The sequence below is a fragment of the Panthera onca genome, chromosome D2 (genome assembly GCF_046562875.1).
Source record: "Panthera onca isolate mPanOnc1 chromosome D2, mPanOnc1 haplotype 2, whole genome shotgun sequence".
Lineage (NCBI taxonomy): Eukaryota > Metazoa > Chordata > Mammalia > Carnivora > Felidae > Panthera > Panthera onca.
In genome coordinates, this window is record NC_138349.1 from 5,063 (window position 1) to 76,256 (window position 71,194).

A 71,194-nucleotide genomic window follows, 5' to 3' on the forward strand; every position below is an offset into this window, starting at 1 on the left:
TGAGGGAATGAAGAAGCATTTATCATGCCAATAATGTCAAAAGAAAGCCAGTAACAATACTTATATCAGGCAAAATAAACTTTAAAACTGAGACTTTATTTTGGTACGCGTTGGGTAAATACCTAATAGTGACATTGCATGCACCCAATATTTATAGCAGCATTATCAACAGTAGCCAAACTATGGAGAAAGCCCAAGTATCCATCAACTGAGAAGGTATAAAGAAGTTGTGGTGTGTGTGTGTGTGTGTGTGTGTGTGTGTGTGTGTGTGTATTCGTGTGTGTGTGTATACGTATGTATACGCATATGTACATATGTGTATGTTCATATATACATACATATGTATATACAATGAAATATAACTCAGCTTCAAGAAGAATGAAATCTTGCCATTTCAATGATGTGGATGGAGCTAGAATGTATTATGCTAAGTGAAATATGTCAATCAGAGAAAGACAAATATATGATTTCACTCATGTGGAATTTAAGAAACAAAACAGATGAAAACATGGGAAGGGGGCAGGAAAAGAGAAGAGTGTTAACAAACCACATGAGTCTCTTAACGTTAGAGAAAAAAACTGAAGGTTGATAGAGGAAGATGGGTCAGCGCTGGGCTAGATGGGGAATGAGTATCACGGAGAGCACTTGTGATGAGCACTGGGTGTTGTATGTAAGGGATGAATCACTGAATTCTACTTCCGAATCCAAGAATGCACTGTATTTCAACTAAGACTTAAATTAAAAAAAAATAATAAAGCTATAACAAGAGAAGACGGACACTATTTCACACTAAAGGGGTCAGCCAAACAACAATATCCAATGATTGTAAATTTTGATGCACCCAACATACGATCACCAAGTATATAAAACATTTAACAACAACCATAAAGAAACTCATTTATAATAATATAACGATAGTAGAGGACTTTAACACATCACTCACATCAATGGACAGAACCTGTAAACAGAAAATCAACAAGGAAACAATGGCTTTGAATGACACACTGGACCAGATGGGTTTAACAGATATATTCAGAACACTCCATACTAAAATGGCAGAGTACACATTCTTTTCAAGCGCACATGGGGCATTCTCCAAAACTGATCACATTCTAGGTCACAAATCAGGCCTCAAGAGGTACCCAAAGAGAGAGATCAGACCAAGTATCTTTTCTGACCACAAAGCTAGGAAACTTGAAGTCAACCACAAAAAAAGGGGGGGCCACAAATAAACGGAGGTTAAATAACATGCTACTAAATGAATGGGTCAAACAGGAAATCAATGAGAAAATACACTGAAACAAATGAAAATGAAAATACACTGGTAAAAACCTTTGGAATGCGGCAAAAGCAGTCTACGATGGAAGTATATAGCATTACAAACCTACCTTAAAGAGCAAGAAAAATCTCAAACAATCCTAACTTACAACTAAAGGAATGAGAAAAAGAACAGCAGAAGGAAAGAAATAATAGAGATTAAGGCAGAAACAAGGAATATAGAAACCAAAAAGACACTAGACCAAATCAATGAAACCAGGGGCTGGTTCTTTGAAAGCAGTAATAAACTTGAAAACCTCCTAGGCAGACTTTTCACAAAGAAGAGAGAAAGGACTCAAATAAATAAAATCACAAATAAGAAAGGAGAAATTACAGTCAACACCACAAAAATACAATTAGAAGATAATATTATGAAAAACTATATGCAACAAATTGGACACTCTGAGAAAAATGGACAAATTCCTAGAAACACACAAACTACCAAAACTGAAACAGGAAGATACATAAATTCTGAAAACAGAAAGAAATCAAATCAGTAATTTAAAAAATCTCCCGCCAACACAAGAGTTCAGGGCCAAATGGCTTCACTGATGAATTCTACCATACATTTAAGGAAGAGGTAATATGTATTCTCCTTGAATTATTACAAAAAATGAAAAAGAAGGAAAACTTACAAATTCATCTTACGAGGCCATCATTACCCTGATACCAAAACCAGATAAAGCCTCCACTAAACACGAAAACTGCAGCGGTGCCTGTGTGGCTCGGTCGGTTTACTGTCCAACTCTTAATTTCACATTAGGACATTATCTGCGGTGCATGGGTTCGAGTCCCACGTTGGACCCTGCCATGACAGTGTGGGGCATGGCCAGGATTCCCTCTCTCCCTGTCTCTCTGCCCCTCCCTTGCTTTTATGTACTCTATCTAAGGAAAGAAATAAACATTTAAAAAAATGTTTAAAAATTTTTAAATAAAACTGCAGACCAATAGCCTGATAACTATGTATACCGAAATTCTCATTAAAATACCTTCAAATTAAAGTCAACAATACATTAATAGAATCATTTACCATAATCAAGTGGGATATATTCCTGGGCTGCAAGGGTGGTTCCACATTCACAGATCAATCATCATGATGCACCACAGTAATAGAAGAAAGGATAAGAACAATATGATGCTTTCAACAAATGCAGGAAAACCATTTGACAAAATGTCACATCCACTCATGATAAAAACCCTCAGCAAAGTACATTGAGACTCAACCTACCTGCACATAATAAAGGTCATCTAGGGAAAACCCACAGCTAATCTCATCCTCAATGGGGAAAAATTGAAAGTTTTTCCTCCAAGGTCAGGGACAAGACAGGGATGACCCCTCTCACCACTATTATTCCACATAGTACGGGAAGCCCTAGCCACAGCACTCAGACAACAAAAAGAAATAAGAGGCATCCAAATCGGCAAGGAAGAAGTAGAGCTTTCACTATTTGGAACTGACATGATGCTCTCTATAAAAAACATGAAAGACTCCCATAAAAATTGCTAGAATTGATATATGAATTCGACAAATCACAATATACAGAAATCAATGTACATAAATGTATTGCATTTCTATAGACGAATAATGAATTAACAGAAAGAGGAAGTAAGGGATCAATCCCATTGACAGCTTCACAAATACCACAAGATACCAGGAATAAACCTAACCAAAGACGTGAAAGACCTGTACTCTAAAGGCTATGAAACACTGACGAAAGAAATGAAAGAGGGCACAAAGAAATGGAAATACATTTCATGTTCATGGATGGGAAGCACAAAATACTGTTAAAATGTCTACACTCCTCAAAACAGTCTACACATGTAATGAAATCCCTATCACACTAACAAAAACATTTGTCACAGAAATAGAACAAATAATCTCAAAATTTGTATGGAATGACAAAAGTCCCCAAACAGCCAAAACAAACTTGAAGAAGAGAAGCAAAGCTGGAGACATCACAATTCCAGAATTTAGGTTATATTACAAAGCTGTACTGATCAGAACAGTATGGTACTGGCAAAACAACAACAACAACAACAACAACAACAACAACAACACACAAAGGCATAGATGAATAGAATGGAAACCCAGAAATGAACTCACACCTATATGGTCAATTGATTCTCAACAAAGCAGGAAAGAATATCCAATGGAAAAAAAAAGATAGTCTTGGGACACATGGGTGGCTCAGTCACCAAAGCGTGTGATTGTGGATTCAGCTCAGGTCATGATCTCAGGGCAGTGCAGAGCATGCGTGGGATTCTCTCTCTCCATTTCTCTCTGCCCCTCTTTTGCATGCTCTCTTGCTCTCTCTCTCAAAAATACATACATAAACTTAAAAAAAAAAAGCCTCCTCAACATATAGTTTTGGAAAAACTGGACAGCAACCTGCCAAACAAAACAAGACCAACAACGGACCACTGTCTTACAACATACACAAAAATAAATCCAACATGGATAAAGACCTATGTGTGAAACCTGAAACCATAAAAATCCCAGAGGGTAATTAACACAGACAGTATCTCTTTGACATTGGCTGTACAAACGTCTTTGTAGATATATCTCCTGAGGCAAGGGAAACACAAGCAAAAATAATGGGACTTCATAAAAATAAAAAGCTTCCGTCACCAAGGAAATAATCAACAAAACTAAAACACCTACAGAATGATATTTGCAAATGACATCTGGTAAAGGGTTAGTGTCCAAAATATATACAGTTATACAGCACCCAAAACAGGAGAAATCCGATTAAAAATGGGCAGAAGACACAAATAGACATTTTCCCAAGGAAGACATACACATGGCCAAGAGACACATGAAAAGATGCTCAACGATACTGATCTTCAGGGAAATACAATTCAAAAGTACAATGAGATAACACATCACATCTGCAGAATGATGAAAATCAATGAATGATGAAACAGTAGGTGTTGCCAAGGATGTGGGGAAAGAAGAACCCTCTTGCACTGTGGGTAGGAATGCAAACTGGTGCAGCCACTCTGGAAAACATCATGGAGATTTGTCACACACACACAAAAAAACTGGAAATAGAACTACCTTACGATCCAGCAATTTCACTACGAGGTATTTACACAAATAATACAAAAATAATTCTTCAAAGGGATACATGCACTGTGATGTTTACAGCAGCATTTTCTACAACAGCCAAATTACGGAAACTGCCCAAGCATCCATCAACTGATGAATAAACTGAGATGTAGTATATGGAGTGTAATATTATTTACCCATAAAAACATGAAATCTTGTCATTTGCCAGGAGGCGCATGGAGAGAGAGAATGTTATGCTTGGTGAAATAAGCCTGTCAGAGAAAGACAAATACCCGATGCTTTTACTAATACATGGAAATGAAACAAAACAAAGGGGGGCGGGGGAGGAGACAGTGACAAACAGACTCTTAACTAGGAAACAAACTGAGGGTTCCACAGCGAGGTGAGGGAATGGGTGAAACAGCTGCTGGGGATTAACAAGTGCACCTGGGATGAGCACCGGGTGGCGTGTGGAAGGGTTGCTCTATATGAGACACCTGAAAGTAATATTACACTGTGTCTTCACTCACTGGAATTTAAATTAAAAGATAACATAAGGGTAATGAGACTTACCTACCAGGTTTTCTGTAGTTTTCAATCACTTCACTAGGTTGGAAAAATAACCATGAAAATTTTTTAAAAGCATGTATGATGTGGGGGACAGTTTGTGCCCTTACCTCGGTCTCTGGTTCCAGCAGGACTCAGAAAGTGGGTCCCAGCTCATTCTTCTAGAAGGTCCTGAGATGAGCATTTCATGTATTCATGTCCTAACTGAATGCAGCTCCCGTTCTTCTGAATTTCTGTCAGGGTTTCTTCCCGGAAACAAGCCTGAATCTGGAACAAACCATCAACTGCATCTATGAGGTGATGTCGTGGGACCCCGCAATCCACGAGTCCTTTAGTAACATGCGTCGTGTTCAAATACTGTCCGGGAAAGGGAGGAATGAAACACGGGAAAAGCCCAGAAAATGCAAGGGCCTGTGCTGCTCAGCAACCAGCTTGCCCAGGGAAGCCACCCAGCGCCCCCTCCTCAGCACTCAGTACAACAAGGCAGCTTCTCTCTGGCGACTCAGCAGATGCCAAGTTGCTGCAAATCTCCCAAGGTCTCCCCTGGGTCGGGCGGCAGAACCCGCTGGAAAAGCAGTTCTGCTCTCTGTCCTGAGGCAGCGGCAGAGGCCCTGCGTCCTCTGGGAGCAACAGAAGCCCTTCCTGCTCTCAGGTGTCCTGGGTCAGAAAAGCCGATGGTGCGCCCTCTGCTGGCCATCACTGCCCGGCAGAGGAACCCGCCCCTCCGGGTCTGTGGTGCTCCAGCTCTCTCTGCTGGCCACCATGGGAATTCCTTCAATGTTGAAGGCCCTGGTCGCTCAGCTGAGAGACCGAAGGTGCTCTGGGCAACTAAGCCTGTTCTCCACATTGGGAAGGGTTTTAGTGACAGGGCCTGGGACACAAAGAAATCTTTTCCTTCTCCCTTCTTGTGAGTGAAGAATGAAACCGGATTTATTAACGTAATGACATAATTTGTAATGTTTTAAGCAATGTTCACAGAAAAATAGACTGCCAATTTACACATGCTGAACAAGAGGTAATTGTGTTTACCACCAAAATACTTAGGTTAGGTAAAGAATGGACACCTTTGAGAGAGAGATACCGGCGTCCAGCTATGGAATGAATGAGTCCTAGGGATACAAGGGACAGCCAATGGAATGGAGTCAATCCTGTAGTAATACTGTTGCATGCTTTCACATGATAGCTACACTTGTGCTGAAGTACAACATAATTTATAGACATATGGAATGACTGCAATGCATGCCTAAAACTAATACAACAAATGTGTGAACAATATTTCAATTAAAAATAGACATCCTTGGGGCGCCTGGGTGGCTCAGTCGGTTGAGCGTCCGACTTCAGCTCAGGTCACGATCTCATGGTCCGTGAGTTCAAGCCCCGCGTTGGGCTCTGGACTGATGGCTCAGAGCCTGGAGCCTGCTTCCCATTCTGTCTCCCTCTCTCTCTGCCCCTCCTCTGTTCATGCTCTGTCACTCTCTGTCTCAAAAATAAATAAATGTTAAAAAAATTTTTTTTTTTTTAATTAGACATCCTTTACACTATCTTTAATTTCTCCTTCTTTGCCAATAAACTATCATTCCTGGGGCGTGTGGGTGGCTTAGTCGGTTAAGCGTTCGACTTCGACTCAAGTCATGATCTTGCAGTCCATGAGTTTGAGCCCCGTGTCAGGCTGTCCTGAGAGCTCAGAGCCTGGAGCCTGCCTCAGATTCAGTGTCTCCCACTCTCTCCCCCCTCCCCAGCTCGGGCTCTCTCAAAAAAAGAAAAAAAGAAACATTAAAAATGAAAAATCATTCCTCATTTAGAATCTGTGAAATTCCATTTATACCAGATTCTCTAACATGACCATCTTGATGTGGAGAGCTTATCTGAAAAGTCACTAATAATATCTTTGATGGCACATATGTGACAAGGTCAGAATGCAACTTACAGGGAGCTACACATCTGTTGTGAATTTACAGTGTGTATCCTTGGCTAATATTTCCAACGAAATGTGCTTTAGGGATAAGGATGGGTGAAATAATGTCCATCAATCATATAGGTCAATTTCCTATAGGACCATTATGCCTTCAATTACTAATTACCATCTCTTCAGAATTAAAAGAAAGCTGCGACAAGAAAATGTCTTTGAATTTGATGTAAGAGAAGACTATGGTGTTTTAAAGGGTTCACCTACCTTCTGGAATCCTCAGATTGGTTGTGGACAGGAGGATGACAACCCACGATTTGGATGCACACCGCTAGTCCCAGAGGGAGGATATGGACCTTATTGTCAAATATTTTTTTATCAATATCAGCAGTCCACCTCTGCCAGGTCCAGACTGCAGCACCTGGGGGCAACACAATGCCTGATGCCTGGGTTCAGAACATGAGGAAGGCCAGCTGGTGGGGGGAGGGGGGGAAATCCAACAGGGCCTGGGGCAGTGAGGAAGATGGCCCCAGGACACCTCCCCACAGGGCAGGCTCTGGAGTTTACCTGCCAAAGAGGAGCACACTCTCCCTCAAGACATCCCTCCCCATGACAGAACATGAGGCCGAGCCTCACAATTCCAGAAGAAATGAGGGATACCCATCTTTTCAATTGCAATGGCCTCTGCAGAGCTTGGAGCCAGGGATGTTGGAGTCTTGGGGTCATGGAACTCTGTTGCCCATGATACAAGCCCTTTCTGCCCCAGCACTCAGAGCCACCTCATACATCCCCTCTCCCCTGGTGCATCTAACCCCATCCACATACCTGGACCAGGTCTCTACTTTCCTCCTTGTACTTCCTCTTTGTCTCTGTTTCTCTCTAACCACATCTCTTTTCTTCCTTTCACTCTCTAGGGAGTGGTGTAACATACAGTGCTAAGCTTGATTCTTATACATGTGAATATCCAATTTTCCCAGCACCAGTTATTCAAGAGACTACTCTTCTCCACTGTGTATTCTTGACTCCCTTGTCAAATACGAGGTGACTGTGCATGCATGGGTTTAGTTTGGGCTCTCAATTTCTGTTCCATTGTCTTATGTGTGTGCTTATGCCAGTGACATAACTGATTTCTTTGTGTTAGAATGAAGCCTGAAATCAAGAAGTGTGATGCCTCCTGTTTTGTTCTTTCTTGCGTTGGCTACTTGGGGTCTTTTTGTGGTTCCAAATACATTTTAGGATATGATTTTCTAATTGCATAAAAATTGCATCGGAGTCTTGATAGAGATTGCACTGAATCTCTAGATGGCTTTGGATAATATGGACATTGTATCTATATTAATTCCTCCAAAAGTTGGACATGGGATGGCTTTTCACTGACTTGTGTGTTCTCCTGTTTCTTTCACCCAAATTGAATTTCTTCCATTCCTGCACACAGGTTTTATAATATTCTGTAGAGAGATCTTTCACTTCCTTGGCTAAATTTATTCCTATAAATTTTATTGTTTTTGATGCTATTGTAAATGGGATTGTTTTCTTTACTTCTTCTCAGATAATTGGGTTAGTATATAGGAATGCTACAGAATTTGATATGGTGACTTTCTATTTCAGAACTTTACTGCATTTCTTGATTAGATATTAACAGGTTCTATTACATTAAACTTTTTATTTCAGTCCTTTACATTATTTTTAAAAAACATGGTATTTGGGAATAGCTGACATACTATGTTACATTAGTTTCAGATGAACAACAGAGTGATTGGACAAATGTATACATTCTGCTATGCTAACACAGGTGTAGCTATCATCTGTCACCATGCATCACTACTCCAGTACCATTCTCTATGTCCCCTATGCTATATCTTCTATCTGTGATTTATTCATTGCATAACCAGAAGCCAGCATCAACCAATCCCCTTCACATATCTAGGGCATCCTTGTCTTGTGCCCGATTTTAGTGGAAAATCTTTCACAATTTCACTATTGAGTATGATATTAGCTGTGGGCTTCACATACATGGCCTTTCTTATGTTGAGATGCTCCTGCTACACTGAATTTTAAAGAGTTTTTTAGCACAAATGGATACCGAATTTTCTCAGAACTTTTTTTCTGTGTCTATTGACATCATCACACGAGTTTACCTTTTATTTTTTTAAATGTTATTTATTTATTTTAGTTTAAATTTATTTATGTATTTCTTTAGTGTTTATTTTTTCAAGTTTTTATTTAAATTCCAGTTGGTTAACATACAGTGTAATGTTAGTTTCAGGTATAGAATGTAGTCATCCATCACTAACATACAACACTCAGTGATCCTCACTACTAGCGCCCTCCTTAGCCCATCATCCATTTAACCCATCCCCCTGCCCACCTCCCTTCTAGTAACCCTCCGTTTGCTATTTATAGTTAAGAGTCTTGTTTCTGGTTGATTTTTCTTTCATTCAATCATGTGAGGGGTCACATTTATTAATTTGCATTTCTGAAACATCCTTCCTTTACAGGGAAAAAACCCTTCATCACGGTCAGTGATCCCTTTAATGAGCTGCTGAATTTGGTTTGCCTGTACATTATTGGGAATTATTCATCTAATTCCACCACGGAGATACTGGCCTATAGATTTCTGTTCAGGTAGTATCCTTTTCTGGCTTCCTACCAGGGTAATTCCAGTCTGATGAAATGAGTTTGGTGGTGTTCATTCCTTTTGAATCAGTGAGATGACTGCTATTAGTTCTTCTACAAACGTTTGGTCAACTTCACCAGTGAATCCACCTGTCCTGGGCTTTTCTTCCCTGGGAGAACTTCGATTACTGATTCAATTTACTTGCATTGGTTATCTTCTTGTATTGATACAGTCTTCCTTTAATGGGTCTGTGCAAACCTTCTATTTCTTCCTGGTACAGTCTTGGTAGGTTGTGTGTTTCTAAGAACCTATCCATTTCTTCTAGGCAGGCAGTTTGCTGGCATCTAATTTGGCCATAGTCGCCTCTTTGTCTCCTTTATGTTTCTTTGGTATAAGGCGTAATGTCTTCTCTTTTATTTATAATTCTTTTGAATTGGGTCTTCTCTTTGTCTTATCATAGTTTATGTATAGTCTTGACAATTTGGTTTCACTCTTCTGAAAACCCACTGTTGGTCTTCTTCATATTTTCTATTGACTTCATGGTCTCAGTTTCATTGGTTTGCACTCTCATATGGATTACTTTCTCCCTTTTGAGAACATTGGACATAGATTGTTGTTTTTTTCTAGTTCTTTGAAGTCAAAGGTAGGTTGTTCATTTGAGTCCCAAATCTATCCTCCACGCATGCAAATCCAGTGGCTCATCAGAGAGCCTTCAATAGTTCTTTTCTGTCCTACTTCTCATTCTCAGAACTCTGAGAAATAGAACCAGAAAATTTATTTGAAGACACAATAGATGAAAACTTCCCTAATGCAGGGAAGGAAACAGATCCACAAGCAGGAAGCACAAAGAACCCCCAATATATTCAACAGAAGCAGATCCACACCAAGCCATATAGTAATTAAAACACAAAATGTCATGATAAAGAAAAATTTTCACAGCAGGAAAACAAAAGATGACATTTACCTACAAGGGAAACCCCATAAGGTTATCACTGGATGTTTTTCAGAAGAAACTTTGAAACCGTAAGTGACCAGCATGGTATGGTAAAGGTGCTGAATGGAAAACATCTGCAGCCAAAGACAGTCTATCCAGCAAACTTCATTCAAATGGGAGGAGAGATCAAGAGGTTCCCAAATAAATACTAAGAGAGTTCACAACCAACAAACCACCCCTGCAAGAAATGTTAAAGGGGACTCTTTAAGTGGAAAAGAAACACCTAAAGTGACAATATTAAAGTGAGAAACGCAAAAGCCATAAAAATGAGTATATCTGTAAAACATCAGTCAAGGTATTCACGATATGAAAGGTTTTGAAATAGGAACACTACATAGTACAACATGGGGAGGAGAGGAGTAAAGAACTGGTTCAAACTTAAACAACTATAAACTTAATATAGACTTCTATATGCAGAAGTGGTTAGGTACAAACCTAATAATAACTGCAACCAAACACTACTAATACATATGCAGAGTATAAAGACAAGCAATTTCAACTGTGAAATTGTGAAGAAACCCAGCAAACCAAAAAAAGAGAGAGAAGAAAGGATCAGAAAGATTCAGAAACAACCAACATCAAGTAATAATAGGACAAATACATGTCTATCAATTACTTTGAATGGTAACAGAATAAATGCTCAAATCAAGGCACTGGGTGACAGGGGTAACTGGATGGCTCAATCGCTTGAGATTTCGACTTTTGATTTCAGCTCAGGCTATGATCCCAGGATCATGTGATTGAGCCCCAATTGGGCTCTTCACTGAGCATGGAACTTGGTGAGGATTCATTCTCATTTTCATTCTCTCTCTCCCTCTCTCTCTCTTTGTCTCTCTCTTCCCCCATTCCCCCCACCCCGCCCTACCATGCCTGTGCTCTCTCTCTTCATAATAAAAAGCACTGGGTGATAGAATGAATACAATATAGGACCCATCTATTTTCTACCTACAAAAGACTAGGAACACTACATAGCTACAACACGGAGAGGAGAGGAGTAAAGAACTATCAACTTAATATAGACTTCTATATGCAGAAGTGGTTAGGTACAAACCTAATAATAACCGATGCCAATATGGATATCGTCTACAAGGATATGGTCACGAAGATGCAGCAGGAGATCACTGTTCAGCAAATAATGTCTCAGATTGCTAATGTGAAAAAAGATATGGTTATTTTGGAGAAGAGTGAATTTTCAGCCCTCAGAGCAGAAAATGAGAAAATAAACCTCGAACTACATCGGTTAAAACAACAAGTAATGGATGAAGTGGTCAAAGTCCGGACAGATACCAAACTAGAGTTCAATCTAGAAAAGAGCAGAGTGAAGGAACTGTATTCGTTGAATGAAAGGAGGCTGCTGGAAATGAGGACAGAAATGGTGGCATTGCATGCCCAGCAAGATCAATTATAGACTAGTTATAGAACTAAAGTATCAAAAAGAAAACTGCAGTAGCCATACCTATATCAGAAAAAATAGATTTAAAAATAAAACTGTAACAAGAGACAAAGAAGGACACTATACTAATAAAAGGCACAATCCAACAAAAAGATAGAACAATTATAAACACATATGCGTTCAACCTGAGAGCATCCAAAGACACAAAACAGTCCAAAACTAAAGTAAAGAATTGATAGTCATACAATCATAGTAGGACACTTTAACACCCCAATGACATCAATGGAGAGATCATTCCATCAGAAAATCAACAAGAAAGTAGTGACTTTGAATGATAGAGTAGACCAGATGGGCTTAACCGATATATTTTAGACATCCCATCCTAAAACAGCATAATACACATTATTTTCACGTGCACATGGAACATTCCCCACACTCGATAAAATATTAGGTCAGAAAACAAGCCAAAACAAAATCAAACTGATCAACGTCATACCGTGTGTCTTTTCAGACCACAATGCTATGAAAGTAGAAGACTACAACAAGAAAAGAAAAATCTGGAAAAGGCACAAAAACATGGAAGTTAAATAACATGCTACCAAACAATCAATGGCTCAACCAAGAAATCAAAGAAAAAATCCAACATAACATGGAAACAAATGAAAATAACAACACAACAATACAAATTTCTGTAAAGCAGGAAAACTGGTTCTAACAGGGAAGTTTACAGCAATACCGGTCTGCCTCAAGAAAAAAAAAAAAAACCCTGAAGTAAACCCCAATCCATAACCTTATAACTATAAAAGCCAGACAAAAGACAACAAACAAAACCCTTAAACAGCAGAATGAAGAAAATAATTAAAATCAGAGGAGAAATAAATGATATAAAGATTAAAACTATGCACGCCTTGGACCAAAAACGGATGAGGCAGTATGTAAAATCCTACCATACCGAGAGAGGGCAGGGTGAAGGTATGAAACACTCCAGAGCCAGCTGTAATGGGGCGAGGCAAGAAGAACCTCCAGTGCAGAGACACAGGGGCAATAAAATAAAGGCAATCCCTCCCACACAGATGGAGAGTGGTGTCCACGCATGAACATCCTCCCGCTCCAAGTGGGAGTGCAACATAACCTACTTCTTGCCCTAGCCCTAACCTTAACATTAACCCAAATCCCAACAACTAAACCTAACAGCTAACTCTAACCATTCCCTAGTACTAAACCCTGCAACTATCCATACGTCTAAACCCAACCCTAACCCTACCGAACCATAAAAGTAAACGTAACAGGAACAAACCTTGACCCTAACCCTCTAACCCTAACCCTATAACTCTAACCCTAAAACTCTAACCCTAATGTTCTAACTCTACACGCTAAACCTAAAATAATAAAACCTAAAACTAACCCTAACCCTAACAATAAAACTCTAACACTAACCCCTAATCCAATCCCCTAACCCGTAATGCTAACCAAAGTCCTAGACCTAGACCTCACCTAATCACTAACCCTAACGCAAACCCTAACACTAATGCTAACACCTAACCCTAATCCTACAATCTAACCAGATTTTAAACACAACTTCACAGTTCTAAACACAACTTTAAACACAACCCTCACACTACACTTAACCCTATCTTTCTAACCACATATACAGCAGACACACAGTCAGGGATGTACCCTCACTACAGCCCTCCATGGAACTCACAAAACTGGTGTCGCTTCAGCCCTGGTGACATCTGTGGACCAAAACCTAATTCTAGCTAAGGCTCTCTCTCCATGGGGACCTAATGCCAAAGTCTGACAACACCACGCACCTGGGGTCCAGGAGTGGTGCAGAATCACTAGGCATAGAAATGGAACATCACCATGTTGTTACCAAGGCCCTGCTGCACCTGCCCAAGAAGATTCCTGAGGCCCACCCTACCAATGTCCCATACAGTTGTCTGATCTTCGAACACAAAGACTAATGCTGATCAGCACCCTCCTTATGCCCTCAACTCAACCCTTCAGGGAGACAACTGCACTGCTGTGGGTTCAGCGTGTGGAGCCCTCTGGGACCGAACCCTAAACTTAAACCTAAGCCAAACCAGAACCCTCAACCGAAACCTAAACCTATCTCGAGCCCAAACCCTACACTTGACCCGAACCATCACATTACCCTCACTTCAGCCCTCGAGGGAGATCACGAGACTGGAGTCTCTTCGGCCCTGGCGACGTCCCTGGACAAAACCCTAACCCTAGCTAAGGCTCTCTCCCTATGGGGAACAATACAAAAATCTGACAACACCACACGCCTGTGGTCCAGAACTGGTGCAGGATCACTCGTCATAGAACCTGAAACATCACCATGTCATTACAAAGGCCTGGCTGCAGCTGCCGGAGAAGATTCCTGAGGCCTATTCAACCAGTGGCCCATAAAGTTCTGTGGCCTTGTAAACCAAATACTAATCCTGACCAGCACCTTCCCTTGTGCACTAAACTCAGCCATTCGGGGAGAGAACTGCACTGCTGTGGGTTCAGCGCCTGGAGCCTCGTAGGCCCTAACCCTAAACCTAACCCTACCCTGAACCGGCACCCTCCACTGAAACCTAAGCCGGCCTCGAACCCTAACCCTCCACTTGAGCCGCCCCGTCACATGGGCCCTCACTTCAGTCCTCAAGGGAGATCACGAGACCAGAGTCGCTTCGGCCCTGGCGACATCCCTGGACTGAACACTAACACTAGCTAACTCTCTCTCCCCATGGCGAGCCAATACCAAAGTCTGACAACACCAGGCACATGGGTCTAGAAGCAGCACAGGATCACTCGACATAGAACCTGGAACATCACCATATCGTTTCCAAGGCAGGGCTGCACCTACCTGAGAGGATTCCTGAGACCTAACCGAACAGAGGCCCCTAAAATTGTCCGGCCTTGGACCCAGTACTAATCTGAAACAGCACTCTCCCTTGTGCCCTCCCTTGTGCCCTTTGGGGAGACAACTGCAGTACTGTGGGTTCACACCCGTAGCCTCCTGGGACCTAACCCTAACCCTACCCCTAACCAAAACCCTCAACGAAACCTAACCCTATCTCCAACCCTAACCCTACACTTGACCTGCATCGTCGCATGGGCCTCACTTCAGCCCTCGAAGGAGATCGCTAGACGGGAATCACTTTGGCACTGACTTCGTCCCTGGACAGAAACCTAACCCTAGCTAAGGTTCTCTCCCCATGGGGACCCCAAACCAAAGTATGACAACACCACACGCCTGGAGACCAGACGCAGTGCATATCACTAGACTTAGAACCTGGAAAATCATCATGTCCTTGCAAAAGGCCCGACTACACCTACCCGAGACGATACCTGAGGCCTAACAAACCAGTGGCACATACAGTTGTCTGGTGTTAGAACCCAAAGGCTAATCCTTACTGGCACCCTCCCCTGTGCCCTCAACTCACCATTCGGGGACAGAACTGCACTAATGCGGTTTAGTGCCTGGAGTCTTCTGAAACCTAACCTTCTCACCCGATGGGGACCCAATACCGAAGTCTGAAAACACCACGCACCTGGGGTGCAGAAGTGATGGAGGATCACTCAGCATAAAAACTGGAACATGACCATGTCGTTCCCCAGGCCCGACTGCAGCTGCCCAAGACGATCCTGAGGACTACCTGACCAGACCCCGATACAGTTGTCTGACCGGGGAAGGCGAAGACTAATTCTAACTGGCAGCCTCCCTGGTGCCCTCAACTCGGCCCTTCGGGGAGACAACTGAACTGCTGTGGGTTCAGCTCCTGGAGTCTCCTGGGACCTGACTCTAACCCTATCCCTAACCCTAATCAGAATGCTCAAGCGAAACTTAACCCTATCTTTAACCCTAAACCTACACTTGAGCCGCACCGTTGCATGAGCCCTCACTTCAGCCCTCGAGGGAGATCACGAGACCGGAGTCACTTCAGCCCTGGCGACATCCCTTGACCAAACCCTAGCCCAAGCTAAGGCTCTCTCCCCATGGGGGCCAATCCCAAAGTCTAACAAAACGAGGCACCTGGGGTGCAAAAGCGGTGCAGGCTCACTCTGCATGGATTCGAAGCTCACCATGTCATTTCCCATGCCCGGCCTCAGCTGCCCGACAGGATTCCTGAGGCCTCGCCGAAAAGGGGCCCATCGACTTGTGTGGCCTTGGCAGCCAAAGACTGATCCTGACCGGCACCCTCCCTTGTGCCCTCAACTCAGCCCTTCGGGAGACCACTGTCCTGCTGTGTGTTCAGTGCCTGGAGCCTCCTGGGACCTAACCCTACCCCTAACCCTACCCTGATCCAGAAACCTCCACGAAAACCTAGGCCGGCCTCAAAAACTAATCCTACACTTGAGCCGCACCGTCGCATGTGCCCTCACTTCAGCCCTCGAGGGATATCTCAAGACTGGAGTCGCTTTGGCCCTGGTGACATCCCTGGACTGAAACCTAACCCTAACTAAGCTTCTCTCCCCATGGGGACAAAATACCAAAGTCTGAAACCCCATGCGCCTTGGGTCCAGAAGCGGTGCACTCTCACTCGGCATGGAACCTGGAAGCTCACCATGTCGTTTCCCAGGTCCGGCTGCAGCTGGCAGAGAGGATTCATGAGGCCTCCCCAACCAGGGGCCCATTGACTTGTGTGGCCTTGGCAGCCAAAGACTGATCCGGAACAGCACCGTCCCTTCTGCCCTCAACTGAGCCCTTCAGGGAGACCACTGCCCTGCTGTAGTTCAGCACCTCGAGCCTCCTGAGACCTAACCCTAAACCTAAACCCACCCTGAACCGGAACCCTCCACCAAAACCTAAGCCGGCCTCGAACGCTAACCCGACACTTGATCCGCCCCGTCGCATTAGCCCTCACTTCAGCCCTCGAGGGAGATCACGAGACTGGAGACGATTTGGCAGTGGCGACGTCCCTTGAACAAACCCTAACCCTAGCTAAGGCTCCCTCCCCATGGGGAGCCAATACCAACGTCTGACAACCCCACGCGCTGGGGTCCAGAAGCGGTGCAGGCTCACTCGGCATGGAACCTGGAAGCTCACCATGTCATTTCCCAGGCCAGGCTCAGCTGCCTGAGAGGATTCCTGAGGCCTCCCCGACCATTGGCCAATAGACTTGTGTGGCCTTGGCAGCCAAAGATGGATCCTGACCGGCACCCTCCCTTGTGCCCACTACTCAGTCCTTCGGGAGGACCACTGCCCTGCTATGAGTTCAGCGCCTGGAGCCTCCTGGGTCCTAAACCTAACCGTAACCCTAACCCCACCCCAAACCGGAACTTTCCACCGAAACCTACGCCAGCCTCTAACCCTAACCCTACAATTGAGCCACCCCGTCGCATAGGCCCTCACTTCAACCCTCGAAGGAGATCACGAGAGTGCAGTCACTTCATCACTGGCGACATCGCTGGACCGAACCCTAACCCTAGCTAAAGCTCTCTCCCAATGGGGACCCAAGACCAAAGTCTCACAACCCCACACGCTTGGGGTCCAGAAGCGGTGCAGGCTCACACAGCATGGAACATGGAAGCTCACCATGTCGTTTGCCAGGCCCAGCTGCAACTGCCGAGAGGATTCCTGAAGCCTCCTTGACCAGGGGCCCATCGACTTGTGTGGCCTTGGCAGCCAAAGACTGATCCTGACAGGCACCCTCCCTTGTGCCCTCAACTCAGCCCTTCGGGGAGACCACTGCCCTACTGTGGGTTCGGCGCCTGGAGCCGCCTGGCACCTAACCCTAGCCCCTAACCCTAACCCTTTTCCTAATTCTAACCACTAACCCTAACCCTAACCCTAAGCCTAACCCCTGCCAAAACCTAACCTTGTCCAGATAAGGAGAAAGGAGTATAAATTTTCAATATGTAATAAATGCAGATTTACTCTCAAAATTAAAAACTTCTGCAGGTGCATTGTGTTTAAATTTCTACAGTGTTCTCAATTTCCTTAATCTTACACAACTGTGTGCTTAAATTCTTTTACGTGATTAATATTATTTTTTCTTTTTATTTATTATTTTGTACTTATTTTAATTTTATTTGGCCAACAGTGCAATATTAGTTTCAGGAGTGGAATTCCATGATTCATCACTTCCTTACAACATCCTGTGATCCTCACAAATGCGGTGCTTAATACCCATCACTCGTCCAGTCCTTCTCACACCCACCTCCTTCTGTCAATCCTCAGTTTCTTTTCCATAGCCAAGAGTCTCCTGTGGTTTGTTTCCCTCTATCCTCTTGTTACCCCCTCCCATATATTCATCTGTTTTATTTCTTAAACTACATATATGAGTGAAATTATATGGTATTTGTCTTTCTCTGACTGACCTGTCTCGCTTAGCACAATACAGTGTATCTCCATCCACATCATGCAAATGGAAAGGTTTCATTCCTTTTGATCTCTGAGTAATATTCCATTGTACATATACACATCTTCTTTATCCATTCATCAGTCAATGACATTTGGGTTTTGTATGTTGTTTGGTTATTGGTTATAATGCTGCTATAAACATGGGGGTGTATGTAACCCCTCAAATCTGAATTTTTGTGTCCTTTGGGTAAATACCTAGTAGAGCAATTGCTGGGACATAAGGAAGTTCTATTTTTAACTTTTGGAGGAACATCCATACTGTTCTCCAGAGTGGCTGCACCAGTTTGCATTCCCACCAACAGTTCCTCTTTGGGGGAAGGAGGGATCCCCTTTCTCTACATCCTTGCCAACACCTGTCGTTTCCTGTGTTGTTAATTTCATCCATTCTGACAGGTGTGAGGTGATATCTCATGGTGGTTGTGATTTGTACTTCTTTGATGATGAGTGATGTTGAGCATCTTTTCATGTGTCTGTTAGCCATTGGGTGTCTTCTCTGGAAAAGTGACTATTCCTGTCTTTTGCCCATTTCTTCACCGGATTATTTGTTTTTTGGTGTTGCATTTGGTAAGTTCTCTATAGATTTTGGATGCTAATATCAGATATGTCTTTTGCAAACATATTTTCCCATTCCCTAGGCTGCTTTTTAGTTTTGTTGATTGTTTCCCTCACTGTGCGGGAGCTTCTTATCTTGATGAAGTCCCAATAGTTCATGTTTGCTTTTGTTTCCCTTGCCTTTAGCAACGTGTCTAGTAAGAAGTTGCTGAGGCTGAGGTCAAAGACGTTGCGTCCTGTGTTCTCCTCTGGGATTTTGATGGTTTTCGGTCTCACATTTAGTTCTTTCATCCACTTTGAATTTATTTTTGTGCATGGTGTAATAAAGCGATCCAGGTTCATTCTTCTGCACATTGCTGTCCAGTTTTCCTAACACCACTTGTTGAAGAGATTGTCGTCTGCCCATTGGATATCCTTTCCTGCTCTGACCAAGATTAGTTGACCATAGAGTTGTGCGTCCATTTCTGGGTTTTCTATTCTATTCCATTGATCCATGTGTCTGTTTTTTGTTCCAGCACCCTACTGTCTTAATGTCTACCGCTTTGCAAAATAGCTTGAAATCTGGAATTGCGATGCCTCCAGTTCTGTTTTTCTTTCTCAGGATTACTTTGGCTATTCAGGGTATTCCGTAGCTCCATACAAATTTTAGGAAGCTTTGTTCCAGCTCTGCAAAAAATGCTGGTGGTATTTTGATAGGGATTGTATTAAATGTGTAGTTTGCTTTGGGTAGTATAGACATTTTAACAATATATTTTCATCCAATCCATGAGCATGGGATGCTTTTCCATTTCTTTGTGTCCTCTTCAATTTCTTTCATAAATGTTCTATCGTTTTCAGGTACACATCTTTTACTTCCTTGGTTAGGTTTATTCCTTATTATCTTACAGTTTTTGGTGCAATTGTAAATGAAATCAATTCCTTGACTTCTCTTTCTCCTGCTTCGCTATTGGTGCAGAGAAATGCAACGGATTTCTGCATGTCCATTTTATATCCTAATACTTTGTTGAATTCATGTATTACTTCTGGCAATTTTTTTTTTTGTGGTCTTTCAGGTTTTACACAGAGTATCACGCCCTCTGCAAATAGTGGAAGTTTGACCTCTTCCTTGCAAACATGGACGCCTTTTATTTTTGTTGTTGTTGTTGTCTCATTAGTGAGGCCAACTCCCAGTACCGTGCTAAATAGTAATGGTGAGAGGGCACATCCTTTTCTTGTTCCTGACCATAATGGAAAGGCTCTCATTTTTCCCCACTGGAAATGATATTAGCTGTGGGTCCTTCATATATGGCCTTTATGATGTTCAGGTATGTTCCACCTATCCCTACTTTGCTGAGGGTTTTTTATCAAGAAACAATGCTGTATTTTGTCAAATGCTTTTTCTGCATCTACTGACAGGATCATATGGTGCTCATCTTTTCTCTTATTGTGGTGGATAATGTTGATTAAGTTGCTACTATTGAATCAGCCCTGCATCCCAGGAATAAATCCTACTTGATTATGGTGAATAATTGTTTTAACGTACTGTTGAATTCAATCTGATAGTATCTTGTTGAGAATTTTTGCATCCATGTTCATCAGGGAAACTGGCCTGCAATTCTCCTCAAGGTAATGCTAGCTTCATAGAATGAGTTTGGAAGTTTTCCTCCCATTTCTATTTTTTGGAACAGTTTGAGAAGAATAGATACTAACTCTTCTTTAAATGTCTGGTAGAATTCCCCCTGGGAATCCATCTGGCTCTGGACTCATCCGTTTGTTGAGAGATTTTTGATTACTGATCAATTTCTTTGTTGATTATGGGTCTTTTCAAATTTTCTATTTCTTCCTGTTTCATTTTGGGTAGTGTATGTGTTTCTAGGAATTGGTCCATTTCTTCCAGATTGCACAGTTTGTTACCATATAATTTTCATAGTATTCTCTTATAATTGTTTGCACTTCTGTGGTCTTGGTTGTGATCTCTCCTCTTTTATACATGATTTTATCTATTTGGGTCCTTGGTTGTGGTCTCTTTTCTTTCATTCATTTTTTTCAAATCTATGTGGGTCCCCTCTCTCTTCTTTACGATAAGTCTGCATAGGAGCTTAACAATTTTGTTAATTATTTCAAAGAATCAGCTCTTAGTTTCACAGATCCATTTTACAGCTCTTAGTTTCACAGATCCATTTTGTCTGTCTGTGTGTGTGTGTGTGTGTGTGTGTGTGTGTGTGTGTGTGTTTCTATATCATTTATTCCAGCTCTAATCTTTGTTCCAGCTCCCTTCTTCTGCGGACTTTAGGCTTTGTTTGTTTTGTTGTTGTTGTTGTTGTTGTTGTTACGCTTTATTTCTTGCTCCTTTTCTAGCTCCTTTAGGTGTAAGGTTAAGTTGTGTACTTGGGGCCTGTTTTGCTTCTTGAGGTAGAGCTGTATTGCAATAGATTTCCCTCCTAGGACAGCCCTCACTGCATCCCAAAGGTTTTGGACTGTCATGTTTTCATTTTCATTTGCTTCCATGTACCTTTTTATTTCTTCTTTAATTTTCTGGCTAACCCATTCATTCTTTACTAGGATATTCTTTAAGCTCCATGTATTTGAGGGTTTTCCAAATTTTTTCTTGTGGTTGACCTCAAGTGCCATACCATTGTGATCTGAAAATATACACGGTATGATCACAATCTTTTTGTACTTGTTGAGAGCAGATTTGTGACCCGGTATGTGATCTATTCTGGAGAACGTTTCCCGGGCACTCAAAAAGAATTGTATTCTGCTGCTTTAGGATGATATGTTCTCAATATATCTGTTAAGTCCATCTGATTCAGTGTCATTTAGAACTCTTGTTTCCTTGTTGAGTTTCTGTTTAGATGATCTGTCCACTGCTGTATGTGGCATGCTAAAGTCCCCTACTATTATTGCATTATCGTCAATGAGTTTCTTTATGCTTGTTAGTAATTAATTTATATATTTGGATGCTTTCATATTGGGGAATAAATATTTACAATTGGTACATTTTCTTTTTTTTATTTTTTAAAGTTTATTTATTTATTTTCAGAGAGAGACACAATCTCAAGCAGGCTCTGCACTGTGAGATCATGAGCCAAGCTGAAACCAAGAGTAGGACGCTTGACCAACTGAGCCACCCAGGTGCCCCATCCATCCCCTCACTTTCAATCTGCAGGTGTCTTTAGGTCTCAATGAGTCACTTGTAGGCAGCATAGATGGATCTTGCTTTTCTCATCCATTCTGATACCCTATGCCTTTTGCTTGGAGCATTTAGTCCACTTACATTTAGATTGATTATTAATAGATACGAATTTAATGCAATGTTGTTGCCTGTACAGTTGGTGTTTCTAGTGATATTCTCTGGTCTTTTCTAGTCTTTGTTGCTTTGGTCATTTTTTACCTCCACTCAAAGAGTCCCCATGAAAATCTCTTGCAGGGCTAGTTCAGTGGTCACGAACTCCTTTAGTTTTTCTTTGTCTGGGAAACTCTTTATCTCTCCTTATTTTCATGCTGGATAAAGGATTCTTGGTGCCTATTTTTCCCATTCAGCATGTTGGCTATATCCTGCCACTCTTCTCTGGTCTGCCATGTTTCTGTGGACAGATCTGCTGCAAACCTGATGTCATCCCTTGTAGGTTAAGGACTTTATTCCTTTGCTGCTTTCAGGACTCTTTCCTTGTCTGCACACTTTGGGAATTTGACTATGATATACCGTGGCAATGATTGGCTTTTGTTGAATTTAATGGGAGTTCTCTGCTTCTCGGACTTGGATGTCTATGTCTTTCCCCATATTAGGGACGTTTTCAGATATAATTTGTGCACATAAACCTTTTAGCCCTCTTTCTCTCTTCATTCTGGGACTCCTATGATATGAATATTATTCTGTTTTAATATGCCACTGAGTTCCCCAAGTCAGCCTTCATGGTCCATGACCTTTCTTTCCCTCTTCTTTTCAGCTTCATCATTTTCCATAATTTTATCTTCTGTATCACTGATTTACTACACTGATTTACTGATTTCATCCATCCTTGTTTTTATGGCCTCCATTTGGGATTGCATTTCAGTTATAGCATTTTTAATTTTGGCCTTGCTAGATTTTAGTTATTTTATCTCTGCAGTAAGGGATTCTCTAGTGTCTTCTATGCTTTTTTCAAGCCCAGCTAATATCCTTATAATTGTGGTTTCAAATTCTAGTTCAGGGTGCCTGGGTACCTCAGTTGGTTAAGTGACTCCAGCTCAGCTCATGATCTCACAGTTCATGAGTTTGAGCCCCACATTGGGCTATGCACTGTCAGTGCAGAGCCTTCTTGGGATTCTCTCTCTCTCCCTGTCTCTCTCTCAGAATAAACATACATACATACATACATACATACATCAATTTAGTTCAGACATCTTATTTATATCCGCATTGATCAAATCTCTGGCCATCATTTATTCCTGTTCTTTCTTTAAGGTGAATTCCTCCGTTTTGTCATTTTGGAGAGAAAGAAAAACAAGCAACATTAAACAAAATTAAAATATAAAAATCAAAGAAAATAATTTAAAAAATAAAATAAAGTACCTACAGGAACTTAGATCTTAGGTGTGTTTTGGCCTGCTTGTTACAAGAAGCTTCCATGGGTTGCTTTTCTGGTTTGTAGATGTGTAGCTTTGTTCTCTAAGACTTCTGATGGATTTCTTGGGTGTTTCAAATGATTTTATATTTATCTAGTTATATTCAAGTGATGAGACAAGCTTAGGGTCGCCCTACTCTTCCCACTAAATGGCTGATAGTATGTTATGTATTTGAAGCACAATGAATGTCAACTGAAATATATTACAACATGAATGAAAACTGAAAACATACCAAGTTAAAGAGGCCATACAGAAAAGGCCACCCAGATTTCAGTCCCCTGTGATCTTTCAATCCACTAAGGTTATCAAAATGAGGGAAAGTCTTAAGAAAAGTACAGAAAAAAAGAAACCTGGTCATATTGGAAGAAGACTTTCACACTTTTTGAACAGGTGGTGACAGCTGAAGTGGCCTGTGGATTCAATGATATGAGGAAACCATAATGATTTCCTCATTTGGAAATTACGACATAGTTCTCAGGGAGAGTTTTCCTCTTTGGGGGTAAAACATACAAGCTTTTTGTGTGAACTGTCAGAGACAGTAAAACAATGACAGCTGGTGAAGTTGAGTGTCAAGTTATGAGTATTTCCACTGCTACAGCAGTTTTCTAGTACATTTCAAAATAATGCAAACTAAATTATGTCTCAAAACAATGACATCAGTACCACACCAGAAAATAAGGAAAAAACATGAAACTTCATGATAGGGGACAAGGCCTGCCAACATGCCATTCACCCAAAGTGAAATTAAGGACCCTTGTAAGAGGATATGTGTTACTAAAGGCCATAGAGTGAGGCTTACATTAGTGTCCCCTATGTTTTGGTTATTGAGGATGACCTGAGTAGAAACAGTACCATTTTCTAAATTCCCAATGTTACATATCACCCCAGCAGCAGCAACAATGACACACTTTTTACATGACTTCAGGGAAATTGCAGGACACAAAATCAAGATACTGAAATCACTTGTGATTATATATACTTGTAGGGTCCAAAGGCAGATCCCAAGGTGAGTCACTTTGGCATGAAGACTATTTTCACTTAAAAAGCAATCAAGGGGCACCTGGGTGGCTCAGAAGCATCTGACTCTTGATGTCAACTCAGGTCAAAAACTCACAGTTGTGACATCGAGCCCCACATCAGTCTCCATGCTTACTTAGTGTGGAGCCTGCTTAAGATTCTCTCTCTCTCTCTCTCTCTCTCTCTCTCTCTGACTCCTCCTCCTCCTCCTCTCCCCCACTCTCTCTCAAAAATAAATTAATCAAAACCAAGCAGAATCAGAAAAAGCTCTTTACCTCCCACACAGCTGCCTAAAAGAATTTAGATAGAGGACCTGCTCCAGGAACAGAGTTATTCACCATGATATGAACCAGGTATGGTAGACAGGGAAGAACCTAGCAAGGTCTGTTTGGTTAAAGTCCTCTATGTCTCATTCCGTCTGAGAGGACAGGAAAACATTTTTTACCAAACACTTACTCTTTTTCATCTTCCTGTGAACTGCATTCCTTCCCTTTGAGGTACCTGACCCATACCTCCTTGTCTTTAGCTCAGGATGACATATATGCTTCATTCTGCCCAAGTGACTTCAGAATTCCCATGTCTCTCTGGATTCCCCATATACACAAAATTAAATTTTATCTTCTCTCGTTAATCTGTGTCATATCAATTTGACTGCTAATCCAGTAGAAGGACCTTGAGGGGACAGGACATTCTTAATCCTTACATACTCATGACAAACCTTCACCAAGAAAAATTAAGAAAACTAACAGTTTCCTCCAAAATAATAAAATATCTAGGGAAAAATTTAACAAAGAGGTGAAAATCCTATAGCATCAAAACGATATGATGTTGATAAAGAAATTGAAGAAGAGACCAGTAAATGGAAAGTTATTTCACCTTCGTAGATTGTAAATTTTTTTTTAAATTGTTCATTCAACCTAAAGCAATCTAGATTCAGTGTAATCATGACCAAAATTCTAAAGGCATTTTTCAAAACAAACAAACAAACAAGAAAAAAACAATCCTGAAATGTGTATGAAACCACGGAGGGCCCTGAATAGCCAAACCCATCTTGAGAAAGAACAAAGCTGTACAAAGCTATAGTAAACAAAACAGTCTTGACAGTGTTGAGATGAAACCAGGTACAAGGATCATTGCAGCAGAATATGGTCAATTACACAGAGAGGACAGTCTCCTCAACAAATACTGCTGAGAAAATGAGTCACAAGCAACAGAAGGCAGTATGTTACACCATACACAAAATCTTGTGCCACACACACTAAAATAAACAGAAACTCATGTTTCCACATCAAGCCTTTCCTCCACCAGGTCCTCCGAAGACCACACTCTTCACCATTCACTACACATAGGAAGCCTCTGCTCCATCTTACTCACTTTTCCCTCCCACAGCTCCACCTCATCCTGAAGCTGAGGACTCAGCACCACCTTCCAGGAGGGTCCTGTCCATGAGGATGCAAAGCCAACTCCACAGGAGGAGGAGTGAGCACGGCTCTTTGGGATAAGCATTGTTCGAGCCTGGGAAAATTAATAATAAGAAACCTCACTGAAATTAAGTCCTAAGGTTTGGAAGGGGGCACTCTTAAGACTCTAGCAACAGGAAAAGAGACACCTTGCAGGTAGATACACTTCACTGTCCCAGCAGGAGGAAAGAAGGCCTCTTCCTGCCCCAGCAACAGCCCAGCCAATGAGACACTCACTGCCCAGCCAATGAGAAGCCACTACTCTTCCAGCGCCCCCCCCGCCCCCCAGTTTATGCCAACAGACTTTTAGTTTACAACAGCCCCCCTTCCCGACGCCCTGCCTCCTCTATAAAAGAACCTCCTCTCCTTCCTTCCTTCTCAGGACTCACGGGTGCTTTTGCGGTAGTTTGCTTGTCACAGTGGCAATTCTCTACTGTTCCCAAATAAACCTGTCTTTTGCCGGTAAAATAAACGGTAGCTTTATTTTTAAGGTTGACAGGTGTGATTAATTTTAACGAACAGCAGACGCAAAAGGACCTCTGAGGACTGAGTAGAAGTTGTCTTTAGGTAAGGAACATTTACATTTAAAAGGAAAATCGCCATTTGTGCTAGGAAGAGAAGGAGGACTCTAAATTTGTAGAAACTTTTATCAATGGGAAAGACACCGTTACCACCATACCCTCATTTCCCTTGTTTGCTCCTCAAAACAGAGTATCTTTAGCCCATAATAGCAGGTAAGGTGGTGGTAAGCCATTTCAGGGAACTACTCAGTTTCCCTGGGTTTCTTCCATGTATACAGGAGGAATCCGTGTTATTAAACTTCTGTTTCTCCTCCATTTCACTTGTCCCTTATTATGGGGAGGTGTTAACAAAAGTAAATTTAAGTATCTAATTGGCTTTACTAACTGATTCCCAAATCACGCAGCACCCCGTGTAGCAAATAGAGGACAGCTCCGCAGAACTAAACAAAGGACAGCTTTTTACAGGCACAGAGAGTGAATAAGACGAAAAACAAGAAACTTATTGACAAATGCAGTGTTGAGACAAGCTCGCTCTCCCGAGGATCTAGGAGTAAATTTCCTACTCTAGACTCCAAGAAATTCCATGCTGCCTAGTTAGAGGTTACATTCCTGCGGTTACACCCCCAGGTGTGCAGCAAGGAATACCAGCAGAGACAAGAATCGAAACCTGGGCCCAACACACGGCAAAGGTGCTCTCCACCTAACCTCCGCAAGCTCGGTCAAGTCGAGGAGGCCCCGCTGGAGGTGTCTGCACATGCGCAATCACCGACTCCTCAACTGCCAAACGCCAGCGTGGAAGACCGCGTACCCCCACCCGCACCTCCCCTGCTCTGAGTTTGCGGCCCCAGAGACTTTAAACATGCGCACTAGCACCTGTGTTCAGCCTTTGAGCCCCGCCTCAGCTCGAGGCTCACCGGGCCTGGAGCGCAGTGCGCAGGCGTGCCGCGGGCGCCCCGCCCCCCCGCGCAGGTTTGGCCCAATCCCAACCGAGGCGCCAACACTGAGAGAGTCTGCGAGCGGAGGGAATGGCGGGGCGGCTGGGGCCTCCGAGCGCCGAGCGGGTGGGAGCCACGGACCCGGCTGAGAAGGCAGGAGGTAGTGCTGGGCCCCGACGCCCCTGGCAAGGGCGGCCGTGGGAGGTGGGGCGGGGACACGCGGCGGCCCCCCAGCCCCCGCTCCTCCCGCCGCCGAGGAAACGCAGGGTCACCGCCGGCAGGTCGGCCTCGGCTGTGTGAAGTAGCCCCGGGGACACCCTTTCTGTTGGGCCGGGCGGCTCTCTGCGCGCAGCTCCTGAGTGAGCCCCCTTCCTCTGTCCTCGCAGCCACGTCTGGGCGTCCCTGCTGCCCCAGAACGGTTCTTACCCGGGCATTCTTTTCCGAGGCTGGGTCCAGGCCGGCGGCACGCAGCGTCCGCGTTTTTTTTCTCCCTGACGCCGACCTGAGTGAGCTCCCAGCTCCGGGGGCAGGGGTGGCGCCACCCGGCCGCGCGGTGCGCTCCTGGAACACTCCCCTCCCTCGAGGGGCTGAGCCTGCCCTCGCTCCCTTCAGACCCACCTACACTGGTGCAGCCTTGGGACCCGGCGCGGCTCCGGGGTGTCTGTCCCGCAGAGGAGAGGAGTGAGTAGCGAACCTTCGCACGCAAGGCTCGCCTGGAGCAGAGCGTGGCAGCCAGGCATGAGGAGGAAAGTGGGACGGATGCATATGCACCCCTTGTATTAAACGCCTCCGATGGCCGAGGCTGCGCCAAAGGAGCCTTCCGGTGTGGCTGTTTCAGGTGCCTCCCATAAGCTAGTCCACGTGGGTGGTTTAGTCACTTCACCAGTGGCTGAGTTTGCGCTGCTATAATGCAGTACCCTAACCTGGATCGCCCCGTGACCACTGAACTTTGCTTCTCGTGACTCCGGAGGCTGGAAGTCTGGGACCAAGGCATCGGCAGATAGGGCGTCTGGTGAGGACCAGCTCCCGGTGCCTGCGTGACCATCCTCTGGCTGCATCCCCCCGGGGGGAGGGGGCAGGGCCGGGGAGTTGTCTGGGGTCGCTTTTATAAAGGCACTGCTCCCATTCGTCAGGACTCCGCCATCATGACCCAATCACCTCCCCAAAGCCCCATCTCCTGGCACCATCACATCAGACCAGAGTATTTCAACATGCGTTGTACGGTGCTTACTACATAGGAGAGTGTCCTTGCCCTTTGCGCTTCACACCGGGGACTTCTGGTCCTTGTGTCTGAGGTCTTGTGTCTGCAACTCAGTCTCAAGGTTCAGAAATGTTAGCAAATGGGGGATCGGATTTTTCGTTAATTCAACAGGTATTTCTTGCCAGGCTGTGCTTTGCCTTATGGCGGGCACTACATAGGCAATAGAGGGTAAAAACAGTGCAGCTCACTGCCTAGGCTATTAATAATACCTGGGGAATTGGTTGCCCAAACAAACTGTAAAAATCAGTTTGGGGTCACTTGGGCCAGTTAGCTTTAAAAAATACAGCCATATGCAGAAGTGTGTATGGTGAAAGACAAACCTCCTCCTTCCTAGTCCTACCCTCCAGAGGTAACTACTGCTGAAAATACTTTGGTGATTCTGGCCACAAATTATCTGGACGTGGTATGCATATGTTTGTAGACTGGCATATATTTCGCCTCTTTTTGTAGCCAATTGGGAGTCTATATGCACAATTTTTTACTGACTTTTCATCTGTCTAGGGTCTCCTTCCATGTTTAATGCATAATGAATCTACCTCCTTTTCAATGGCTGCACAGTATTTTGTTGTGCGGATGGATCGTACTTTTCGGCTGATGGGCATCCAAGTCGTTTCCCACTTTTGACATGACAAATACTGCTTCCGTGTCTTTTAACATGCCTTTTGCATACTTAGATGAGCATGTCTCATACATAAATTCTTAGAACTGGAATTAGGCCTTCAAAATGCTGATGTACTAAAACTGTCCTCTGAAAGGTCACATCAGTTTCCAGCCTATCTGTATGTGAATTTCCCCACATCATCTCACTGGCCATTGTCAGACTTACTCATCTTTACCAACCAGATAGGTACGATGTGCTGTTTTCATCTCATTAATCATGACTGATATCGTATATCTTATCAAATATTTATGGGCCATTTGTAAAATTTTTGCTTAACTGTCCCCTCCTTTCTTCCACTCTTTGAAAGCAGTGATTGTTTACCTTCTTTATATTGACTCATTGTTTTTTTTTTAAAGATTTTATTCTAAGTACTCTCTGCACCCAACATGGGGCTCAAAATTGTAACCCTGAGAGCAAGAGTCACATGCTCTATGTGCCAGCCAGGCACCCCTGACTGGTTGCTTTTTAAAAACTTTTTATTATGGAAAAATTTAAGCATATACAAAAGGCAAAAACAAAGTATAAAATTACCCCCATGAGCCCATCTTTTCCACTTTGACAGTTATAAGCTTTTGGCCAACCTTGTTTCCTTTTTATCCTCACCCACTCCACTATTTCATTTTGAAGCAGCACAGGCATCATAGCATATCATCCATAAATATTTCCATATGTATCTCTAACATCTCTAAAATATAGTACTGTTTCCAGAAAACTAACCACAGTAGTACTGTCCTATCTGAATAACAGCTACAATAGTTCCTGTGTCACCAAAAACCCAGTTTTCAAATTTCTCTGATTATGTCACCAATATTTTTTAAAGTGCACTTGTCGAATCAGGATCTAAATACAGTCCGTTTTTGAGTATTGAGTATATGTCTTTTTAATCCCCTTTCATCTGTAAGGATCTTCCTTTTTTCCTCCCCCCCCCCCAAAATTTGTTAAAAATCCTGATTTTTTCCTGTAAAGTTCCCAGTCTGGATGTTGCTAATTGCATCCCCATGTGTCCTGTGTTCCTGTATTTTCCCTAAATTAGTATTTAGATTAAGAGAATTAAAAGGCATTACTCTGACTTCGTTTTTGGCAAGAATCCTATATTGTATTTTTACATCAAGTGGCTCATAATGTCCATTTATCTCTCTTGTGACGTTAGTACCATTAATAATCGCCAACATCTAGTTCATTAAGGAATTAAAAATAAGTGCCTATATTGGTTATAAACAAGTGAATATGAAATATTCTACTGACAAGCTTCAGAGTAATTGATTATGTATATAAAATAGCTCGTATGTATGTGCAAATGACATGGTGTCTTATTAAATTTTCTTACTATTCATTGTGGTTTTTTTTTAATAAGACTCTAGAACTTTCTAGTTAATTAGCCATCTGCCAGTTACAGTGACTTTTGACCCCTTGTTTCCAGTTTTGTTTTGTTTTTTGCCCCTCCTTTCTTTTCCTTTCATTATTACATCATGAGGTTTGACCCAGTCTTGAATAGTACAGGCAGGGAAAGTTCACCCCTCCCCTTGCCCTGAGTTTTATTAAGGGAAACTCTGTGGTATGATTTCACACTTTAGGAAAAGTTGACCGTGAAATAGCCTGACTCCTCTCGAATTCAGTGTCTACCTCAAGACAAGGGGCAAGAGCACCACTCTGGCTGGAGATCTGAGCCCCCCTCAGCCCCATACCAAAGTTATTGGACCCTTCCTTGGGCCCTCTCCTTTGGGATTATGAAGCGTTTGGTTGTGTCTCCACAGGGCAGGCCAAGTCCTCACAGAAAATTGAAGACTTGATGGAAATGATGAAGAAGTTGCAGAAAGGTCACATGTCTTCTCTGTAACTGAGGCACAGCCTGAGCTTTGGGAAAAGGCGGAAGTGGATTAAGTTCCAGGACTCACAATTCACAACCTTTGGAAATTAACCCATTGGCTCTTTCCTACTTTTTAAAACTTCTTTGAAGTAAAAATATAGCCCAAGGATTTGAAATTAAAGTATAAGGGGATAGAAGGCAAAACGTTTCCCCCAAGCCCCCTTGCTAGCCACCCATGTGGTCCCCACCACACTCAGTTAAATCCAGGTTTTCACCTTCACCTCCTTTCCCTCCACCTTACCTCTGCTGCTCTCTGCTTGCTCACATGGCTTCTTCTAGCCATGTTCCCACTTCAGGGAAGGCCTTTTCACTGACTACCTACCACCCCACCCAGGAACTGCCCTCCCCTTGATTTAAGGCCTTCAAGAGGTCTTCCCATATCTGAAGAGCATGCCCCACTCCTTCGTGCTTTAATTAATTCCTTGCCCCTCTATTTTTCTTGATTGCGATGACTACAGCCTGACTCAGTATCTCTGTTTTTTCCCTTGTATCCTCTATCCAGAATGAGAGTCCCTGTAGGGCCCCCAACTCCCTCTGCCTGCCCTGTCATCTCCATTCAACCTCCTTTCCTCCCTACAGCGGGAAGCCTAGAGCCCAGGGTTGAGGCCCTGATTAATCGGATTAATGAGGTTCAGCAAGGTGAGCTCAGGAACAAGCTACATGATTTGCAGGGCCCCTGGTTACAGGATTACTAAGTATGTATTTCAGGACCACAGCAGCAGGTCAAACCAAGGGTGGGTTTTTCTAAAGGCAACTGCTGTAGTCACATGTCCATGAACCTGGCCCTGCTGCCAACTGAGACCAACAAGAAGGGCTGGGCTCTGGAAGCCTCATTTCTTGCCCTGTAAAATGTGTCCTCCCCACCCCCTGCCCAGTTTGCTTGAAGACAAATGTGAAATGTCACTATTTGCAAGGAATGGTGTAGTTGGATGTTGCCCTTACACGTTGTCTGGTTTCTTGTTTTGTTTTGGTTTTTTTTTGGCACAGCAAAAAAGAAAGCCAGTGAGGAGCTGGGAGAGGCCCGGACTGTTTGGGAGGCCCTGCAGAAGGAAATGGACTCATGTAAGCATGCAGGGGGTCGATTACCCAGAGGTCCCCAGTGTCATGCCTTCCTGAACTCAATATTCTGGACCCTTAGCATTCTTGCTTCGGCCAAGGGCTCCTGCCCCCTCTGCGGCATCAGGTCCTACCAGTCTCCCACTCTGTACTGTCCAAGCATACTCCCACCTCAGGGCCTTTGCTAGACTCTTCTGCCCCAGATACCACTGGTTTCTATTGCCATACATCATCACCATCAACTCTTAGCTTGAATGTCCCCTTCTTAGAGAAACCTACCCTGGTCATCCCATCTAAAGACAGCACCTTGTCCCCACCTGATCACATTCCCCTTACTGCTTGATGTGTTTCTTCATAGCCCATATCCCAGTTCATATGATGTGTCTTTCTCTCCCGTCCATGTAAAGTGCACTGGCATTCTGCAGGACCCTCACATTCAACCCTTTATCAACATCAGGGCCCTTTGCTGCCACATCCGGGAGTGTGGGCACAAGATGGGAGGGGGCTCAACTCAAGGGGTCCACAGTTGGGATTGGGGTACAGTTGTACCAAACCGCCTGTGTGACTGTGGGCAGGTATGCTCTCTGAGGGTGCAGTGGGTGGTACCTGATGCCTGAACATGTTACTGTGTTTTCCAGTGAGTGGAGAGGAAGTACGTCTGAAAGAGACCTTGAACAAAAAGCAAGGTAATTGTAGTTATTCTGTGTCCAGGCTTTTGCCTTTGTCACCCTGCAGAGGCAGTGTGACAGTCTGTCCACAGCAGCTGAATCCTTTTGAAACCTGAATCCGCTCGCATCCCTCCTGTGGCTTCCACCAGACCTGAAGCAAATTACAAAGCCCAATCCGGTGCCCACGAGACTCCACGTGATCTGACCATATTAACTATGCCCAGGCCTGATGCTTTAATGGGTTCTCCTGGGGCCCTTCGTTCCTATCCCTGCAGAGACCCTAAGGATCCTCAGACTCCACTGCCAAGAGAAGGAAAGTGAGGCACAGAGGTAAGACCTTCCAGCTGGGCCTTGCTCTTCGTTCCCCTTCATTGTGGGGGAGGAGAGAAAGAGGGAAACTCAGTCATGGACCCAGAGCTCTCATTTCCTCCGTTTTTAAATTTTTTTTTTTTTTCAACGTTTTTTATTTATTTTTGGGACAGAGAGAGACAGACAGAGCATGAACGGGGGAGGGGCAGAGAGAGGGAGACACAGAATCGGAAACAGGCTCCAGGCTCTGAGCCATCAGCCCAGAGCCCGACGCGGGGCTCGAACTCACGGACCGCGAGATCGTGACCTGGCTGAAGTCGGACGCTTAACCGACTGCGCCACCCAGGCGCCCCATCCTCCGTTTTTAGAACGGAGAGGTCAGATGCGTGTCTTCCCACCTTGGACCCAACAGTAGGCAGTAGTGTTAAGAACACTCACTCACTGGGATAATCATTCGTTTGCTAGAATACCAAATTCCTTTGGCTGTTTTTTCTTCTGTGCCTGTCACTCTTCCCAAAATAGACCCTTGGCTGTCTGTCCACTCATCTGTGCCTTCATTGAGGCATCAAGCCATTGCGTCTCTCTCTATTCATCGGGACCCTTCATCCACCTCAGTATTTGTGAATCCATCTCTCCACTTCCTGAACATTGGTTTAGCTTATTTTGTGACCAGAGTCACTGAGCCCTGGCATACCAAGACTGGAACTGTGTGGGGAAATTGGGATGAGGTGTGTGTGTGTGTGTGTGTGTGTGTGTGTGTGTGTTCGCAGTTGACCATGCCCCGGTGACTACACTATTCCCAGGGGGCACATGCTCATGCCCCAACCCATGAAGTTACCAGAGAAGGACCTCAATTTAGAAGGCTACAACACACCCCAAGAGGAGGCAGAAGCTCCACCCAGCCCCATCCTGGGGAGACATTCAGAGAACATGACTGAGGGCTGCTTTGCCTCTTCGCAGGAAGCAGACCATGCTGCAGGAGTGCAAGGAGCGAATTTCTGCCCTGAACTCCCAGATCGAGGACGAGAAGAACAAACAGAGGCAACTGAGGTGAATCCCAGTGCTCCGGGCCAGGTGGGGGGTGAGGGGGCAGTGTGCGAGGATGGGTTGTAGGTGTAGGTAATATCAGGGATGGGGGTTAGAAGAGGAGCTGGCTGACCTGAGGTTTGGAAGGTCAAGGTGGGGAAGGTGCTCCCTGCCAAGCAAAGAACATGGGCAAGCCTCCCGTGGTGTGTACATGAAGACCCCTGGCCTGGGCCTGGCTGGGGAGGGGTGTCTCAGCCAATGGCCCCTCATCTTGTGTGGCCGGCCCCCAGGTTGGATTTTGAGGAACAGCTGGAGGATCTGATGGGCCAGCACAAGGACCTCTGGGAGTTCCACGTGAGTCACTCACAGCCATTCCTCCCACCTTACACATCTTCCCTAAGAGTCCCAGGCCCCAAACTGAAGGTCACGCCTCAGGCCTCCTTCCTCTCGCCGGCTTTTGAGCCAGCCTTGGTGGCCTAACGTCAAAATGGCCCTCAACTCAGTGCCTCATCCCCACCCTCACTGCCACCCGGTGTCATCCTCTTCACTGGTCCTGCCCGCCCTCTCTGCTGCTCCCCCAGGGCCCTGCGGTGACCAGGAGGAGCCCTGATGAAGTCAGGAAAGGTTATCCATAGAGAAGATCCATGGATGTGTTTGCAGCCATGACTGCCACAGGGCAGACAGCGGGGAACCAAGCAGACTGGTGTTTGCCCCCTGGGGATCCTAGATACCAAGTGAAAGGGGCAGAGAGAACAGACGTTGGGATAGAGAGAGAGGTTCATTGAAGAGGCCACGTAAGGGGAAGAGAAACGGCAATGCAGGGCTAGTAAATGATTCTCCAGGGAACACTTGTGGTTAGTGATGCTTTTAGGATCCCCTGTAATAAATGCTTGCCTCACATCAAAGCTTCCAAGATTACCGAACGTTAACCACCTGGTGAGCCTCTCAAGCACAGCATCACAGGTATCTGGGGTGAGACAGTTCCAGGTGGAGAGGATGGCCAGTACAAAGGCCCTGAGGCTGGAACGTGCCCTGTGTGCCCAGAGGGCCCGAGTAGTAGGAAGGGAGGCAGGCTGAGTAAAGACCAGATCCAGGTAGGCTTGTCTGAGGTGCATGGGGGTAGGCTGAAACACATGCACAGGCCTCCTTTCTACCTACTCAGAGACCAGAGCAGATGGCCCAGGAGATTGGCGCCCTGGACAGCAGCAAGGAGCAATTGCTCAGGGAAGGTGAGGCCTGGAGATTGGGGAGGCCCTGATTTGCCTTGCACTGCCCTGCTTATCTGTCCCTTCCTGCCGCAGAGAAGCTCGTGGAGGCAAAGCTGGAGGACGTGAAGCATCGTCTGTGTTCCCAGTTTGGGGCTGACGGTTGCTCGACCACTGCTGAGGGGCTCTTTCTCCGCAGCCAGGAGGCAGCAGCTGCAGTGTAAGACGAGCAGGACAGGGACAGGGACTGGGGTGGAGGGAGGGAGATGCCAGTGCTGATGCCCACCCCCCTCAGACATATGTTTGAAGAGGAGAACAGGAAGGCCCAGGAGCTCCTAGAGGCTGCTGCCCAGCGCCATGAACAGCTGCAGCAGAAGTGCCAGCAGCTACAGCAAAAGAGGCAGAGGTGCGTGTGGAGGCCCTCCCCCCAGTCCTCTAGGGGAAGGTGGCTGAGGCATCTCTGCTCCCTTTTCAGCCTGTCTCCTGGTCTCTTCACAGCCTCTTGTCCTTTCTCCTCCCCTTCCCCCTCCCCACACTCCTACCCTACCTCTGTCTGTCCAGGCTTAAGGAAGAGCTGGAAACGCTTGGGGTGCAGATCGCTGCTCAAGCCCAAAGCACACAAGATGAAGGGGCTGGCCCAGGAGAACTTGTGAGCCCTGGGTTGGGTGGCAGGGAGCAGAAACAGCTCATGCAAGGAGCTGGGTGCAGGAAGGCAAAGAAGGGGATCGAGAGTCCTCAGAGGATGGTCTTTGGGGAAGGGTGCTCCCACAGGGCACAAAGAAGACAAAAATGCAGGGGCTGGCAGTGTGGAGTGGGAAGAGGCAGGTCCCAGGGAGGGTGTGGGCACAGGGCTACATGGACATTTCCCTCCTCAGACTCTGACCTCCCACAGGCCAATCCTAAACTCCTAGGAGTCAGCAAGGAGAAAGACCCAGGTCTGCCCACCAAGCAAGGCCGTAGTATGCCCTCCTAGGCAAGGACTCTCTTTGCCTTGGAGCATATTCCATGAACTTCGGGAAATAAAGGCACTATTTCAGTACAACTGCCTCAGCTGAGTTTATGCAGAGGGGGTAGGGCTTGTCTGGCCCCTGACACTGTGTCAAGCCTTGGCCTCAGCCAGAGGGCCACAGCAGGCCTCCCTACCCTCATAGTCTCTGGTCTGCTCCTTTCTAGGACTTAACACACTGTTCTGGGTTCCCAGGCAGAAGGATGCAGGTCTGCAAAGCCACAGTGTGATTGTTTCTTTAATTCCTTATTCAGGCCTGAAGTAAACCGAATCCCAGAAATCTCAACAGCGGGGATGGAGTCAGTCAGTCCCTTGCCCACAGTCTCCACTGATTAGCTGAGAAAAAAAAAACATAATTGGAGGCCAAGTGTAGTTTGTGCCTTCCTGGGCACAAAATATGTAACCGACACCTGTCACAAGAACATGGTGTCTTAGAAATCCTGTGTGCTGGGAGTCAATCACCTAAGACTCCATGAAAATGCACTCACCCAATAAAGGGCAGCAGTGCTCCTGAGCCAAAATACAGTGACTGAAGTAGGAAGAGATTCCTGGTCTTGAAAGACTCCCACATCCAGGTAGGACACTAACATGGTGGGATTGCAGAGATCCAAACAGGCTGCCTGGAGAGCACTGTTTCTGTGGAAGAACGGGGGAATGTGACATGGTGGGAAATTACTCCGTCAGTTAGAGACACCAGGCATAAATCTCCCAGTTTTCTGACATGGAGTTAAACAGACCTGTGTCATAAATGAATTGGTTACACCTTATCAGAACAACTCCTGCATTGCCTGGAAATTAGTACATTCCCCTGAGTAGCAATGGAAATAATCACCTTGAATAGCAGCAGTTCAGCTAATTTTGCAGCTTCAGGTGATTCACAATAAAAAAAGACACATGAGAGGCGCCTGGATGGCTCAGTCGGTTAAGTGTCCAGCTTTGGTTCAGGTCATGATCTCATGGTTCGTGGGCTCGAGCCCTACGTCGGGCTCTGTGCTGACGGCTCAGAGTCTGGAGCCTGCTTTGGATTTGGGGTCTCCCTCTCTCTCTGTTCCTCCCCTGCTCTCCTTTTGTCTCTCTCACTCTCTCAGAAATAAAGATTAAAAATTTTTTTTTTAATTAAATAAAAAGACACATGCTTACTTCAACAGAAGCACAGAAGGCCTTTGACAAAATCCAACACCTATTTAAATAAAAAAAAAAATGTAAAATCTAGGAATAGAAGGTACCTTCTTTAATACTTACCAGTGAAATGTTTAAAGCACTTTAGGGTATGTTCAAATACTATTCACTGTACTAAAGTTCTAGACAGAGAAACAGGACCAGGACCTTCCCCACCCCTGCTCACAACCACATGGATAGCTGCCAAGGAAAAAGATCCTCCTTCCTGCTGTCTTGCAGTCGCCCTCCACGCCCTTTCTTTGGATACCCAGAGATTGTGTCAGCTGGAATAAGAGAAATGTAGCCCCAGCATCACACAGTAGAGCAACCAAGGGTGGGTTTCTAGCTGAGACAAAAAGAAAAAAATCCATAGCTGGTAGAGTCACTTACCATAGGTATAGGTAGAGACAGAGGAGCTAAAAGAAATCGTTCAGTTTTAGAGAACAATCTAGACAAAACACCGAGGAGCCAGGACTACCTAGGTGTGAAAATAAAACTCTTCCTCCTTCCCAGCGTCTCCAGTCAGGAACAAAGATCCCTGAAGTATGAAATGAATGCAGGCTACAGGTCACAATCGGGATGCTACCGGCAAAATGGAGCCTCAGAGCGAAACTCAGACCAAGGGTGTTGCTCTAAGACCCTTCTCTTGAGACTCTAAAGAGTGTGCCTTGTAAACCCTTACGAGAGATGATAAATAGTAGCACTGTCCCCACATCTCTCAGTTCGAGGTGGAGTGGATCCTGTTCCAGAAATATAGGGGTGGCTTTCACCTAGTGGACTACATTATAATTTATCAGAAATCCAAAAACTTTCTTAAAGGCATGAGATCAATTTGAATCACAAGTTTTAGAAACAGTTCAAATGAGAAGAGCCCTCTGGGCAGGAACCAGAACTGAAGAAACTAGACAGCAAAATGAATAAATCAGGCCTAGGTCATGCAGAAGAGAGGTGACGGAGTGCAGAATCCAGAGCCCTAACGTCATTCCCAGAACCGCTGCATCCTAATTAAGGAACTGATGGTGTGCCCTGCCAGATTTCAGTTTCTGTGTATGGGAGGCTAAGTGCCTCCCAGTTCCTCTCCCTCGAATGGACCATCGGTGAATCCCTCATCTCTGTGCTACCATTGTGTGTTGAGTGTGTGCAGGGCACATAACTAGTCACATCAGGTCCTAGGTTTTCAGACTAAGTCACAGAGAAGGGACTGTGTCCAAAAAGACTATGTGCATGTAGACCAGATGCAGATGATGAGGTCCTACATTTTGAGCTAAACAGCTCTATAAATTGAGGTCCTTTAATTTTATAGTACAGATTACATGTGTGAGCAATGTGAACTCGGTGGTCATAAAGTGGACAGTGTCCTATTGCATTTTCTAAAGATGGCCACACTACTATGTCCCATCCCACATACTATTTAAGGTGCTCTTACATCGAAGGTGGAGCCTATTTCTCTACCCCTTAGAATTTTCATGGGCCCTATAACTACCTTGTATAGAAAAAGGCAGAATTGACACCATGCTAGTACCATTAGTGTTGCCAAATATCCCCTTGTACGCAAAATCACCCGCAGCAGAGAACCAATGGTCGTCTAGTTCAAAATTTTTCAATACAGTACCATTTCTATCTGAAATTTTCATCCACATTACCTAACCTGATAGTTTTCCCTTAATGAGAAATTCTCTGATAGACACAAAGTCAGACATTCAGTTGAAAATTTGGACACAATAGGTATTTATAAGTTTTACTTTATTCTCACTGTTCAATGAGCTATCTCTGACCAATAAAGGTATTCCTACATTTACTGCATTATTTCTTCCTATGATTTCTGACTTAGGGTTGAAAGATGAAAACACAGGTTCTTTCCTCTGAGTTTCCTACACAAGGACTGGTAACTTCAACAGAAGCCTGCCACAAATTCACAAATTCATAAAGTGAACTGGCTACAATGGACTGGTAGTGCTGTAGTCAGGTCACACATAGAAGGGTTCTCACTCAGGTAAAGTACAAGTGAGGATTTCTGAGGTAGAGATGGAAAGATTTCTGCCCTCCACAATCAATTCTTTCTGCCTGAGGTCATGGTTGCAATCTTCACTCTATGGCTTTGAAGACAAACCTGTGTGTCATCTGCACTTCAGGAGCACAGGGAATAAAAAAACTCAGCAAATGCATGTTGGTTTTTTGGTTTTTGGTTTTTTTGTGGCCAGGCTTAGAAGTAATGTTCATCATGTGTGTTCATATTCTCTTGGCCAGAACTCAGTTACATGGTCCCACCCACAACAAAGGGAGGCTGAGAAATGTAGGCTAACTGTGTGCCCAACACAAAGAGAAAGTGAGTTTTGGTATACATACAGCCAGTCTCTGCCACACATGACTTCTCCCCTGTGTGAGTTCTCGAATGTTTGCTGAGGTGTGATTTCTGACAGAAGGTTTTTCCACAATCATTACATTCATAGGGTTTCTCTCCTGTGTGAGTTCTCTGATGAACAGTGAGGGCTGATTTCTGGTAGAAAGTTTTCCTACATTCTTTACATCCATAAGGTTTCTCTCCCCTGTGAGTTCTCTGATGCCTATTGAGGGTTGACTTCTCACAAAAGGTTTTCCGACATTCATTACATTCATAAGGTTTCTCACCAGTGTGAGTTCTCTGGTGTACAGTGAGTTTTGACTTCTGGTAGAAAGTTTTCCCACACTCCTGACATTCAAAGGGCTTCTCACCTGTGTGAAGTCTCAGATGCACAGTGAGTTTTGGCTTCACACAAAAGGATTTCCCACATTCGTTACATTTATAAGGTTTGTCTCTTGTGTGAGTTCTCTGATGTACAGTGAGAGCTGGGCGATGGCCAAAGCATTTCCCACATTGTTTACATTCATAAGGTCTCTCTCCTGTATGAGTTCTCTGATGTGCAGTGAGAACTGACTTCTTATGGAATGTCTTACCACAGTCGTTGCATTCATGATGTGTCTCCCTATTGTGAATCTTCTGATGTATGGTGAGGGCTGACTTCTGGTAAAAGGATTTCCTACATTCATTACATTCATAGGGCTTCTCCCCTGTGTGTGTTCTCAGATGTACGGTGAGTTTTGTCTTCACAGGGAAGGATTTCCCACATTCATAACATTCATACGGTTTTTCCCCTGTGTGGATTCTCTGATGAACAGTCAGGTGTGACTTATGGCAGAAAGATTTCTCACATTCGACACATGCATAGGGCTTCTCCCCTGTATGAGTTCTCCGATGTACTTTAAGAACTGTTTTACTAATGAAGGTCTTCTCACACTCGCTACATTTATAGGGTTTCTCTCCTGTGTGTATTTTCCGATGTTTACTGAGATTAGACCTCTTGTAGAAAGTTTTAGCACATACATCACATTCAAAAGTTTTCTCTTCTAACGGAGTTCTCGAAAGCTGAGCGAGGTGTGATTTCTTGCTGAAATTACCCCCACTTTGATCATGTTTATGGTGTTGCTCCTCGAAATCGGCTAGACCAAGATGCAACTGTGTTGGTTTCTCACAAAAAGTGTTCCTCCATTTGTTACATCCACAGTGATTCTCCCCTATGTGAGTTCTCTCTTGGGCAGTGACAGCTGACTTACCACAGGCTTCCCGATGTTCATTATACCTACAGGCAGTCTCTCCCATGTGAGCTCTCCTATAGGTACAGAGTGTTGTCCCCTTGTTGAAGTCTTTCCCTTGCCCACTAAATTCGAGAGGCTGCCGCAAAGTCTGATTCCTCGGATGACAACCAGGACAGTCGGCACACCTGAGGGGGCTCCCCGTTGTATGACATTCCTCGGCATTCTCTCCAACACGCATCCCACCAGGCTCACCAGGGAGAAACGTGTTCTGACACACATTAAACAACTCTGGCTTCACTCCTGAGTAGCTTCCGTTATTTATAATCAGTTTAGAAACGTCGGCTGCACTCAAATTAAGTGTTTTTCCCAAACTGGTTCTCTCCTTCGTTGACGTTTCATAGTTGGCCAATCCAACTTGCCACAAAAGTCTGCTCTGATACTCCTGGCCAGTCTCCATCAGGTCACCTGCAGTCTGGACATCTAAAATGAGACAAAGTAACCATATGTATGAACCACACCTAAGCATTTCTTACGGAATGTTCATGTAAAAATGGAGAAGTTTCTTTCCATCGTGTAGGATAAGAATTTTACAGAGTTAAAATGGGTATGATTATGATAAGTATATGATTTTTCTTTCTAATGAAATAATGTAACAAGTTACACCAAAAGATTCTCTAATGTCAGATCATGGTTTTATTTATCTGTTGGTTTTGCTTTATCTTTTTTTTTTCCTTTTTGAATCCATGAGGAAACCATTGGTCACAATATTCACCTATTCCCTAGTCTTAGTGTTCAGCTGACTTCTCTTCATCTGCCATTTGTGTTCCTGTTCCATTTCCCGCTTTCTCTCACAATAACTGTAGGTCACTCGTGCTGGGCCTTTTCTCATCACTCAGCTTTGAAGATGACAAGGTCTTCCTGGATCCACCACTTTAGGCTGCAGTACAGAGCCATTCTTCTGTCATCTCAGCAGGGATGTTGCTTAGGAACAAGGATTTGTTCCCACATTTCTTTACTTTTTCACCTTTCCCTGGGCATCCGTGGGGTTTTTCAAAGGCATCATCTCTCCTTCTCCATGCCAGCCAGAGACCGCTTTTGGCTAATTCCTAATTAAACCCTGCATACTTCGCTTCTCACAACCATAACAGGTACAGAGAGCTCCAACCCTCCACACTGGGCTACCTCTCCCTGCTGGTCTAAAGGGTTTAAGCTCTGCAACCCAGGCTGTGCCCACCATCATTGGAAAACCTCTTTCTGGCTCCATCTTAGATCAAAAACCCTGGCATCCCAAGCCCACTTCCTGGTATATGCAGCCCTACTTGACAATGTGCAGTTTCTAAAGGCTTGTGTTTTGCACTCTGGAGTTTTGCATGTGTCCTAGTTTCAGCGAAAATGCAGTCCGTGTATGGGTCATTGTTTCAGAATGATTTAGCGTAAGCAACTGCACCCTGAAACCCCGGGCTCCACTGGCCTCGAGGACACACGTTCTCCAGATTCTCCTCCCATGCCATGGACTGCCCCTTTCCACACTGTGCGTGGTTCTCCACACCTTCCTGCCACCTGTGATGCCGTGGCTGACAACGCTTGGTCCTGGGCTCCCCTTCTTTTCTTAACAACTCCCTGGGCAACCTCCTCTAATCCTGTGCCTTTAACAATATTTCTAACTTGTACCTTGTAATAGTGATGTCCAATTTCTACTCCAGATATTATATCCACCTATATGTTATACTGTCAAATTTGGTAAATCGCCACCTTAAACTTAAGCTATCCCAAAGTACAGTCTTAATAATTAATCACCCCAAAACCACTTTCCCTGGGCTTCCTTACTAAAATGGCACACCCCATGTTCTGTCACGGTGACATCTGTGCTGGTTATCCCACTACTTCACAGGTACTTCGTGTGTCGTATATGTGTTTCATGCTGACTCAATAACTGGTAACCACCTAGAAAGGAGTGCACTTGTTTGATTACTGTCGTTATCCCCATAATTACAAAATGACTAGTGCTTGCTTAACACCTTTGAAAGAATAACGAGTATATAAATAAATGTCTGAAAAAAACTAGTGCGTGAGGATGGAGGAAAGGAGGGCATCTTACAACCTACAGACAGTGGCTAACAAAGGAAAACATTCTAAGAGGAGGCAGGTAAAGACTGGATTTTGGGTAAGACTAAGAAAATAGAAAAAAAGATGGGGGTGGTTTATACATAAGAAGCATCTTTGGAGACTAAATAGAGCATGTCTGAGCCTAGGAAAAGCACGGGTAAAAAACAACCCAGCACGCCCAACATCTGCTATGCTCTCCCCTTCCCAGACCCCTGCCCAGTATGCACTGACAGACCTGGGAGGCTCTGCTCTAGGGGTTCCTCTACTGTCCATGGCTCTGCTCCTTGCTCCAACTTGACGATCACCTCAGGTTTGGGAATGCAGTGCCCTGTTGATCAGAAATAAAGGGGGGGCTTTTACCAAACCGTTTGAAAGAATGACAGGAGCACAGCGTCAAGAGTCGTGCAATGAAGGGCCGATCTGAACCTCTGATTAGAGAGGTGAACACCCACGTTCTTCTGGGCCTCGAATCTTAAACCTAAGTAGCATTTAACCTCATAAACAGTTTGCACGTTTACCAATGAAGAAAGCAGTGCTAGGACACTAAGACACTTTCACTCACCCAGTGACACCAGGCTACTGTAGGTCTCCAGCATCACGACCCTGTACAGGGTCCGCTGGGCATCATCCAGGTCCTGCCACTCCTCCCAGGTGAAGTTCACAGCCACATCCTCAAACGACACCAACCCCTGTAATGAAAGACACGTGTCTCAATTCAAGGGATCAGCTGGGATCAGAAGAACAAGTCTGGGAGTTCATTCTTTTTTGTGTGTTTTGTCTTACACAGGATACACCATGCTTTGTACTCTATACCGTGGGCTAAAACGAATCCACAGGAGAACTATCCTACCCATGTTAACTCTTTAATCCCTAGAAGTACAATCATAAAGTTTCCCTTGTCAATCTGGAACCGTCCTTGCTACTAGAGACGAAAAGATAACTGTGCTCCTCAAAGGTGTGTGTGACCTGGTATGGAGGCCTTAGTGTAAACATACACCTGCAGTAATGCACTAGATAAACTAGGTTAGACGTGTTTAATGTAGACAAGAGTAAGAAAGAAGAAAACAGCTGCCCTTGTGCCATCCAATCACACTTCCCTGAAGAGCCAAACACATTAGCTGTTTAATGTCAACAACATATTCTCATAATTATGAGACTACAGTAGAAGTCACGAGGGCAACAGGTACACATGCTACATTAATGGAAGTACAAACAGCACCATGTCCAAATGGTTGCTCCTAGGCTGTGACGAGACATAAAGGCAGTAAAGGTATTTAAGGAACAGATTATAGTTTGCATTTAAAAAAAAAATTGTTTTTGAGAGAGAGAGGGAGACAGAGTGCAAGTGGGGGAGGGGCTGGGAGAGAGGGAGACACAGAATCCAAAGCAGGCTCCAGGCTCTGAGCTGTCAGCACAGAGCCTGACGCAGGGCTCGAACTCACAGACTGCGAGATCATGACCTGAGCTGAAGTCGGACACTTAACCGACAAGCCACCCAGGCGCCCCTATAGTTCTGCATTTAAATATCTGACCTAATTCCAACACAACAAATTTGATGCACTCACCGTTGTTTTGAATATTTCAATATTCAAATATTTGAATATTTGAATATTTCCTCCTTATCCCAAAGGGTTGCTTCTGTCCTCCCCAGTGTGAGTACCTCCTACTTCCTAAACCACAGGGTGTCAATAATGAGGGGCCAGTAAGAAGAGATAAGTTACACGGCCAGATTTTCTTTTTAACAGTCCTCCCCTAGAAGCAGGATGGGAAAGAGCTTAGAAGAGAGTGACAGAGGACAAACTTGGGGTTACAGGATACAGAGCAATAAAATTACAGAATAGGGTACTAATCCTACAAAGCAAAAACGAAAAGAAAGCAGGAACACAAGTTGGTTCTAATTTGTTCTGAGAAGGGTGAAGACAGAACCCGGCTGTCTGCATGACCAGCTAGATACATACTGGTGCTATAAGATGAAATAAAATAGGGCACAGAGTGTGCACAAGAGACATAGATTTTGGACACAGCTTGTCTGAAGTCTGTGCGTACGCAGGGATGTCATACTGGCAACTGGATACATGATCTAGAGCTCAGGAGAGATCCAAGCTGAAAATAAACATTGGGGAAGCAGCAGAATTTGAGTAGTAGCTGAAGCCATCAGAGTGAATGGAACGGCTCACAGAGAACCTGAGACTTTGAAAGGAGAAAGGAACAGGTGCCGTGTCTTAGGACACACCAATGCTGACTGTCAGAGAAAGAGAGAGACACCACGACACAGAGAAAATTTCTAGAGATTATTCCAGGAATAGAAATAACCTCCATACTAAGGACTCTATTAATACACGTCATCATATTCACGTTTCTGAAAAGTCCTATGATGATTCAAATAGACACTAAGCAGGTATCTACAAAATATTCTCCCATTTGTAATAATAACCATTAACCAAAGGGGATTTAGAGGATTCTTCCTTAAAATGATTAAATGTGTATGTCTTACCCCAGAGGCAGCATCACACTTCATGAGGAAATACTGGAGTATAAAGGTGCTCTCCCACCACAATTATTCAACAATTTACAAGTGGTAACAGTCAATGCAATTGAAAAGAGATAAATAGTTGTAAAAACGGTCATAATTTAAATATAATTTATACGCAGAAAACTCAAAAGAATCCTATGAGAACTATTCTATAGAAAGAAAATAATTTTCTGTTTTAAGTTTGAGACAGAGAAAGAGAGAGTGAAAGTGCACACACAATCAGGAGGGGGCAGAGAGAGACAAAGAGAGAGACAGACACACAGAGAGACAGAAAGACAGACAGAAAGACAGACAGAGAGACAAGGAGAGCACACCAGCAGGCCCGACTCTATCCCACCAACTGTGAGATCATGACCTGAGCCAAAATCAAGAACTGGACACTTAATCACCACCAGGTGTCACAAAGACAAGAATTTTCTATAAGAAAATTCTATAAACTGTAGGTTATAAAAATAATGTCTTCATACCTACAAAAACATTCATACTATAACAACAACAAAAAGCAGAATACATATCAATACATTAACAGAAAACATACAAAGCTATGCGAGAAAAAAATATGAAGGCTACAAGAACTAATAAATGAAAGACACCATATTCACAAGTAGGAAGATCTACATCAAAAAGATATCAATTCTCAGTGAGTTAATAATCAGGAAATTCATGTAATATTATCCTAATAAACAACACATCCTTAGATACAGACAAGCTAATTTAAAAGTTCATAGAGAAGATTAAGTAAGAATAGACAGAGACCGTGGTAGGTTATACTTCTGTTCACCAAAACTTAGTGTCTCTCCCTTATCAGTCAGCTCTGGCTGACATAACAAATACCCTAGACTAGATGGATTCAAAAGCAAATTTCTTGGGGCACCTGGGTGGCTCAGTTGGTTAAGCTTCCAACTTCGGCTCAGGTCACGATCTCATGGCTCGTGCGTTCGGGCCCCACGTTGGTCCCTGTGCTGACAGCTCCGAGCCTGGAGTCTGCTTCGGATTCTGTGACTCCCTCTCTCTCTCTCTTAGCCCCCCGCCCCGCTCACACTCTGTCTCTTTCAAAAATAAATAAACATTAAAAAAAATTTTTTTGTAAGCAAATTTTTCTCAGATTTCTGGAGGCTGAGACATCCAAGATCAGGCGTCAGCCAGTTCTGTGCCTGGTATAGACCGTCTTCCTGGCTTGCAGATGGTCACTCTCCTGCTGTGTTTTCTCATGGTGGAGGAATAAAAATCTCTCCTCTTCCTCTTTTCGTAAGGCCACCAATCCTATCAGATTAGGGCCCCAACATTAGGACCTCATTTAACAATAATTACTTTCTAAAGGCTTGATCTCCAAATGCAGTCACATTGGCAGTTAGGGCTGGCCTTGAATATACAAATTCTGGGAGAATACAATACAGTCCACAGTACTCCCTGTGGTGCCCTTCTCTGCAAAAGGATTAATATCCCTTGGAGGTGGAACTCACATAAACAGATCTATATTCTTCCATTTACCTGGCACTGAACAAGAACAAGTGAATGGAAGTGACACGTCACTTCCAAGCAGAAGCTGGAAGAGCCATGCATAGATCACCATGTCCTCCCTCTGTCACAGGACCAACAATGTTACAGTAAAAAAAAGTGCTCCTCTGTCTGGGATACTGAATAAGACAAAAAGGATAAAAAGCAAAACTGATCCGTGATGGACAGGTAGCATAAGAAAGAATGAAACCTTTGTTGTGGACCTAACTGGTAATGAATCGGCATAACCACCAAACAGAAACAAGCAGTGCAGAGAAACTGGGACGAAGGTGATCCATGATACCAGGGGCTAAATAGCAGATCAGTGTTACTTATGATCACCGGTACTTATGTACCTAATGTTACTGAAGTAACATGAGGGATGATTACCATATGGATTTAAAGCTTTAGAAAAAGAGGTGGGAAAACAGAGTATTAGTAGTAAGTATCAGGCACTAGTCGCTGCCTTTAGTTAAATACTATAGGAAAAGTGATAAGCTCAGGTGGAAAAAAAGACTTCAGTGTGCAAACAGGAATGAAAGAAAATTGGGAGATACTATAAATTTGGGAACCTGTAGGACTGAAAAACTTTCAAAGGATTTCTTTTTTTTTTTTTTTTTTTTTTTTTTTAAATTTTTTTTTTCAACGTTTTTTATTTATTTTTGGGACAGAGAGAGACAGAGCATGAACGGGGGAGGGGCAGAGAGAGAGGGAGACACAGAATCGGAAACAGGCTCCAGGCTCCGAGCCATCAGCCCAGAGCCCGACGCGGGGCTCGAACTCACAGACCGAGAGATCGTGACCTGGCTGAAGTCGGATGCTTAACCGACTGCGCCACCCAGGCGCCCCATCAAAGGATTTCTCATTTTATCTGTTACTGTTTAAGGCTGAAGAAGTTGCCTCTTCCAATTTTTACAGAAAAAAATGTAAGAAATGCTTGGAGAGTCAAGACTAATTAAACTCAACCTCAAGGGAGTAACAAACATGTTATAACCATGGCATCCTGTGACACAACTGAACCCTGAAGACAATACACTAAGTAAAATGAGTCAGTCATGAAAAGATGAATATTGCCTGACTTCACCTATAGAAGCTCCCTAGAATAGTCAACTTCATGGACATAGAAAATAAAATCATGGTTGCCAAGGGCTGAATTAGAGGGGACAGGTACTTGGTATTTAATGAGCAGAGCTTCATTTGGGAAACATGAAAAAATTCTGGAGACAGTTGCACAAGATGATTAAAACTAATGCCACTGAACTGACATTTTTAATTAAAATGGCCAATACGGCCAATTCGAGGTGATATATATATATATATATATATATATATATATATATATATATATTTTTTTTTTTTTTTTTTTTTTTTTTTTTTTTTACTGTTTATTTATTTATTTTGAGAGAGGGAGTGAGCACAAGCAGGGGAGGGGCACAGAGGGAGGGAAGGAGAGAATCCTAAACAGGCTCCATGCTGTCAGTGCAGAGCCTGACATGGGGCTCGAACCCATGAACTGTGAGATCATGACCTGTGAGATCATGACCTGAGCCAAAATCAAGAGTCAGATGCCTAACCGACTGAGCCACTCAGGTGCTCCAGGTTATGTATATGTTATCAAAATAAAAAAAGTTAACCAACTTTTCACCAAATTGTAGTCCAAAATTCTATTTATGGTTGATGCAAACATCCATTTTTCCTTACTCATTTCTTTTAAATGATTAGCTGGGACAGAAAAATTAAATATCCTTTAACAGGGTTGAAAACATGACAGTTCATTTTTGAACTAGCAATTTCAATTATACGATAATAAAAAATACAGATAGAATCACTGACAAATTTATAAAAATAAAAGGTAAAAATTGTAAAAATCTGAGCTCCTTGTTTCATACTTTGCCTATCTTCATCTTAACACTTGTTTGAACGTATATCACTGATTCCTGAATACGTTCTCCAACCGGACTCCTGAAGCTGTCACCACACATGTTGGCTAGTAGCACAGCTCAAGAGGGACCCAACCCAATCACCAGGCAATTACATCCTTCAGATTTTTCCAAGAAGGACAATTCCAATGTAAAACAGACAGTTACTACATTTGTCTGTGAGCACCAATGCAGATTTTGGATAAACTAACAAAACAAACACATGGGTCTTCATGTAAGAGGAGATTATACCTGAGAGAGGAGGAGGCATCCAGGAGAAATCGCATTAGAGTCACTGGTGAATGGACGGTATATCACACGTAAGGGAAGAAAAGACGACACGGATTTCAGGTGGGACTCGCTCCGTGTGAGGTGCCTTCTGGACAGCCACAAAAAACGCATTCACGGGGGAGTTGGACCTATGGTCTAAAGGATGGGGAAGAGGTCCAAGCTGGAGGGAAATGCTCAAGACTATCAAACCACAGAGGGCCAGACAAGTCGAGGAAAACCGCATCGTGTGAATATGGGGGCCAGATTTGAACACTTGGAGAGTGATGTTCAGGAGAAGAAACACACAGGAGAAGAATTCAGGGAAGCAGAAGAAATCATCAGGCAGGCCGCCACAGGAGCTAACGGACAAGAATGTCCAGGAGAAGATCCTGGAGAGCAGTGTCACCACGGCAGAAGGTTCACGTGAGGCGACGCCCACAGTACACTGAGTCTAACTATAATCTAGGTGGATAATGCAGGTTGTAGGTTATTTCCTCACTTAGAAGACGTGAACTGGGACCACACTGAGTAGGTTAAGATGCAGACCAGCAGTGGAAATATTTGTCAGAAAAATACAACTGTGAACAGTCGGCCCCACAACCTACACAGACAGACTAGCTGACAGAAACGTGGGGAGACTTATTTGAAGGACCCGCAGTCAATTCAGTCCCCCAGACATCCCAGGTTTTAGCCGAGGATCAAGTAGGGCCTTCCAAAAGCTGTCTGGGACGCTACTTTCGCAACGCCAGAAAACCCTTAGTGAGCAAGCCGTGTTCCAGCCCCAGGTGACCGACACCGCTGCAGAATGCTGGACGTGTTGATTTCCAGGTTGCCAGTGAAACGCTGTCCACGACACCATCTCCGTGACCGACAAAGGCACCGTTTCGGACTTCCGTGCCTGCAAGCTTTCGTGTCCCATGAGAATGCGGCACACTTTCCTCTAAGGGGCCATTCTGAAAAGATAACAAATGTGCCTATCTTTTCTCCACGACATCAGAAAGAGAAATCAGGGACGAACCTGCACTCACCTTGGAGGACTCTCAGGTCATAGAACCCGTCCATACCTACATGCCACCATTTCCACGTTTAGGTATTTTTCCCAGAAGCTGAGTTTCACTTATTTCTACTTTTCTATTTTAATTTATGAACTGCCCTTCGTAAAGCTCACGAAGCACGATGTAACACAAGCTGAGGAGCAAGCAAACAACCCACTCACCAGAGATGAATTCTGCATGTTCTGCTGCTCTTGGAAACGCACCGAGGACTGTGGGAGGACAGCTGGGAGAGAGGGCCAATGGACCAGAGTCATGACAGGACTGCTGTGACTTGCTCCTAGGTCCTGGATTCTCTTGTGTGAGGCTCTCTACACACAGCTAGAAAAGACAATTAACGGGGGGGGGGGGGGGGGGGGGTCACCTGCTGTGAGACAACAGAACCTCACACCTTGAGAAACAGCAGGAAACACCCTATTGCAGGGGAACCCCCAAGCCCATTAACTGCACATGCAGTTTATCCTTGGTTACTGAAAACACCCATGTCCTACTGATTTTATCAACAGTTACTAGTAAGAATTAACTTAAAATTCTGAAGATGCTTATTTAAACCACGGCGGTTTAACTACGCTCCTATTAATAGAGACATACACACAGGGCTTCATATTTGCGTTTCCACGGGGACACCTGTAGCTTAAACACCTTATCTTCACGGAAAGTATACATCTTGCAACTCAACATTTTTGGCTGTGATTTTATAGGAAAAGAACCTAAGGTACATTTCTTGTGTGGCACACTGTTCCCGTAATGGTTCTCAATGACCTGCTTCCCTGTAACCATTTCCTCAACACCAGCGTGGGCTTTGCCATTCGACTTGCTTTGGTCAAAGGGAGCTCAGCTCAGCACCTGTGACCCAGACACAGGATGAAGAGGACTTTTCCACTAGCGGTTACCTTCCGGGAACACTACCATCTTGTGAAGACACCTGGGGCTAGCCTGCTAAGGACGCACGGCTTAGCCGGCAACCAACACAAATCACCAAAAAGGTCAGGCTACACAGTGCAGGGCGGGGGCGGGGGGGGGGGGGGACTGACCCCTGCCACCGCCTGCTGTGGAGACGCCAAGAAACCCCGCAAATACAACAACTGCCTCACCCTTAGACCCGGGTGCGCACACCTTTCACGATGATCTCTCCGGGAATCGCGGACATCTCACTGCTCATCAATACGCTCACGTGACAGGTGAGCAAACCGAACGCCACCACGGTTGGGGACACCGCTGGAACGAGGACGCCGACCGCAGCCCCCGACGCTCGCTGACCGTCTGCAGACCCACCCCCGCCCTCGCTGCCTCTTGGACTCGACCACCCAGTTCGCCAAGCTCCCGGAGGCACACGCCGCGCCTTCTACAGCGCGCCTTCTCCTGACCAAGCAACCACTGAAAGCACAGCCCGAGCCGGATCCCGCCTCGCCGTCGGTCACCAACCCACCTTCCCGCTCCCACCAAGGGGACGACCCCTCCCCCTCGCCCGCCCAGTCCCCGAGTGGCGCAGGGCTCCCCTTTCACCCTCGCACCAACCTTCAGGGACCGACACAGATCCCAGCCTAGGGCCCTCGGGGAGGCGGCGAAAGAGGAGCCAGGAGCGGAAGTTCCTGGCGGAAGGGGGCGGGGGCCGCACGTGCGCAGAGGGAGCCCGGAAGACTCCCAGAGTCCCCTGCGGGAAGACGTCTGTGCAACGGAGAGACTACATTTCCCACAAACCTCTGCGCTCTGTCCATTAGGAGCTTTGGGAGGTGAGGTGATGGATGAGAGTTGGGGTCCACCCACGTGGCCAAACGTGGGATTCTCGTCCCTTATTAATTCCTGACTTTTTTTTAACTCCTTTGAAAGACATTTAAAAAAAGGTTTTTTTTTAATGTTTACTTGTTTTTCAGAGAGAGAGAGAGAGAGTGTGAGCGGGAGAGGAGCAGAGAGAGAAGAGACACAGAATTCGAAACAGGTTCCAGGCTGCAAGCTGTCAGCACACAGACACACCATGAGATCTTGACCTGAGCTGAAGTCAGACTCTTAACCAACTGAGCCACCCAGGTGCCCCACATCCTGATTTTACCAAATGATAGAGATGTCGTCTCTAAATAGGAAAAGTCTAATGTGGAGGAAACATTACATCACATGAAATGTTAGCTTTAATTGCTAGCTATGTTATGGTAATGGTTATAGAAGCCACTGGGTTTTTTTTCCCACAAGCATACTAAAGCATGAATAGTGAACTACTACAATATCTGCATTTTATTAAAGTACTTAACAAACAGATATGGCAAGTGTTAAATTAATATTTGTAAAGTAGATCCTGGAGTTTGGGATTGAGTCAGTCTTCAACGAAAGACCACGGGGGAAAGGGAAATGGAGAAGTTTATTGCGCACAGGTTCAGGAGGAACTATACCTCATGCTTCAAGGGGCCACAAGGCGAGAGGTCAAGACAGGGTGCAGGCAGAGTGAGTGCAGCGGAACCTGGACCGCATCTTCATTATGGTCCCCCTTTGATGTGCTTTGGGGTTCCAAGGATAAGGCCAAATGGGTCAATTCAAACCAGAAAGAGTACAGTTTTGCTATGGTCCATGGGGGTCTTACCTAAGGGATGTACAAGGTGAAGGTCGTGGGAGGGAGGGGAACTGTTGCTCACAAGGGGTACTGGGGAAGATTATATGAGGAATTTGCATTTGTTCCTGACTCTGCAGACTGTTATCTAGGGAAGGGCTACTGTCAGTCTGAGGTTCCAGCATGCCCCTCGGGCACACAAAATGGATGCAGAGGCAGAAATATCACGGGGTAGTTATGTAAACATGTACCTGCAACTCTCAATGAACGTATTAAATAGATGCTAGTTCAAATGCCTTCTTTTTAAATTTTAAGTGTGTTTATTTATTTTGAGAGAGACAAAGTCAGCACAAGTGGGGGATAGACAGAGAGAGGGGGAGACAGAGAATCCCAAGCAGGCTCCACACTGTCAGCACGGAGGCCAACATGGGGCTCAAACTCATGAAACTGTAAGATCATGACCTGAGCCAAAATCAAGAGTCAGACATTCAACCGACTGAGCCACCCAGGCGCCCCTAGTTCAAATGCCCTCTTAGCGCAGAAGGCATGTACCAGTTTCATCAATAGATGCTATTCTCACCCATTAAAATAACTTCTAAGCCATCAAAGGATGATATTGCACTATTGGGAAACCTGCTCTAGTGTATATACAGGAATGAAATCATTGGGTCATAGAGTGGATCCCCTCCAAAACAGTGCAGATTTACACTTCCAGTGTCTGGTAATTACTTGCTCAGAGACTCCAACGATTTTTCCATTCATGAATCTACTCATCAAAATCTTATTTATTTTCCTGAGGGTTGGGCTTCAACATGGGCTTCCCTTCCCTGGTTTCTGTCACGCTATAAACAAATTCAACACTCGGCTTTCTGCTGTCGATGCAGCATCTGTAGAAACAGGGATAAAACTGGCTTTTGTAATTGGGTTGATGTGTACTTTAGAGGTAGGGGTGGGGGTTGACTGTCTGGCCCATGACCTATCTGACCTATCTGTGGTTTTCCCTTTTCCTAAAATATGACCTCATCTTTTCAAATTTATGTATCTTTTTCTCATCCTGCAATTGCCCCTCATCGGCTGTACTGTGTAGACCCAGGAACCTCAGTCTTTATTTCCTATTCTCTTCTTTTCTCAGATTCTGGGATCCCTCACCTCCCTTCCTCAGTCCCCTGGATCCCATATTCCTCTATTTAACACCTATGCGTGTGATAGTTGGAGATCCTTTAAATCCCTGCCAAACATTCAAATGTTTGTTCCTTCATCAGTGAAGTTCTGGACCTGGGCTTTTCTTGATGTGAACTTTTTTTTTTTTTTTTCAACGTTTTTTTTTTTTTTTTTTTTTTTTTTTTTTTTTTTTTTGGGACAGAGAGAGACAGAGCATGAACGGGGGAGGGGCAGAGAGAGAGGGAGACACAGAATCGGAAACAGGCTCCAGGCTCTGAGCCATCAGCCCAGAGCCTGACGCGGGGCTCGAACTCACGGACCGCGAGATCGTGACCTGGCTGAAGTCGGACGCTTAACCGACTGCGCCACCCAGGTGCCCCTCTTGATGTGAACTTTTAAGTTACTAATTCAATCTCTTCACTTGTTCACATTTTTTTCTTGAGTCAGTTTTGGTATTTTAGGAATTTATCCATGTCATCTAAATTATCTAATGTATGTACAGTCGTTCATATAATTCCTTTTAAAACTGTTTAATTTCTGTAAGGTCTGTAGTAATGTCCAATCTTTCATTTCAGATTTTAGCAATTTGACTCTTATCTATTTCTTGGTCAATTTACTTAATGTTCGTAAGTTTTGTTGACCTTTTCAAAGAACCTGATTTTGATTTCACTGATTTTTCTCTTTTGTTTTTCTATTCTCTGTTTCATTTCTTTCTGTTCCAATCTTTATTTCCTTCCCTTACTTGCTTTAGGTCACTTTCTCTCTCTTTTTTTTTCCCCTCTCCTACCCCTGTTTTTTTCTTCTTTTTCAAGAGTCTTAAGGTGGAAGTTTCCATTATTGATTCAGAATCTCTTTTCTTTTGTCATAGAGACATTTGTGGAATAAATTGACCCCCAAGCACTGCTTTACTTGCCTCCCATGAGTTTTGGTAAGTTGTGTGTTAATTGTCAATTATTTCAGTGTACTTTCTAATTTCCCTTTTGATTTCTTCTTTGACAAATGTAATTTTGGGGGTTGTTCATTTTCAACATATTTGTGAGTTTCCCTAACTACGTTCTGTTTTTAATTATGAAAACCACTCGATCGTGATTTTGTTTTGTATTATTTGTGATTGTGATTGTATTTGTGATTATGTTTTGTATTATTTCCATCATTTTACATGTATTCTAGTTTGTTTTATGGATTAGTATATGGGTTTTCTTGAAGAATGTTTATGGGAAGTTGAGAAGCATGCATATTTGGCTGTTGATGAATGGATTGTTCCAGATATGATGGTTAAGTCTAATTGGTTTATACTGTTATTTGAATCTTCTAGTTTTTAGTTTTTCTTTTGCTTAGTTGTTCTATCCATTATTAACATGAGGTATTGAAGTCTTTAACTATTGTCATTTTATTGTCTATTTCTCCCTTTATTACTGTCAGGTTTTCTTACATGTATTTTGGTATTCTGTCATTAGGTGCATATATGTTTATAACTGCTCTATCTTCTTGATGAATTGACAGTTTTCCATTAAAAAATGTCCCTCTTTAGCTCTAATAACTAGTTTTTGTTTTAAAGTCAATTTTGTCTAGCAGCGGCATAACCACTTTAGTATAGCATTCTTGTATATTTTTGTTTGAATTTCATTTATTTTCCCATCCTTCTATTTTTAATCCATTTTTATCTTTGAATCTCAAGTCTGGCTCTTGTATACAACACAGATATGAGATTTTGTTCTTTATCCAGTCTGATACGCTCTATTTTATGATTGATTATTTAATCCATTCACATTTAATGTATTATTGATATACTTGGACTTTTTTTTGCAATTTTAGTTTTTTTCTATGTTTCACATCTTTTCATTTCTCTATCCCTCCTTACTGCTTTCTTTTGCAAAAGTTAATATTTTCTATGTAACATTTAAGTTTCATTTATGATTTTTTTTTCCTTATATATTTGTTATTTCCTTAGTGATTGCTCTTTGGCTTACTATATACTTCTCAAATTATCAGGATCAGATCTAGATTCATACTTAGTTGTAGTTACATATAAAAGCATGATTTCTATATATCTCTATATGCACCTCACCCTTTCTTAAAGTATTATTTAATACATGTTACATCTAAAAATTCTACAAACTAAACAAAATTTATTATAATTCTTCTATTACATAATTTGATGTTTTTTTAAAGAAGTTGAGAAAAGAAGAGCAAGGATACACTTAATACACTTTTAGGTATTAAACTTATTTATCACTCATGGTTCTCTTCATTTATTCTTATAGTCTCAAGTTACCATCTGGAGTTATTTGTTATCATAATACATATCCTCTCCCACTCACCTCCATTGTACTATTATAAGCAAAGATATTTTCATATATTACAGGCCCAATAAGACATTATATACCTACTTTTTTATACAGTTCTTTCAAATCAGATAAAAGAAGAAAGTAAAAAAATTTTCATTTATACTCTCTTTTATAGTTATCTAATTACCTTTCTTGGTACCTCCCCCTACTTTTGGAGGGCATATATTCAAATTACTCTCTGGGGTCATTTACTTTCATCTTGAATAGCTTCTCTTAATATTTCTTGTCAGGCAAGTCGGATAGCAACAAATTTCCTCAGTTTTGTTTATCTAGGCATGTCTTTTTTTCATCTTCATTTTTTAAAAATAGTTTTGATGGATATAGGCTTTTTGGTTGACAGTGTTTTCCTTTGGGCAATTTGAATACGTTATTTCCATTCCTTCGGACTTCTCTTGTTTCTGCTGAGAAGTACATTGTTAATCTTACTGGGTTTTCTTCACGTGATAAAAAGTTTCCTTTTTAAGTAAAAAGGTCTTCATTTGTCTATCCTCCTCCTCTTAAGATTTCTTCCCTGCCATTCATGTTCAGCATTTTTACTGGATTTCTTTGTGTTTATCTTAATTGTAGTTCACTGAGTTCCTAGCCAGTTAACATTTCTTCATTTGCCATATATCCTTGGAACTGATTCCTCAGATTTCAAATGGTTATTGTTTTCTTTTGTTTTGTTTTATAATTTTCAGTTTGGCTGGGGAGCAGATCAATGGTCCCCCTATAGTGCTGGAAGTCCCTCTAAGAATCACATAATTTTCAAACCTGGATGTTCAGTCACTTGTGAACTTTGCAGTTGTCACAGAGTAATGACACATAGTTTAACAAACAAAACTAAGCTCAAACAATTGTCAGTATTATGTGAATGAGTCATTATTATTTATGTGCTTTGGAAGTTTTGCAGATACTATCATGACCGGGGTATTATACTTAAAAAATTTTTTTTAATTGTATAATAGCAATACACATGTTCACGAAGTGGGTAAAATTATAGCAAATGCTGAAAAATACACCTGACAATAACTTAGAAGGTCTGTTTATATTACAGAATTCATCAAGCAATTGAAAAAAACCCACCATGATACATTACACAATTTAGTAGATAATACAGAGAAAATAAAAAGAAATATTACATAAACTTTTTGCTACAGTATTGGTAAATACATGCCTTCTGGGACTGTATTTCCCTTGAATGTCATATAGTCCAAAATGTGAGCTTTTAGAGACATTAATTTAAAATTTACAAGGTCTGTAGAGGACATAATAAAAGTCAGTTAGAGCCTGGAGCTACTTGAACCAGAAGGAACTGTGGCTTTTTACACTATGATGTTGTATTTTAGATTTTGCTGCCAGCCGCTGCCTTGAAAATTTAAGCAAGAGGGGACTCCATGAAGTACAGGAGATCCATTGGTGTCCTTGGCTACATCCTTCAGCCCAGCTATGGAGGTGGAGGATAGTCCCTCTCACACAGATAGAGCCCTAGCCCGTCTCCACCTTGTCTCTCCATGATTCAGCCTTGGGAATTTTCCCAAAGCTAAGGGAGATCAGTCACTCCATTCGTGGGGAGTTCAAGGAGTTCATGGCCAACTTTCAAGCCATAGCTTCTCATGACTCAGTGGGTCAGCTGAGACACATATGACCTAGCTTTTTACAGAGTACCCAACAGGATGAATGTCAGCTTGTTCACAGCGGTCAGCAGCTCAGCAGGATACCCTTAACTGTCTTTCCCTCCACTCCTCTCTTATTTTCTGCACTTCCTCATTGTTGCTTTTTGCAATCGTTTCCCAAATAAACGGTGTACACAAGCTAGTATCTCAGCTCTTCTGGGGATAGAGGGGAATACAAAACAAAGACAGCAAGAAACCCAAGCAAGACAACAACTGCTACTCAAGTCAAGTCAAAACAAATACGGGAACCCTAGCCAGAACACTGACCTCTTCTCAGCAAAGAGTGGTCCCCAAGCCAACAATCCTAACGCAATCACCCACCAGAATCAATAACATCACCAGGAGGGTAGCACTTCCCGTGTGTTTCTCAGAAGACCCAATTGCCCCACTGAAAACTACCACTTATGTTTGAGTACATCTCTGCTTGATAGAGCCTGAGTCACATACGGGATATAAACTGCAAGGAAGTCTGGTTTCTCCTGTGACACCTGCAGGACATCAGAGTCCCCCACCTGCCCCCATCCTCTGCAGGACTCTGCCCCACATGTCCGAAGCCTCCTCTCTTGGATCACGCTTCTGCCATTTCACCGCCACGGGTCTCCATGTGCCCTCACTGTGGTCTGGAAAGCTAAGGCAGTCATTAGGCCCACCTGGTCTGATGGTGTTGTGTCTCATTTATCTCCGTGACTGGATGGAACAGAACTTATTTCTCGCTCACTGTCCTTCCTGTGCTGATCGATGCAGTGTGGCATGTGAGATGCTGCAGGTGACTCAGACGGGGGGGTGGTGCCGCCACCGCATCCCACCTGGAGCCCGTTCCAGGTAGGCACCGGCTCTCCCACGCAGGACGTGGAAGGAATGCATTGACCTAAAGTAGTGCTCTGGGTAGGATGTGTGGGCACGGGATGTTTAGCAGCTCTGTTTCAGCACACTTAGCATGGACTCAGCCTGGAGAAGGAGAGGTCTATATTCCCAAAGCAAGCAAAGGGGTCCCTTTTCCATCCTCTAACACAGGTGGCAAAGGAAGACTTACAGAAGAAAACGTATAAATATTTTGTGTTTCCAAAGCGGCAGCAAAAACACATATCTGAGGCACAAATACACAATCTGCCGGGAAAGTGCCTGCTCCAGACTTGTTAAAGTAAAAGGGTCAGCTCCTACTCCTACTTTATCATCATTTCCTCTGCATCCCGTTGGTAGCCCCTTTGCTCTGAGCTCTTTCTCCAAGGACCTCCTGAGTCATGGAAAGAGCAGGCTTCAGGAGAAGCTGATCTGTCAATGAAGCAGGGAAGAGAGAGTACAAGAGCCAAAAGAGAGGAGGAAGAGACAGTCATGGAGCAAGACAGCAATGAAGACTTTGGGAGGTTTCTGATCATAGCCTGGAATTTTTGGAATCCCAATACTCCCTTTCAACCACATGCACGAGGATGAGACAGGGAGGAGAGAAGGGTTTAGGTATCATGGAGAGAAGCATTGAGAGAGTTGAGGTGACGTGATGGAAGAAAGAGTTCTGGAAAGAAGAGAATAGGAAGGTACTGTTAAGGGTGGAGCCTGCACTTTCAGTTGGGCATCTTAATCGGCTCTGGTGGCCCCTGCACTCCAGGCACCTGAGGCTCCAGGCTCTGTCACGGAGAAGTGGGCAGCAGTAATACAACATGCACACACACACACACACACACACACACACACACACACACATGCACTTAACAGGATTCATCAAGGCAGCACCTTCTCTCTAGCAGGCAGATGTGTAACTACAACATACAGGAGGCAACTTGCGGAACACCTTCCAAGGCGAGATGAGTGAATACGAGTAACTTGTGGTTTTCAGACTTTTTGAGAATTCAGCCCATAATAGGACATACATTTTACTTCCAACCCAGTAAATCCCTATATACCCTCACACAACTGAAACAAAAAGTTCACAAAGTGAATCTTACCCTTTACTAATTGTGGTATGTTCTAATGTTTTCTTTTCTATTCTACCCCAGTTTTAAAAAATAAGTTCATCAGGCTCCTCAGAATTGATTCTGCTGCAACTTCAAAAACAGTTAGATGAATGAACTATTTAATGTCCTGGCAGTGCCTCTTCTACATTGACCTCCCACGGCACTGGATGCAGGAGTCACGGAGCAAGGCCTTACTCTCCTATGGAATGTGTTGAGATTCACAGTATGACCATTTCCTCTGAGAAGGATCCCTGTGTGAGTAACTCATCATCAATTGTGTAATGCTGAGAAGCACACTTAGCTCTTGGAACCTCATGTTCTGGATTTTTCTAAGTTGGAAAGGAGAACATACACTATACAAGGGTGCCCGGGTGGCTCAGGCAGTTCAGCATCTGACTTCGGCTCAGGTCACGACCTCAGAGCTTGTGGGTTTGAGCCTTGCAGCGGGCTTTGTGCTGACAGCTCAGAGCCTGGACCCTGCTTCACAGTCTGTGTCTCCCTCTCTCTCTGCCCCTCCCCTGCTCACACTCTGTCTCTCTCTTTCTCAAGAATAAAAAAACATTAAAAATTTTTTATAAATAAATATTTAAATATATATATATATATATGTATGTATATATATATATATAAAGAATGTATACTGTACAAAATTGTGAAGACAGAAGCTGTGTACATATCACTCCTGGCATATGGAAGATGATCCACATACAGGCCCACCTTAGATATATTGTGGGTTCTGTTCCCAACCACTCAATAAAGTGAGTATCACAATAAAGTGAGTCAGATGAATTTTTTGTCTCCCAGTGCATGTAGAAGTTATGTTTACACTACACAATATTAAGCGTGCAATAGCATTATCTCAGAAAAGCAATGTACATACTTAATTGTAAAATATTTTACTGCTAAAAAATGCTAAGCATCATCTGAATGTTAATCAGGTTGTAATCTTTTCACGGGTGGAGGGTCATGCCTCAGTGTTTTTGGCTCATCAGGGTGGTGGCTGCTGAAGGTTGAGGTGGCCATGGCAATTTCTTAAAAATCAGTTAATGCTGCACTGATTAACTCTTCCTTTCCTGAATGACTTCTCTGTGGCATGTGATGCTTTTTGACAGCATTTTACCCACAGAACTTCTTTTAAAATGGGAGTCAGTCCTCTCAAGTCCTGCTGCTGCTTTATCAACTACATTGATGTTAACGTCTCGCGTACCATACTGGACTCAGTTGGACGCATTCCCCATTACTACCAACACTCAGCGGAAGAGCGGTCCAGACCGCTTTGACTTGGGCACTCCGCATGGTCCTTGGCTACTGTGGCCTGACTCACCCCTTCGTTCCCCTGAGTCTGCTCTGGCAAAGACGTGTCACTGCCACCATGTGCTGGAAGCAGCCTCTTGTCAGCTCTCTCCTGCCTTGATGAGCCTGCTGCATCTGACACTGTCCGTGGGAATGCTCCTTCCCTGGCTCTCCCAGTCTGCCCCAACTCTCCATCACCATTGCTGTGCTCCTTCGTCTGCTCGCCCCTGGAGGAAACATCTCATTACCAGTGAGATCTTGGGTGGGAAGAGAGGTGTTCCTGAGTCAGTGAGGGACGCCAAAGAGGAACAGGGAAGGCAGGACAGCAGAAGGCATGGGTCATGTCCATGCCAAGTCCTGCCCTGACGAGTATTTTTGGCCCTAGAGGAGAGAGGAGTTAGGGCAGAAGCTGAGAGTCAGAACATGAGCATTGCTGCCTGGCACCTGGGCCTCGTGACCAAGGTGGACACACAGCGGAGTGGGTCAACTTCCTGCTTCAACAGCAGAGCACGGGGCTGGCATCTGGTGTGCTGTGCAGAGCTGGTGACCCGCACCAGGTATCCCTGTGTCCCCAGAGCACTGGGGAAGCAGCTCGCACTGAGGGCATTTTCACAGGGAGACAGGGCAGGGCAGCCTTCTTCAGCACGTGTGAGGCTCTGTGAGGTCTCCCAGCTCCGAGCTCGGGACAGAGACTAGCCAGTTGCCCACCAATTATGTTCGCTCTTGTTCCTTGGATTTCAGTCGGATGTTTCCCAGAGGACTTCCTTGGGGTTTGGTGTGTCCACTTACAGAGAAGGGAAAATGAATAGAAGGCATGGCTGCCAACCCCTGTGGTTCTCAATGCTGCTTTCTCATCTGCTAGCTGGATTCAAGTGAGCGTGGCGATAATGTGTTGAGACCGGACGTGGGGCAGACTCAGTCGGCATGTGAGATGGGACAGGAGAAGAGCTCTGGGCAGCATGGAGGGGTAAGAACACTCTTGTTCTTCAATAAGCTTGGCAACTGGAAAACTGTGTAACTGGGCTATCTGTTTTCACTCTCTGAGACACTTTTATTAAGCAGAAAATATGCCTGTTTCCTTCCTTGTGCTGGCCCCCGGGAGAACATGCCATGAGATGATGCCAAAGCAGTAGGTGAATATTTTTGCACATTTAACAGGAGTAACGGATGGAAGGGAGGCGTGACAAGGTTGAAGTCATACACTCATCAGGCCCATATAAGGGCATTTTCTCAGTTTGTCCTTGTAAACCACCTTATGTGAGTCAGTGCTCAGTCAGCTCACACTGTGAGTCTGCTGTGAACGAGGGTTTCCTAACTTGGCTACACAGCAGGGAGTCTGGGTCCTGGAGAAACATGGCTTCAAAGAGCACCTCTTGAGAGCAAGTGTGGGAAGAAACCCTAGCTCTTAATGTGCACTCTAGATCCTTAAAACTGGACCTTAATCTTATCCTCAACCCTATACTCTGACCCTCACCTATGACCCTAATTTAACCCCTGACCCTGAACTCAAAATCCTGCCCTGACCTTTCAACTCTGATTCTGGTTCTGGCCATATGTAAGGGCCCGGTGTCACAGCACTGGGACAGACAGGCTACAGTGACGCCGGTGGCATCCAGGAAAGCCTGCACTTGGTTCTCAGATTCCCTGTGCAGGTAAACACACTCACGTTTACAGAAATTAGGGTTCATGTTCTCACCCTTTTGGGGGCATGTTTCCATTCTTTATGAATCTAAGACCTTCTGGTTGTGCCCCATGGAAACACAGTTCAAAATCTTATTTGAATTGAAATGAATTTATAGATTAATATGGGGAAAATGTCATCCTGGTGTTGGTTTTTCTCTACTAACATGTTCAGAATGTCTCCATTTACTTAGGTCTTCTTTGTGCCCTTCAACACCTTGTTAATTTTCTCCAAAATTGTCTTGCATAGCTTTTGTTAGATTAATTCCTAGGGATGTATTTCTTATAATTTTTGAGTCCATTTTAAATGGGCCTTCTTTAAAGTGCATTTTGTGTTTGACCATTGCTGATGTACCTAGCCCATCTTTTCTGTCATATGCCTTTAGAACCATAAATTTTCTCACTAAAACATTACATCTGTTCCTAATCATAAAAAGATAAGGAATTCCACAGCATACATTTTCTTTCTAATTCTCTTCTTGCTGCCCATGTGATTTTCCTTTTATATCTTAGTGTTGTTTAAATGCAAATATGTTCCAATTTCTATAAGAATTTCTGTTTTGGGGAGGCACCTGGGTGGTTCAGCCGGTTGGGCGTCCAACTTTGGCTCAGGTCACAATCTCACTGTTTGTGAATTCGAGCCCTGTGTCAGGCTCTGTGCTAACAGCTCAGAGCCTGGAGCCTGCTTTGGATTCTGTCTGTCTGTCTGTCTGTCTCTCTTTCTCTCAAAAATAAATAAGCATTAAAAAATTTGTTTAAATTTCTCGTTTTTTAGTTGATTATTTAATTTATTCCCTCAAACTCTTTTTTTCTTAATCAGTCTCTCTAGAGGTTTGCTATTTTGATAGTTTTCCCCAAAACCTAGATCTTATTTTTTTCTATCATTAGTTTCTGCTTTTGGTATTATGACCTCTTTATGCCCTTTTAGAATTTGCACTCTTACTCTTTCTCTACCTTCTAATTTAATCTAATTGTTAGACTTCAGTCTTTCCTTCCTCTTTTCCAAGATTCCTTTTATTTTCCTTAGGTCTATCTCACAAGTATTTCTAGTAGGGTTTTATTTAACGACTGCTTAAAGTGCAAATTATAATGGAAATTATGAATCTCTGGAATAAAAACCGTCCTAAATATTGTTTCTCCTACCTTTCTTAAGGTATAAAGGTTTATTTTTTTACCATGATTACTAAAATGCCTTTTTTTAATTTAAAAAAATTTAGGTTTTTTCATTATTTTTGAGAGTGAGAGAGAGAGAGAGAGCGAGCGAGCGAGCATGAGTGGGAGAGGGGCAGAGAGAGAGAGGGAGACACAGACTCTGAAACAGGCTCCAGGCTCTGAGCTGTCAGCACAGAGCCCAACGCAGGGCTTGAACTCATGAACTGTGAGATCAAAACCTGAACCGAAGTCAGAGGCTTAACCAACTGAGCCACCCAGGAGCCCCCTAAAATGCCTCTTAAGGGAACAAACAGGGGTCTTGGGTAGCTCTGTCCATTAAGTATCCGACTCTTGATTTCAGCTCAAGTCATGATCTCACGGTTCGTGGGATAGAGCCCTGCATCAGCTTCATGTGCTGATGGTGTGGAGCCTGCTTGGAATTCTCTCTCTCCCTCTCTCTCTGCCTTTCCCCTGCTCATATGCATGCACTGCTTTCTCTCTCCCTTTCTCAAAATAAATAAATAAACTTTAATATAAAAAAAAAGAAAACAAATGACTTTTTGGTAAAAATTTTACTTACCCAGAGTTAGCCAATGGGGTTAATAGACATATACTTCCCTTAAAATTAAACACTCAGGCACTTATGTGGCAGAGCCCCTCCCTAAGGAATGTGGTGAAAAACCTCAAGACAAGGGAAGGCAACCTGGCTATATGCCCACACGTGACATCCCTCATGACTCTGTAACAAGACCGCCCATTCAGAGTGTACCTTACCATATATGGGAGGCAAAGGAGCAAAAATTGTACAAAAGGCCACACCCCACTGCACTCGGGGCTCAGTTTTTGGGGTATGAACTCACTGAACCCCTGCCGGCACGATGAATAAAGGTGCTTCCTGGAAAGGAAAGTCTCGGTGACCTGTCTCTTTGTGCGAGAACGCTGCTACACTTAACTGTCATAATTTAAACTTTTTAAAGGAAAAAGATGACTGACCTTACGAGTGAAACACTGTCTGAACTGGGTGTCCTGAGTCACGGCATGAGGCAGATTAGACGGGATGAGATTAATGTATCTCTGGACCTCACGCACCACGGCGTCTGTGTAGAGCATCCGGGCACTGTCGCTCATGCAGGGGAAACCACTCTGTCGATATCCTTGTGGACTCTACCTGCATGAGAAACAGTGGCACTTGTGAGCCATCCAGAAATGTCAACCCAAACTGGGCTGTTGGGGACAGAAACTGGATCCTACAAACTCGCAAAGGAAAGCATCCCTTCAGTATGTTGTGCTGTGTCTGCAGCTGTGGTTTGACCGAAATGGCCTGTAGTGCACATGTGCTGTAAGTTCTCCACACAGCGGTTCCGTTAGCGTCTGGATCTTTCCGTGTTGTTCACAAGAACTAAGAGGGCAAAGTTACAACCCTTCAGTCCCACACAGATCTTTGCACGATGATAATGCAGAGAAGTCTGACTCCAGAGACCATCTAAGATGTCTCCAGCAACCATTTTTCTGAACACTTACAAGAAATGGAGGGAAATGCTTGCAAAGTGCCTCTTTGTACCAGACAGCCAGCTAGAAACCTTCCTTACCCATGTCTAGGGCAGGTTTTGTTGTTGTTGTTGTTGTTGTTGTTAATTTTTTAAAGGTTCATTTGTTTTTGAGAGAGAGGCAAAGAGAGAGGGAGACACAGAATCCAAAGCAGGCTCCAGGCTCCGAGCTGTCAGCACAGAGTCCAATGTGGGGCTCACATCCACAAACCACGAGATCATGACCTGAGCCAAAGTCGGAGGCCCAGCCGACTGAGCCATACAGGTGTCTAAGGCAGGGCTTAATGTTCCTGTTTTTTAGAGGAAACAACTACAATTCAGAGACATCGAGTATCCGGATGGAAGCTATCTGATTGTGGAGCCAGGATTGCAACCAAGACTGTTTTACTATAACCACACACTGCTTTTTGGAACAAAACTTCCTAAGTCAATAAAGTGTTGATTACCTAAGTCTTTCAAGTGATAACTATGTCAGTTTCATGAACTAGCTCCACAGAACCACAGAAGTGCTGCAGATAGGCCCTCAGCTTTTGCTTGGTGTTGCTTTGTACCAAGGGGGAAGGGAACTGAACTGAGAGCACACCTGCTTGTCCTGAGCCACACAGCCAGTGTGCAACACATGTATGCCGGCTCTGTCACAAGCCTCCCTCGTGTGTGAGATTCAGAAACCAATCCCTTCCTCTTTCACTGTTCAAAAACTTACTTGTGATATTTCATCTCCGTTGTCATGAAACATCCCAGTTTATTTGTTGCCTGCTTGTGTAGGACAGTATGTGCAGAGGTCTCCAAAGACACGTCAAAGTTTGGGAACAATGATCAAAACTTATTTAAGTTATTCTTTGCTGTTAACATAGCAAGTCAGTTTCTTAAAATTTAACCTAAATCCACAATCAAGTGCACTTATAAATTTTTGGTACAATGATCTTTTTCAAATTATGTGTGATAGCAAAAAATGTAAAACAATTAAAACTCTCAAAATAATAAATAAATTATGGTATCCCTCAGTATAAAAAATTGCATGCTAATTTGAAATAATATTTTGTAAGAACACCTAATAATGTGTAAACGAGTCCATAATTTACTACTAGGTGGAAAAATAAAGTTCAGTGCTGTGAAATTCCAATTGTGTGCAACATGTGCATACACACACAGAAAGAGGGGAGGCAGGAGACCATGCAAATGGAAGTGTAAACTTTTATCTGAATGATAGGACTACTAGTGAATTTTTAAAATTTGTCTTCATCATTTTCTATACTTTCCAATTTTCATAGGATAGGCCTGTGTTAGTTACCTTGGAAATCAGGGAAAGCCAGAACATGAGAAGAACTAGCTGTGCTGAAGCACCAGGAGGGCTGTGTCCGCCCCCACCCAGGAGCGCCTCACTCACCTTCCACCTCTGGGTGCTTCCGCCGGATTGGCAAGGCCAGCCACAGTGTGCTGCTGACCGTCTCCGGGCCAGCACTGAACAGGTTAGAGCCAACAGCTGCTAGGTTCTCAACATTAAATTCAGAATATGGGTTGGTTTCCCTGTAGATAGTGGAGTAATCAGTTACATGATTTCATCATAAGTCCTCTATTAGACACACACAGATATGGGTTAGAAAGGATAATAAGTCCTTAGGAGGTGGAATGTTTATGGCGTATATGAATGGTTATTTTATGCCTTATTTTTTGCCTAAGTGACTTTCACTTGATCCCTAATTTGTAATCAGCAAAGAGGTTAATAGTTGTAACATCTTGCATAGTGGAAAATATACTTTAAGATGTTGTGCTTTGGACGTGGTCTTGAAGAAAAGGTAAAAACAGGGCCCACTTGTGCATAAACACACACACACACACACACACACACACACACACACGTGTTAGCATACATGGGCTTAATGTCCCACCAGGCCCTTATTCATTGTCCCCTGGTGGGCTCTGTCCAGGGATTAGAGACAGGTGACCTGTGCTCCCAAAGTAGCAATGGTTCCAACCATCACCCTGAATACCAGCCACTTTACCTGAAGTTCTGTGATGGTCCATGGGCTCCTGGGGGGCAGGAGGGATTGTCTCAGTCAGGTCACTTTGCCTAGCAAGTGCTGAGTAAACACTGAACCATCAGGCAGTTAATGAGGGAAAGGTACGCACTCCACATGTCAGCCCAGTGGTGGGGAAACACACCATGGAGGCCTGGGGTCTTCCAGACAGGGGGCGTCAGACCTGGACCTGTGTGCATGGAGCCCAGGCAACATCTATGCTCTGAGGGCCACGCAGCCGCCCATGGAGCACGGGGGGGTCTGCCACACGCACCTCCTCCAAAATGTTGAGGAAGCGGTCGACGTAGTCCCAGGGCCGCTCAGACTCCAGAGTCCCTTGATGCTGTACTACTCTCTCCAAAATGAAATTTCTTGTATTCTGAGTGTTTTCAACGTTTATTTATTTATTTTTGGGACAGAGAGAGACAGAGCATGAACGGGGGAGGGGCAGAGAGAGAGGGAGACACAGAATCGGAAACAGACTCCAGGCTCTGAGCCATCAGCCCAGAGCCTGACGCGGGGCTCGAACTCACGGACCGCGAGATCGTGACCTGGCTGAAGTCGGACGCCCAACCGACTGCGCCACCCAGGCGCCCCTGAGTGTTTTAAAAATAGTCTGGTGTCTCCCAGGAAGATAGTGACTGAGCAATGGCCACAAATTGTAGGGAAAAGCCACACCCTTCCTTCCGCCTCCAGGACTCAAAAGCGAAGACAGGTTGTGAGGCGTTGAAGCATCTCTGTTAAGGGGGACCCTACCCTCTGCAGCCCCTTCCCATTTCTGGCTGCAGGACCCCGAGTGGGCTGCAGCCTCTGTCGGCACGTCAGAAGAGACGTGTTGGCAGAGGGCAGCCTGACTGCCTCTCCAACGGGCTGTCAGCCGTGTTACGTAAGTGGCCCTATCACTTTTCCACAGCTGCCCTCCACCATCTCAGGTGCACCCTGGGCCGCTGCTTCCCTGTTGCCCACGGTAGGACTCTGCACGCGGGCTCACCCCTGGCACCAGTGGCAGGTAATCCAACAAGCAGAGACAACTGGCTTTACCTGGGCCCAGAAAGAGCTTAATATGGAAACGTTTTCATTCAACAACCCAATCCGATTCAGGAACTCCTCGTCTTGATAGCTGACGTGCTCCTTAAAGAGGATGAAGCAGATCGTGTTGCAGGGAGAGCCAGCCAGGATGCAGGCAGGGTCCATGGGCTCAGCTGGTAGGAGGGACGATTACAAAACTCAAGGAAAACTTTCATGAGTGGTCTCCACTTTCCAAATAAAAATGAGGGAAGATGGTTCCAGCAGGGTGGTGCCGGGGCTCAAGGAAGCATAGGGAGGTAACCCTAACTTCCCACCAGATGCAAACCCACCCTCTGTCTGTGTGAGGACCCGCACCAGGTGCTGGGCTTCCTCCCGGACACGGCCCTCGATGCTCCTCCTCCCCGTCCCAAAGTTCCACAGGGTCATGAGAGGAAAACGACACATTTGCTTCCACCGCTTTGCCATGGCTGGACGCAAGTCCTGAGGGAGAAGCCAAGGACAGGAGTCTGGTCACCAGAGGGCAGGCAGAGGGGCCCTGGCACGTGATGGGCACATGATAGTACGGGGACTTCCTTGAGAACTGCTTTCAGAGGATCAGAACGTCAGGAACTTTTCCCCTTCTACAGACAAGCAGCAGCATCTACCTGGGGCTAATGTTAGAAAGTCGATTTTCAAAAGTCCATTGACTATCAGTTCTTCCCTGGAGGGAGCTCATCTGAAGGACTTCACCTTCAGACACAGCCCAGTTTGGCTCCTGCCCCAACCTGATGGGCTGCTTCTCTCCCTGTGTCCTACACAAAAGCCCCACCAGGAGACATCTCACTTCCGGCCGCACAGATCAGACGTGAGTCCCACCAACTTCACCACAGGCTTGCCAAAAAACACCTGCATAAGAGCAGGTGAGCTCACGCCAGCTACCCATATCCATTAACGGGGAAACAAAGATATTTCCGATAACTTGAAGTGTTCAGATTAATGTCTCCAGACTGATTCGACAGGATCTTGGCACCACAAGCAAAATAATAAGCAGAGATAAAAGAAGCAATCGGGACAGAAGAGTTGGTAAGAGTTAAAAATTGATGTCGCGTCTTCTCACAGTGACGGGCTAGGTGATTCTGATCAATCTGTTCTGCTGAGATGCTGCATAAATGTACATATGGTTCATGAGAACCAGAGCCAAGAAGGGAACAAGGAACTTGGGCTTGCTTTCCCACAGAAGCACAGGTGAGTCACAAAACCCCAGCAGAGCTACTAAACACTGGGAAGGTCCCAGAAGCAAGAGTCAAGCCTGCCAAGGAGGGCATCTGCAGTAAAGGACTGGGGCTGCATCCGGCACTGAGGGTCTGCTGGAGACGGACCAGCCCAGCGGGGTTGGCAGCCCAGCTTCTGACCAGCTGCCAGTGAGGCCCTAGAACACTGGTGGTGCTCTTCCTCACCTGCCCCAAGGAAGCAGGAAATCCTCTCGGTGGGAAGGCTCTGTTGTTAAAACCTGAAACTACCGCCACAAGTTTTTGCATAAAGTGTCTGGAACCTAATACAACATTAGTAACAACCTAGAGAGCACAGGTCACAGAAATCAGCTGCCTGGGGCTCCATCCAGTGGCAACATCAGGGACATTACAACTGCTGAACAGGTCAGACTTAAAAACATGAAGAGTTTGTCAGAGATCTGAAAACTAATCAAAGAACCACATCAAGCTTTTCAAATTGAAAAACAGAATAACTGAAGTGAAACACTCAGTGTTTACACACAACCAAAGACAGGACTTGTGAGCTGACAGCCTAGAAGAAGTCTAGGCCGAACAGCAGAAGTTGAAGGATTCGAAATCCCGAAAGAATTTAAGGAAGTATTCGGATAACATGTATGATCTGAGGGTAGCAGGGAAAGAATATCATGGAGGAAATGCTTGGCTGAATGATGGCACAACTTTCTCAAACCAACACTTACTCTTTAAAATGCAGAAACAGGATAAATACACACAAAACCAAATTTAGTCACCTCTGAATAAAATTGATGATGATAAAAAGAAATAACCCTACAAGCAGCCAGGGGTGGGGGTGGGGGGGAAATACACATCACCCTCAAAAGGATGACACTATGAACTGTAATTTTGCAACAGATAGACACGAAGAATGACACGAAGAATGACATCTTTAAAGGACAATCACCACTGACCGAGATTTCTGTATCATTTGAAACAATTTTCAAAAATGAAGAAGAATGTGGGGCGCCTGGAGGGTGCAGTCGGTTAGGTGTCTGACTTCAGTTCAGGTCATGATCTCGCAGTTGGTGGGCTTGAGCCCCGCGTCAGGCTCTGTGCTGACAGCTCAGAGCCTGGAGCCTGCTTTGGATTCTGTGTCTCCCTCTCTCTCTGTCCCT

General features: G+C 44.1%; 3 protein-coding genes and 1 long non-coding RNA gene across 7 annotated transcripts in view; 1 reads left to right on the forward strand and 3 right to left on the reverse strand.

The window, feature by feature from the left end:
- Positions 1 to 4,947: 4,947 nt before the first annotated feature.
- Positions 4,948 to 25,394, reverse strand: LOC144613219 (uncharacterized). Its single transcript, XR_013550611.2, has 3 exons — positions 23,103 to 25,394; positions 7,107 to 7,260; positions 4,948 to 6,409 (listed from the first exon to the last, which is right to left on the reverse strand). It is a non-coding gene; the product is annotated as an uncharacterized LOC144613219 (long non-coding RNA).
- A 1,896-nt stretch (positions 25,395 to 27,290) lies between these two features.
- On the forward strand, positions 27,291 to 36,371 carry SYCE1 (synaptonemal complex central element protein 1). 3 transcript variants are annotated; one of them, XM_078435057.2, is made up of 13 exons: positions 27,292 to 27,436; positions 30,953 to 31,015; positions 31,645 to 31,704; positions 32,053 to 32,127; positions 32,760 to 32,807; positions 33,065 to 33,119; positions 34,059 to 34,148; positions 34,415 to 34,478; positions 35,266 to 35,353; positions 35,426 to 35,549; positions 35,625 to 35,735; positions 35,891 to 35,978; positions 36,222 to 36,371. In XM_078435057.2, the coding sequence occupies exons 1-13, from the start codon at positions 27,367 to 27,369 to the stop codon at positions 36,300 to 36,302; spliced, it is 1,017 nt and encodes a 338-aa protein (XP_078291183.1). In that variant the 5' UTR covers positions 27,292 to 27,366; the 3' UTR covers positions 36,303 to 36,371. The 3 variants fall into 3 exon arrangements, with proteins under 3 accessions (XP_078291185.1, XP_078291183.1, XP_078291184.1); XM_078435058.2 differs by having other exon boundaries at positions 27,293 to 27,436; positions 35,287 to 35,353; XM_078435059.1 differs by lacking the exon at positions 30,953 to 31,015 and having other exon boundaries at positions 27,291 to 27,436.
- A 2,848-nt stretch (positions 36,372 to 39,219) lies between these two features.
- On the reverse strand, positions 39,220 to 52,054 carry LOC132684704 (uncharacterized). 2 transcript variants are annotated; one of them, XM_078435056.2, is made up of 5 exons: positions 51,962 to 52,054; positions 50,608 to 50,764; positions 43,735 to 43,861; positions 43,408 to 43,500; positions 39,220 to 41,546 (listed from the first exon to the last, which is right to left on the reverse strand). In XM_078435056.2, the coding sequence occupies exons 2-5, from the start codon at positions 50,698 to 50,700 to the stop codon at positions 39,748 to 39,750; spliced, it is 2,112 nt and encodes a 703-aa protein (XP_078291182.1). In that variant the 5' UTR covers positions 50,701 to 50,764; positions 51,962 to 52,054; the 3' UTR covers positions 39,220 to 39,747. The 2 variants fall into 2 exon arrangements, with proteins under 2 accessions (XP_078291182.1, XP_078291179.1); XM_078435053.2 differs by lacking the exon at positions 51,962 to 52,054 and adding an exon at positions 49,374 to 50,344 and having other exon boundaries at positions 50,608 to 50,696.
- Positions 52,055 to 64,735: 12,681 nt separating this feature from the next.
- The window catches only part of LOC145712516 (cytochrome P450 2C44-like), an 11,980-nt gene continuing 5,521 nt past the window's right edge, over positions 64,736 to 71,194 (reverse strand). Inside the window, 7 exon segments of the mRNA XM_081790568.1 lie at positions 64,736 to 65,356; positions 65,359 to 65,388; positions 67,155 to 67,294; positions 68,058 to 68,175; positions 68,392 to 68,464; positions 68,818 to 68,987; positions 69,144 to 69,320. Of these exon segments, the coding sequence (XP_081646694.1) occupies positions 65,169 to 65,356; positions 65,359 to 65,388; positions 67,155 to 67,294; positions 68,058 to 68,175; positions 68,392 to 68,464; positions 68,818 to 68,987; positions 69,144 to 69,320 (896 nt within the window). The 3' untranslated portion in view covers positions 64,736 to 65,168.

Bases quoted from the DNA above. Each gene is read 5' to 3' on its own strand.
- LOC132684704 (XM_078435053.2), bottom strand. From the start codon at position 49,523: ATGCGTTTTTTGTGGCTGTCCAGAAGGCACCTCACACGGAGCGAGTCC. The intron at 43,862-49,373 runs GTATAATCTCCT...CTTTCATTACAG, and splicing joins GATGCCTCCTCCTCTCTCAG to GGGTTGGTGTCGTTTGAGGA. The intron at 43,501-43,734 runs GTGAGTGAAAGT...TCTGATCAACAG, and splicing joins CAGTAGCCTGGTGTCACTGG to GGCACTGCATTCCCAAACCT.
- SYCE1 (XM_078435057.2), top strand. From the start codon at position 27,367: ATGGCGGGGCGGCTGGGGCCTCCGAGCGCCGAGCGGGTGGGAGCCACG. The intron at 34,479-35,265 runs GTGAGTCACTCA...ACACATGCACAG, and splicing joins AGGACCTCTGGGAGTTCCAC to GCCTCCTTTCTACCTACTCA. The intron at 35,979-36,221 runs GTGAGCCCTGGG...GACCTCCCACAG, and splicing joins GGGCTGGCCCAGGAGAACTT to GCCAATCCTAAACTCCTAGG.